Source organism: Odontesthes bonariensis, chromosome 7 (assembly GCF_027942865.1).
Source record: "Odontesthes bonariensis isolate fOdoBon6 chromosome 7, fOdoBon6.hap1, whole genome shotgun sequence".
Lineage (NCBI taxonomy): Eukaryota > Metazoa > Chordata > Actinopteri > Atheriniformes > Atherinopsidae > Odontesthes > Odontesthes bonariensis.
Window position 1 is genome coordinate 16,722,702 of NC_134512.1, and position 72,089 is coordinate 16,794,790.

The 72,089-nt window shown below is 39.6% G+C and overlaps 2 protein-coding genes across 4 annotated transcripts in view; one reads left to right on the plus strand and one right to left on the minus strand.

Moving 5' to 3' along the window:
• Positions 1-18,017: 18,017 nt before the first annotated feature.
• Positions 18,018-56,485, plus strand: grm3 (glutamate receptor, metabotropic 3). Of its 3 annotated transcripts, none has more exons than XM_075469730.1 (13): positions 18,018-18,171; positions 29,921-29,983; positions 34,465-35,025; positions 37,023-37,166; positions 40,214-40,483; positions 41,012-41,612; positions 48,393-48,635; positions 48,743-48,932; positions 51,294-51,603; positions 51,710-51,903; positions 52,124-52,256; positions 54,182-54,359; positions 56,318-56,485. In XM_075469730.1, the coding sequence occupies exons 3-13, from the start codon at positions 34,714-34,716 to the stop codon at positions 56,392-56,394; spliced, it is 2,652 nt and encodes an 883-aa protein (XP_075325845.1). In that variant the 5' UTR covers positions 18,018-18,171; positions 29,921-29,983; positions 34,465-34,713; the 3' UTR covers positions 56,395-56,485. The 3 variants fall into 3 exon arrangements, with proteins under 3 accessions (XP_075325845.1, XP_075325846.1, XP_075325847.1); XM_075469731.1 differs by having other exon boundaries at positions 29,924-29,983; XM_075469732.1 differs by lacking the exon at positions 29,921-29,983.
• A 5,482-nt stretch (positions 56,486-61,967) lies between these two features.
• elapor2a (endosome-lysosome associated apoptosis and autophagy regulator family member 2a) overlaps positions 61,968-72,089 on the minus strand; it is a 13,102-nt gene continuing 2,980 nt past the window's right edge. Inside the window, exons 3-22 of the mRNA XM_075469733.1 lie at positions 71,727-71,916; positions 71,504-71,651; positions 70,312-70,401; positions 69,660-69,765; positions 69,420-69,572; positions 68,378-68,466; positions 68,105-68,285; positions 67,863-67,991; positions 66,860-66,950; positions 66,670-66,772; positions 66,448-66,585; positions 65,043-65,306; positions 64,779-64,952; positions 64,484-64,670; positions 64,156-64,252; positions 63,972-64,073; positions 63,733-63,859; positions 63,248-63,426; positions 62,787-62,955; positions 61,968-62,699 (exon numbers count right to left, since the gene is read on the minus strand). Of these exons, the coding sequence (XP_075325848.1) occupies positions 62,631-62,699; positions 62,787-62,955; positions 63,248-63,426; positions 63,733-63,859; positions 63,972-64,073; positions 64,156-64,252; positions 64,484-64,670; positions 64,779-64,952; positions 65,043-65,306; positions 66,448-66,585; positions 66,670-66,772; positions 66,860-66,950; positions 67,863-67,991; positions 68,105-68,285; positions 68,378-68,466; positions 69,420-69,572; positions 69,660-69,765; positions 70,312-70,401; positions 71,504-71,651; positions 71,727-71,916 (2,786 nt within the window). The 3' untranslated portion in view covers positions 61,968-62,630. The remainder of the gene's footprint in view (positions 62,700-62,786; positions 62,956-63,247; positions 63,427-63,732; positions 63,860-63,971; positions 64,074-64,155; positions 64,253-64,483; positions 64,671-64,778; positions 64,953-65,042; positions 65,307-66,447; positions 66,586-66,669; positions 66,773-66,859; positions 66,951-67,862; positions 67,992-68,104; positions 68,286-68,377; positions 68,467-69,419; positions 69,573-69,659; positions 69,766-70,311; positions 70,402-71,503; positions 71,652-71,726; positions 71,917-72,089) is intronic.

The window sequence follows — 72,089 nt, forward strand, 5'->3', positions numbered from 1 at the left end:
AGGTTATGCAAAAAGAGCCCCACTGTGCATAACAGTCCATTCCACTATGTAGAGATTGATTCGGTTGAACAGAAACGTATCTCCCTCTCTAATTAAAGTAATTTATTAGCTCAAACTAGAGCGCAAAACTCATGTTTAAGAAACATGAACTACTTTTACCTCTTGGATCTCATCAAGGCCTGAAAACAGGATTCTGCATTATTTTTTATTTTTGTTTCTGTACATAGGAGCATTGGTTAAAGGAGATGTACTTGTGCTTAAGCACAATAAGGTATCACAAGTAAAAACAGCCCCCAAAAACACTGACATCTGAAAATGTTTCATTCAGTTATCTATTCAGATTTGCTGCTTTAAACATTAGAGCCAAACTAGGACCATGAAGAGAGTTTTCTGTGCAAAATATTCTGCTTTCAGAGGCAGGGAGTCACATTCATAGTTACATTAGCCCCGAGTGAACTGGATGGACTTCATTTTTTAGGGCAATTTTCCAGCAAAAATCTGTGGTATGTCCACTACTCTTTAACTGACCAGATTGTGCCTTGAAGAGAGATCAGTTGACAAAGGTAGTAGTATTTTAGAAAAAAAAAATTACATTGTTAGCAAAGGTAGCTTCAAGTTAAAAATGTACTGTCTGGAATTCAGCCAATCTATCCCTGGAACTGGCTGCAATCCACAAGATTTGAACAGTAAAACATAAATACATTTTCACATTACATAGATCATAATTACACATTGACACCACAGTTTTCATCTGTCATCAAAGTTTTCAGAACACAGTAGATTTTCTGTATTGTTTCTTGTCAGTCCATGTGTTTTAAGAGTTGTTTGAGTCTTCAGAGCCAGTATACATGAAATGTGTTTATCCAAGATAGGATATGACAAATTTTACTTACTTTCTTCGGTTTTCTGCACTTCATAACTAAAGTTGTAAAGTGTAAAATGGATTGAGGTCCAAATGTGAACCTGTTACTGGTAGACAAGATACATGCTTTTGCAGGACAAGAAAAGCGCTTCAAATAACGTATAATAGCAACTATTTCCATTCATAAGTATCCCTAGTTTCTAGAAACCTAAAGTGGCAACATTTTTCACTTCCTAGTGTGGACCAGAATTATGCTACATTTAATCATACACATTTGAAAATGTGGAAGGACAAGGAAGTATATATATATATACAGGGAGGCCGTGGCTCAGTGGTTAGAGTCGTCCAATAAATGGAAGGTTGGCAGATCGATTCCCACTGTCATGACTCACAAAGATTGGTAAAACTGACAGCTGGAGGGGTGTCAGTCCACCTCCTTGTCAGGGCTGAGGTACCCTTGAGCAAGGCACCGTACCCCCGTGCTCCCGGGGTGCTGTGAATGGCTGCCCACTGCTCCAGTGTATGGCATCTGTCTCTATGATTGTGTGACCCTGTGCATGAGTGTGTCAACAGACGCCAACCTGGATGGGTTAAAAGCGGAGGACAAATTTCATGTGTATGCATGTATGCATGACAATAAATCCAATCATAATATATGAAATGATGAGTTTTAGGAGTTAAAGAATTACTGTTACTTCTACTTTGACCCAACTGGAGTGTTCTGCCAAGGTTCAGGCAGTGACCTCGGGGAAGTTAAGCTCTTCAGATAAATTCTTGCTGAAGTCAAAGTGTGAAAGGCTGTAGGATGTTACTTGAGTTAAATTCTGTCTCTCGGCTCTGTCTCTATTTCTTTCATTCTCTCAGTCTGTTTCATCTAGTAACAAAGCCAGTCGACAGTATGCAACACTTGGCTTGATGCAGTTCTAACTCACAACACCAATTCCCTGAACATGTACAAGGGCTCAAGTGTACAAATGCAATGATACATACAGATGTGGAAGACACAAGCCCCAATATATCGTTCCTTCTCTAAAATCTACACCTGTATAGAATAATATATTCCTGTGAGACCAGGAACACGAGCTGCGTGGGAGTGAAATTTTTCATAAAATTGGAGTCATGTCTTCGATTGTATGAAAAGGTGAGTGTTGGTGAAACAGCCAGGTCATTGTCCCCTGAAAATATTTCTGCGGCCAGTCTTAAGTTACAGAGAGACACTAAAAACAAAATGAAAACTGAAGAGAGTAAATCATGACAAAACAGACTTTTATTGATCATGTTTCCATCTGAATAAGAGAGCAATGTAAAATAAGAGATTTTTGCAAGGTCATCCAATGGAAATGGAAATGGTTACCCAACAAATTTGCCAAGAGACTTTCTACTTTGTCATTTGTGTAACTAAATCCTTCACTGTTCTTCTCTGTGATGCATATTGACCTACCATAAATCTTTCTTTCTTTGGATTTCATGCCACAACCTGAATCAAGTCCAAATAACACACTAATACAGCAAAGACAGGTAGCTGGGCGAGTAATAAGGCGATGACGTATTATCAATATGACTCATCATGACAGCATTTTGTGAAATTTTATGAAGGCAAAGCTGCCGCTGCGCAACTGAAATTGTAAACCATTGCTGTTGCTTTACTTAACCCTGACATTGCTCAGCTGGGTTAAGGCTTTTATCTTTCTCTGGAATATAAGGTAGACACACACGTGGGCGTCTGCACACTCAAATACACATACATAAAGCCAGATCCCTCAAGCACAGCAAGACATGCTATCTAGATTCTACATACTTTTCTAAGATCAAACTCCTCCTGTCTCAAAGATGAGACAGTTCTTCTACCCTGCCCTTTACTCAGTGAAAAGGAGAAGGAAGAAGGTGGGAGTGAGGGATGAGAGCTGGGGCAGAGGCAGGGAAAAACTGAAGGATGGGGAAGGTATTCAGTGAAAATACAAGGTAATATCCATTCAACATTAAGCCTGTAACTACATTTGGAGCTATTCAATAATATGTGAATGTTTAAGTGCATTGTCCATGGACTTTTCTAAAAAAAAAAAAAGGAAAAAATATAACAACCTTTTATTTTGGTATGTTACAGCACCTGTTACAGTATCCTGATGGAGGTACATTGCGGTACCATGCCCACAGTTACGGTGTTTTTTTTAACCTTGCATAACCAGAGCAAGAGCCGTATTTTCATTGCCCAGTGGGTGTTGGACTGCTGATGCACCTTGTCTTGTTGTCATGCCATGCAATTAGTGTTATCAGTGCACACTCTTCCCCTACATAAGCACCAGTAGGTACCTGCTCTGCCTACCAGCAGGTTTTTGTCACCTATTCATATTGATAGAGCTTTTTGCCAAGATGCTGAGGACATGAGGAAATACAGCAGTGGGCCTTGGGTCATCCCAGTTCTTGACATCAGTTTGGTGTTGAGGGGGCTTTGGAGGTGGAAATGGTGGGTTGCCCATCCACGGCAGTGGATAAATTCTAGCCTCAAGTGGAAGATTGTATTCCCCTTGGACTTTTGCTCTGGAGTGGAAGAATAAGACAGAACATTGACATGAGTATCAGTCCACCATCTGGAGTGATATTGCAGATGGAAGGCAGCTGAGAGGCTTTACTGACCTTTTTTGTGTAGATATAGTTGTTCGATTTTTTATTTAGTGGTTTATCAGTGTACACAATGAAATATATGATCTTTAAATAGTGAATCAGACAAAGTGATCAACAAGTCATAAAAACAGCCTTCTTCTGAAGGATTTGTTTGGACAGACCCTTTGAGATATGAAGAGGAGCTCTGTAATACCTAAGGAGCTCAGAGTGGAGATGCTCTCTCCTCCACATAGAAAGGAGGTACTCAATATAGTGCACAAATTTTTTTTCAGGAGCCCCTGCAGGTGACACCAAACTAATGTGTTTCAGGCATTTCAGCAGAACCCATAGCAGACTTTGTACGAACAGGAGATAATCTGTCTCTCAGCTGTCTTGTCCTGTGTCCTATTAGAGATGAAAGGGTTGCAAGCAAATGTCATCTATCTATGCTAAGTCTATGGCCCGGTGTAACCAGACCTGGATTGATAGAAAATGAGTGGATAGATGACCAGTGGTTCACACTTCACATGCAGAATCTTCTCTTCTGCACTGGCAAATATTGATATTTCTGTGTGTTTTGTTTCACACTGCTGGTATCCCCTGAAGCTATAAAGAAACACATGTTCAAAAATACTTGTATACATAGACAGATACCACCACATGCGGGGTGGACTAATATCACATTGAGAAACTCTGTGGGCCAATGTAAGGCCATGATGGTCAGTGTTTTCCTGAGGGTTTTTACTATTTCATGTTGCAAAAACAAATATCAAATACTAGCCTAACCCATCAAAAAGTAGTATACCACATAAAGAACCAGCACACAGAAGCAATACAAGTGTTAATGTGAGACAGCACTTAGGTGCAGTGATACTTCAAGCTACATGTTAATATGAAAGCCCCTTTCAAACATGTGCTGCTTTCCAATAATCCGGTTTGAACTGAACGTGTCAGTGTCATGCGTTAGTTTTAGAGTTTTTCTGACCAGGTCAGGCCAAGTAACATATATTTATGTAGATATACTGTATAGATATCACTTTCAACGTGGCACAAGTGTGAACTACTGCAATCACATTGACGGACAGAAAGCAGTGTATTAACTTTACATATGATCAGCTGCTCAAAGAAAACTGAGAGTTCACATAATTGAATAAGTAGCAGCACTGTACAAACTTTCCTCCTCCCTTCTACTCATAAAAATTAGCTGCATCACCTTTTTGTTTTTTTCTTTCTCCTCAGCATCTGAGGTAACATTACAAGAAAAAACGATCTAATTTTCAGTTGTAGCTAATGTGTTCTTTCATGGTGAAATAGAGGTTATGCTGCATTGCAGATCAACAAATGTCATCCTCTTTATATTTCTCATTTTGCATCCAGCTAGGAATCCTGGATCCCATACAATTATTAAACCTTTACTGAAAGACAGTCATCTCCATACAATTCTGCCATATGGCTTTAAAAAACTGCTTTAAAAAGTTAGAAAGAGAGAGATGTTTTAATACAAAATAAGTTTTGTTGGCCAGGCCAGGATGGACAGAAAGTAACAGAGAAAGGGAAAAAATACATTAATCAACAAATACACAGATCAAAAGGAAAGTTACTTCTTACTGAAACAGACTCTCTCTCCCAGCCATAAGCATCCCTGCTGCAGGCTTCCTTTCTGTAAGAAGATTAGGTGTAAGAGGCAACAGTACCCTCAGATTATGGTGCATTTAATTGTTGTGATGCTGTATTCATCATGTTCCTAACAGCCCTATTAGATTGGCACTCACCATTCAGTCATATCACAGTACCACATTATTCACAGATCAGCTCTTTTCCTTTGAATGTAGCTGTGCTACATCCACAAATGGGAAGGTCTTCGAATTTCTTTTCTGTTTTTTCTTAGATTCAAAACATTGAAAGAGATACATCCTCAGACACTTGCAATTTGTGTTGTCAGATTGACCCAGAGAAGACAGGGAGTTTGCTGGGTTTTATTATGTGGCTTACCCATGCAGTCCCTGCTTCTTCAGTTGCCTGTCACCACCATTTTTGCTCTCCAGCATTTGTGGGAAATTCTTGTTTTACATCATCCATACTTTATGGTACATCATTCGGATTCATACCCTGTTCCACTTGTTTATGTAAATGCTGATATGATTATCTGTCACTCCACTCAATATTTTTATGATTAATGTATGCCGTCCCACATTCAGCTAACACATCTCTAAGTCGTTATGGCAGATGCTGCCAGAGGTTCGACAAAATTGCAAAAACGAGCACAATTTTTTTTTTCTTTGTACACAAGGATTTAAGGTCTTTTGCAAAGAGAGATTTTTTATTCAGATGAGTCATTGGGACGCTTACTGCTGCATTCATACACATACTAAAGCACGCACACAGACACACATACACACACCCACAGACTCAAAAAGATGTTCCACTAAAAATCTGTGTAGCTCCATTGGGAAAGCATACGTTTTTTTTTTTTGTTTTTTTTTAACGATTGCAATATAATGTTTGTTGTTTGTGTACCACAGATGAGTTTAAAATTACATATACAGTGTGATACACACTCAACACCAGATTCTGTGCTCCATAAAAGGCATCTACTAAGATTTCCATAAAGTACGGTATATGTATTGTCATTGACCAATGTAAGAAAAATAACTTATTTTCTCTTTGCCTCATGTCGGATTTACTAAATCTGTATCTTCTTGTGCACTCAGCAAGCAGTCTCCAATACAATGACTGACGCACAAATATATACACAGTATATGCCTAGAGCATGCAATTACCTGCATGTGTGTGAATGACTAGTGGCAGTGTCATCATGATGGTTAGAGGATATTAGCCCCAGCAGGAGTGGCTGACATCTCAGCACTGCCATAGGGCTGTCTAATAGTGCAGAAAATAAAGGCTGGGAAACTCATTAAGAGTCATTTACAATGTGGTGCTACTAAGTGCTCTAATTTAGGCTTGAAGCTGACTTCAGATCTGCTCCTTCAGATTGTACATTGTGCTGGCTACATGCTACATGCTACAGCCTAGATTTTAATGCAACTCATACAGTAGCTTCTTTAACTGCAGAATTTAGTGGAAGAAAAATTAATTAAAGGTTTGTTTTGAGAGGCACTGCTGGGGGAAAAGAAAACATTATAGGTAATTCTGCATATTTTTCAAAAACGCAGCTAACACATTACACTACTTGAAACTCTTTTTAGAGGTGCACATATATACATCAAAATGTTGATATCGAGTCCCACAGCCAAATATTAAATACACAACATAATTATTATATTGTTATTAAAATTATTATTATTATAATTTCTACTATTATTATTCAACTGGTGGGTAGATTTTTTCAGACCATGTGTGTGTATTTTGGACCAAGTAGGGCTTTATGCCAAAACCCAAACAGGATGTTTGGGTGCCGTACCCAAACAAACAAAACGAAAAGCTAAAGTACAAACCAACTGAAACAAACTTGAAATTTCAAACTAGATACAACTCAAAGAATATTTAATCAGATCGGAGATTTACTGAGACTGTCCTCCACAAGCCTTATTACTGAAGGTAAAAATTACCTATATTTACGTTAAAAAAAATATGTGACCTCTTATGGGCGTGAGAACAACTGCACTTGAGGGATTATAAGGGCATAACACCAATAATGGAATGTCTGAAGCATGATCATTTTCCAAGAAACCAAGTAGTTTTAGTAGCACCCAGGGCTGCGCGGTGGTGTGGTGGTTAGCACCGTTGTCTCACAGCGAGAAGGTTCCAGGTCCAACTCCTGGCTGGGGCCTTTCTGTGAGGAGTTTACATGTTCTTCCCGTGTATGCGTGGGTTCTTTCTGGGTACTCCAGCTCCTCCCACTGTCCAAAAACATGCATGTTAGGCTAATTGGTGTCTCTGAAATTGTCATCGTGAGTGTGTGTGGTTGTTTGTCTCATTTGTCTCTGTGTGGACTGTCCAGCATGTACCCTGCCTCTTGCCCATTGACTGCTGGGATTGGCTCCAGCCCCCCCGCGACCTGACTGATGGATTCAGCGGGTATAGAAAATGGATGGATGGAAAGACACCGTTATTCCGTTTTTTTTTTTTTGTTTGTTTTTTTAGAAACTTTGTTTCTCTGTACAAATATTCAAGCTTAAAACGACCTTGGGTAACAGTGGTTGTTTACGTCATTGGTCTTGTCTTACCATCTGTTTAACATTTAGGCCCAATGTCAATGCCTTGCAGCTAACAAATTGATATCATATCATATCACCCATTTACATCGGCTCACCTGGTGCACCACAGTAACTGGCTTGTTTAATTGGATAAGTGAGGAGGCCACCTTGAGGCTGTGATTTGAAATTGTGTCCCTGAGGCTTAATGCCACAGTTTACACAGGCTTTAGTTCACCTGCAGAAACACGCACAGACACACCGGAAATGAAAAAAAAAACTACCCAAGCACACACATACTTTCATGAACAGATACATTCTGAGCTATATGCAGTTTGTCATCTGTGAGATTATGTGAGCAGGAAATGATTTATTACCCACACTGGTCCACTTGTGGAAGCAATTTGCATCTTTGTGTTCATGCAAAAAGTGAATGCCTGCATATGTGTGTTTAAATGTGTCTTTTGAAAGATTTTGTTTGGACTTGTCTGTGCTTGTGTTTTTTTGTTAGAAATTTGCTGTGTATGTGAATGATTTTGTGCTTATTTGTGCGTAGAGCTGCATCTGTGCTGGTTATTGTGGTCTATCGATGAATGCGTGGGGCTGTTTTTTAGGATACACTTGGATAGGCATGCAAATAGTGGACAAAGCTGTTCTTGTTTTGTTACTGAGGATGTGAGAGTGATGGAAAATAGCTTTTCTGCCAACACCAGATAGAGTTCATGAACATCCATAACTGAGGTAAGAAGAAAGGGGAGCCTTCTTAGTGACAATGCTCCTCTCCTCTCACAGGTAGAGAGCCACCAGAATCAAAGAAAAACACAATTTTGCCTTGAGGTAGCTTCAGTCCACACAAGGTCAGTTGGTATTCAGAAAGAGAAATCATTGAACAGCACCTCTTGGAATAAACATGTACTGCAGTCTGGGTGAACATGTGAGGATCTGTCAAGAGATAAGTTCAGTTTTCATTCCACCACCATTATCTCTCCAGAGCATCCTGGAAGAGAGCAGCACAATTGGATACCTTTTTTTAACATAACCTCACAGCCACATAATGTCATGTGCTTTGTCGTCTGATTCTGTATTCTGCTGATTAGAAAAAAGGAGCTGAAATTAAATAATGGTAAGAGGAAATAAAAAGGCAGACTTAGAAAAGAACAGAAGTCGAGGGAGAGAAATAAATAGTTAGAGCAGTTATGTTTTCAAGGAATTTAAAATGACCCAGAGGGAAAATTACTCACTAGAGAAATTGTCTTCCTCTTTTCTTTTTAGTCCAACCCCCTTTTTTATTATCAGCACATTTGGGTCCCATTAGGAGTATGCACATATGCTTTGTGGGCATGCAGAGAAAACTCTAGATGGAGTTCTTGTATATGTGTCTGCATGTGTATTTTGTGGGATTCCGGTGTGCATTTGAGTATTATCCATAACACTGCAGGGCAGTTTGAGTCCCTGAAGGGCACTTTGTGTTGTGAAAGAGCAGAAATACTCTGCCTGTGCCAAGCTCGCACCTGGACAGCTCTTCAAAGCACTCCTCTCAGAGCAGCCATCCTGGAGCGACTGGCATGGACAGAAATAGCAGCTTGATGGCCAGAGATGTGTAGCCAGCTCCAACCAAGGCATACACTTAAAAAGTGGGGGCGGTATTCTAATAGCAGAGCAAGAAATCCATCCTGCTTTGGCGTGAAGATTGCATGAGTTGAGAGCATGTTCCCAGACAATTTGAATCATTTTGTTATAGTTATAGTTACAGCTCATTAAAAGTTTTCTCATAGTGGCCACATTGTGAAAAGCAACATAGAGTAGAAGGAAAGCGATTGGAGTGGAAGAATAAAGAAATACACAGGTCGAAGAAGCACTTCAGTTGCGATATTTGTAATTAGAGACAGCGATAATTAACCAAATGGGAGATTAATGGACAGGGATTAAATTATTTCTGCGCTATTTAAAGCAAACATGCCAAAGTATGTAACAAACATATTGCTTGATAATAATGATTAAGAGATAAACCATAAATACATGTGGGGGGAAAAAACAGCATGCTGCGCCTCAGAGTAGACCAAAGAGAAGAGGAAGTTTCAATGGCTTGGATGACTCTTGATATTCAGGGATGGATCACCTCATTAAAGAAACATCTTTTTTTCGTCAAATCTTAAAATTAAATATTAAAACGTGATAATGAACTACTCTGTCTGCCTAACTGCTGACAAGACATATATGACATGCTCGCATGAGTAGAGGCATTCAAATAGACACAAATACTCACAATGTAAGATTATTGACAGGCGTGAGCCTGCCTCTATTCATCACCGAGCACCTATGTGAGAGGCCCCCTGCTGATTCTTGGTGAATTTCATCAGCACTCACAGTGGACATAACTCACTCTATTCTCGCTCTGATGAGGGTGCACACTCTCAGCTTGACATTAGCGAAGAGTCATCTAGTTCTTATTTCCCATTCACAGTCATTTTCCTAATTTTCGCTCTATGATTGTCGACATAAGCACTGTGTGTGTAATCACCCATACGGAGTGGTAACCGATATTTTTGTACAAAGTCACATTGAGGGGGGTTTGTGTCTCTTTTCGGGAAAAAAAGGTGAGTCCATATGCAAATCATTACATATAGTTTGGGTAATAAGGTTAGATAAGACATGGTAATAGTGGATGTAAGGATGAATCTGCAATTAATGTTGTGTCCTCTGAAGTGATGGAACTCTGTGTGCTTGTGTGTGTGTGTGTGTGTGTGTGTGTGTGTGTGTGTGTGTGTGTGTGTGTGTGTGTGTGTGTGTGTGTGTGCCATTTCCTGCATCACATTAAGCATTACCACTTTGTTCAAAGTCAGTTTTCACCAGCTGGCTAAAATGTTGCAGCATCAGCAATATATAACAGAATACTTGTAAGCTGCTGGGCCTGATAACATCCCTACGCGTGTGCTAAAAACATGTGCATGTCAGCCAGCAGATGTTTCACCCACAGTTTTAAAATACCACTGGCACAGAAAATTGTTCCCACCTGCTTCAAGACACCCACCACATTTCCATCATACCCCCAAAAAGTCTGCAGTGTATCGTCTAAATGTGTACCAGCCTTAGGCGCTCATCCCCAACTCTGATTAGGTCCTTTGAGAAGTTGTTTCTGTATCAAAGACAACATCCCAGCCAGCCATGCCCCTTTCCAACTTACAATCAGCGCCAACAGATTGACAGTGGACTGTCAACCGTCTTATAATCTGTCTTTACACACTCTGACAAACAGCAACAAAAAATTATATTCAGCTCAACAATCAATAAAATCTCTTCCATGAAACTGAATTGTAAACTTATCTTTATGGACTTGAGTGTCATTAAACTTCTTAACAAACAGGCCCCAGACAGTTTGGATTGGCACACTCTCTCCACTGTCTTGCTCGTTCAGTCCTGGAGCCCCCCAGGGTTGTGTGCTCAGCTCTTCTCTTTTCAGACTGCACACCACTGACTGCATGCACTAACATGCAGAGAACTCTCCTGTGAAATTTGCCAATGAAAACACCTTTATCTGTTGGCTTATGAACAATGATAAGACCTCATATCAGGGTGAAAACAACACTCTTGCTGTGTGGTTGAAAGAGTATAACCTGCTGCTCAGTGTGACAAAAAACAGAGCTATGGGCAAGAAAAAAGAAGGCAACGATCCCAACCCCTGTCTACATCAGTGAGCTGAGAGGAGCAAGGGAGAGTTTCAGGTCCTTAGTCATAATCATTTCACATTTCCATTGTGGTTAAGAATGTTGACAAATTACTGGACTTCTTAAAAGAAGAAAAAGCTAAATTCCTGTTTTGAGTTTTTGCACACTTATAAAGAAGAGAAATGGAAAGTATCCCAACTGGAAAAATCCCTGACTGGAATGCTTATTGTAAGACAGGAAGGCACTGAACTGAGGGATTGAAACTGCCAGGAGCATCCCGAGTACCCATCTACATAGAATCAGTGATATTATCAGAGAGGGGTCTTCAGTGAGCCCAAAGGTTACTAATAGACCAAACCCAGCCCAGCCACATGTGCTTCACCCATCTGGAGGAAGAAAGAAAAAGAAGCAGAAGCATCCATCTGGAACTACTGAATGAATGCTCAAAACCTCACAGTGAAAATGGTTGTATTTTACACTTTAGAACTTGGTTATTCATTCTCCGATGCATACACATTCTTATATATATATATAAAATATACAATAATATTTTACCTTGAAAATCATATTACCTGAGGAGTCAACAGTGACAGCTAAAACAAATTTTCTCACTTTAAACTAGCCCTGAGTCTTTTGACCAGCCAGCTTTATTTTCATGGTTCTCAAGGCAACAGGTTCACGAGAAACTTCACATGTACTCATTCAGAGAACCACTAGAAATCACTTCTTAAAAACAACAGTAGATCAGGGAGTGTACAAAAACTATTGACAATAGCTGTAAAATCAACATGTAAATAAGCACATCAAAAGTACTGTACACGCTGGATTTAATTGATCAACAAAATATTTTACTTCCACATATAAGGGCGTTATCTATTTCCTGTTTTCTCCAGAAGACAAAAAAAATGTTCATCAACAATGGCTCTAACCAAGGAATTCGGGAAGTAGTAAAACTGACCACACAATCAAAGAGACATATACATTTGTTTATTAAACGAGTATATGTAGATGATGATGATGACACATAAACAGCTGCAATGTGTTAGAAGGCTTCACTGTGGATCTGTAGCAGCTCTCGGGCAGCAGACCACCAACCAATAAGAAAGGAAATAGGCTGGGGAGAGGCAGGAGAACAAATACTGAAGTTGAGGCACTGTACATGAGAGCAAACAGGCATTCAGGGCAAACAGAGACATATGGCATGGCAGGGAAGGCAACGTTTGAACCATGGTTCTGCTCCTGAATGTCAGCTAAAAACAGTTTTTCTCCACCCTGACCCTGAGCCACCTGATCCTTACCTTTAAAAAGTAATCTTTGTGTCTTAACTGTTATTAAACCTCAACCATAGAAGTATTACAACAGAGAATGGCTTTATTTTTCAACAGATATTCTCTACAGTTTTTGAAGACAATGACAAATAGCATTGTCCTGACATCAGGGACTTCCAATCAGCTACTCAGAACACTGACTGTTTTTCATTGTTTGCTATTAAATTTAGAGGACTTGTTCTGTGTCTTGCATCGATCCACCACCACCTTTTTTGGGGGCTGCAGCCTTGCAGTTTTGAATAGAAAATATCCACAGTTTCTCAGGAAGATATTCGAAAGCTACAGCACAAAAGTGCTGTAAACTGCGATATTCTGGCCACAGTAATCACAAAACAAAGCATGCGTACCTGTTGGGAGTGACACGTTGCAGAGTGTTACCTGAAAAATTACACTTGCTTTGAATTAAGATTGAGTTGCGAGCTTTAAAAGCACAAGTGCGGAAGTCGTTGCTTCCCTGACTAGTTCACGGGTTATAATGGCATCAAAAATAGCATGTGTTGCATACACACAGAATAAATCTTGTAGCTCATCGACACTGAGTCAAGTTGAATAGTAAGCGAGTGAGTGAGTGAGTGAGTGCGTGAGTGAGTGTCTGCTTCATGTGTTGAGGCCTCTTCTTCAGCTCATCTATGCCCTCTTATTGTCAGAATGCTGCTGCAGATAGCCTCATATCATTAATCAATTATTCACCAGTAGCTTGTTAATGTTTAATGAGTAAGGCTGCTGCGGTCAATTACTAATGAATTGTGGTCGTGGTGAAAAAGCTCAGAGGAGAGGCCAAATCATATGCTATATACAGAATGCATGTGTGTGTGCATGTGCGGACATGTACAGTATAATGTCTTTAAACGGGCGTAGTGAATGTTTACATTTGCACATGTTACATATGCAATTAATTACCATGTTATTCAGTGATTCTCTCTCACAATTTTTTACAGCTTTATTTATTAAGTACTTAATGTTTTTTTTCAAGGTATGAAGTTCAGTGGTTCAGTGAGTGTGCAACAGTTTTCTTAAGATGAATCTTTTATGTATTTGCATTTTTCTTTTATAATGAATTCATCAGCTCTGCTTTTGAAAATTATAATCAGGTTTTTCAAAGAAATTATCCGAAAATTAAGTTCTGGAGTAAAGCACGCTGGACAGAAGGTTTGTCAGGTGAGTCCCTGTTCAGTTATAAAGTATTCAGTGTGTGTGTGTGTGTGTGTGTGTGTGTGTGTGTGCGTGTGCGTGTGTGTGTGTGTGTTTGGCCGTGTTTTTGTACGGGAATTGTGAGCAGATGAACATGAGACAGGTCAGTGCACGTCCTGTGAAGTGTGTGTGGCCTGCAGTCTGTTGGCCATGCCTCTGTAACCAGGATAATTAGAGACCAACCCCCTGTTAAGAGCTATAAACAGCTAAAAACAAAACACCAGCTCAAGCACACACATTATTGTTGCCATATAAAATATACTGAGGACAAATTGCATGTGTCACACCTAATTTTCTGATGCAAAGATTATTTTAAAACGTCAGCAGCATGGTGGAAGATGTCTGAGATTCATCAAGACATGATGATGGTTATTTTTATTAATGTGTAAAGTGCAATGTCAGTTGCCAGTAAAAAAGCTGGCATGCTATGTAAAAAACAGAATGCAATGTTGTGCAGATCTCATATTAAATATTTGGTTACATCCTAAACTATTACATCTCACAACATTTTATACCCCACAGAACATGGACAAATGGGAAATGCTGAAATGTGAGCTGTTTTACCAATCGCATGAAAAATCATCTTGAATTTGATGGCAGCAACATGTCTCACAGTGTGATTTCTACATGGCCAAGGTGGATCATCCTTATATGTTACAGGAGAATTGTAATATAGATACTTGTTATTGCACATACAGTACAGGTATTCATTGGATCTTTTGCAGTGTGAGCCAATCTCATCTCATTAGGGTACTTAAAACAACCTTCATTCTCCTGCCAGGCGAGAACTAAGGTAGAGCAATGCATTGAGTGTTGCTTATCAGAATATCTGTCTGTCAACAAGATTTCCTGAAAACTACCATGCCAAATATTGTGACACCTGATGGAGGTGTGGGACAGGCAAAAGAAGAACCCATTAAATACTGGTGGGGATCATATACCCTTCTTTAAAACTGTGAAATATGTTTTAGCCTCAGTGGGGGATGTGGTGTTAAATTACCATTTAAAAAAAAAAGAAAAAAAAAGAAAATGATCCACGAGTAGTTTATTGTGTGTTGGTAAAACGGGACCCAGAGATGCTTTCATAGAGGAACAGTAGGAGAAAAAGCACAGGAGAGAGATACAAAGTTAATGACTGCCAATAAAGTGAAAATCATAACTTTATGTACAGGGTGGTACCGAAGATCTAAGGTGATATTAACCTCAGACTGTTAAAGAGCAAAAGCAACATAATGAAATTGTACAAAGACAGAAAATGGCCCATATTTACTTTTGTAAAGTCATCTGTTAGTTGAGGCTCATCGCTTTGTAAAATAAAGTCCGTAAATAAACAGTGGTGTATCAAGTAATGTTTTTATGCACATTTTGAAGTGTTGCGCTGGAAAAGTTTGAAGGACATAGTAGCGTTCTAAAAATTGTTTTCAACAACTTTGCCAAAAAAGTTTTGCATTCATTTGAGATAGTTTTTACCTTTACCTACTCAGCTTATACTCATTATAGAGGAAGAAAATATCTTTTGAGAATAAGTTTTGATGCATATGGCTGATCATGTGTGCTGTTTCCATTTCCAGAAAAGAAAGATGGGCAATACTAGTGAACATGACAGATTAATTACAACCTGTTCATGTGGATGGCCAGGGTGACTGACTTTATTTGCTTAATCTTTCTCAAGGTTTTTTCTCTGGCTAGAAGGTAGAACACCTTTTACTTTCTATAACAATCATGTTAATCAGTACCACCACTCAGATGACTGTACTAAGCCAAGTTTATTTACTCCAAAACAGTTAAAGAAACATGTATAATACAAATTTTCTTTTTAAGAGACCTTTCAAAAGTTGGTTTCAAATTTGCTTGATAATTAAATGGAAACATGACGATATATCATGATGTGTATCCTGCTACTTTGTTCTGGCAGCTTGAAATGGATCTGATTCATCACACTGAAATTGAGCAACACTCAAACATAAATATTTCCACAGCAGCCTTTACCCACTGTAGCAGTCAAGTTCAGAGCTTGGTTAAGCTGTTCCCCTGAGACATCAGCTTTCCAATCTGGAGTGAGCCTATAAAAATATCAGAAAACCCTTCCATCTTAAAGTCCAGCCTAATTGAAAAGAAACACTTACAGTTTTTGTTTAATGCAAATTAGGGTTCTTGGAGATTTGTTCTTATTTTCACCAAACTGTGGCACAAATTTTGTTTTGAGCTGCATTCCTCATCATACTGTATGTCAAGTAGAAAATTCCCCCTAAAAGTAATCAAACCTCATTTTCAGTTTATTTACTTTTTGTCCAAAGCACAAGTGACCACACTGACCAAGTTAAATGAGAGGTTGTGTTTTTTTTTAACCAGACCCGTTGTCTGACCAGTTTTCGGCACACTTCTAAGCACACTCACTCCTCTGTGTGAAGCTCCATCCATCACGAGGCCAAGACAGGACAGAAGACCATGGGAAATGAAGCATGGCTAATTCTATTAACGCGAGGACACAAACAATCTGTGGGGAATCAAAGAAGGAGGAAGCAAAATCCCAGCGGACCCTCTTCGTGCAGCATGAGCTGTGACAGTTCACCATGACAAAGCCAAAATGTTAAATTCCTCCACACACACATAAAGAAACACTCAAGGCCTCATGAGTGTAGGTGGTTTCATATCGTCAAGATTTGCCATCTATCATATATGTTGTATCGCTTTTCCTCTCAAATTATTGTGTCTTTCTCTCTTTCTTTCTTTCCTTCTTTCTGTTTCTTTCTCTCTCCGCTGTGCTGTCTGTGGAGAAAGGCACAAAGCTCACTCGCTGAGCGACCCCTTATGTGACAAAGCTGGCTTTCTAGGCTTTTTGCATATATGCATGCCATGTAGACAATGAGGCCTTTATAAGAGTAGCCAGCATCTCCGAGCTGAAACGGCAGGGATAAGGGATGAAGTCCGAGAAAGCTGTGATTGACACTGAGCACTAGTGTATGTGTTTGTGAGTTTTCCTCCTCATTCCCATGCATGTGGGTGTGTGTCAGAGAGGTGTGAAGTGGATGCTCTTTCCCTTAATTCTTCTGTAAAGTTGTCCATCTCTTTACTTCAGTTTCCTTATGCTATATAGCATTATGCACCTCTTACATGGAAAGCATCCCAGCCAGTAAGGGACTCCTTGTCATAAGACATCTGCATATGAAACAGACAAAACAACATGCCGTGGCCTTTAGCTGCAATCAAAAAACTGCTCAAAGCAAGCCCTCAGACGATGTGTCTCTATACACATGACTAACTTTACAATACAGAAATCAGGCTTTAAGTCTGAGAGCTTCTGTGTGTGAGTGTATGTGCGTGCACTGTCGTGTGTATTTGTGTTGAGTAGAGAGAGAGGACTCTCTGTGACTCAATCATGCGTGAAGAGGATTTTCTGTTCAATAGGAGCTGCACACTTGCATACTTGCATTCTAATGAATCCATGTGCATAATCTTACAAACAAGTACAGGTGCACAGATGTGTGTGTACATGCACACACAATTACACTTACCTTTACTTACAGTCACACACAGATCATTGAGTCCCATTTTGCTGCTATCATGTTAGAAAAATAGGAACACATCTAACTTGTGAAAAATAAAAACACACACAAACACAATGCAGTCTTTGGGTGCTGCACAACAACGGCTTTGGATGTGGACTTCTAGTTGTATCACCAAATTTTTCACAAATGTCTGAACAAGATGAAGTGGGCAACGGTTTTAGTGCGGTTCTCCCAGTTTTTCTTTGCCACTGACCTAAAAGAGTCTAATATTGTCCTAAAACATTAATGGAGCTTGGACGAAGAAAAAACAGGATGTGAATTTCTCCTCTCGATATGATTTGATTTGATTTTTGTTGCAAGGTTAGGACACAGTGATTGTGGACGTCCTTCTGCACCTCACACACGCATGTAAAACATTCACCTGCGGGAGCATCTATCTCTCGACTCTTTTCTTTCTCACTACCTCAGTCTCTGTCTTCACTCACAAAAGCTGGAGTTGTTGTTCTGAGTGGTAAACAAGTGCTAAGGGAGGTGAATGGCTAAGTTTTCTTTTTATCCAATAAAAATGTCTTCTTGCCAGATCGATTGTTGTTGCTAGGAGACTGAAGCATCCTTTGGCAAGGGGCTACAGCTCTCCACGTCTGTTGTTTCCCTCCCAATCTCTCTCTCTCCCTCTCTCGTTCCCTCTCCTGTGCACGCGCGCTCACACTCACACACATGCAACCAGCGGAGCTGGCGCGCTGAGCACTGGCGTCCATCCTCTCCCTCAGTGCGACTCCTCCGAGGGATCAGGAGTAGACTAAGTCAAACTTCAGCAGCTTGAGATTTGTGCGCAACATTTGAAGGACCGAAGTCACGAAGGTAGGTCTAATACATTTATTACTGATGGGCAGTTGTGCTAGATTACAGATTAGGGCGACAGGGTGCAGTGAAAAATTGACAGTCCAGGAGCGTTCAAGTGCGCGTCAGCCAGTGCAATTGCTTTGAACTTTGCGCAGGATTTAAACACCCGGTTGTACTGCACATACGCAGTTCTTATGTGTTTTTTTTAATCAGGTGCATATGGCGGATTATTATAGAGAAAGAAAGCCCTGGAAGCTCATCTATGCAAGAGATGAACGATAAAAGATATATAGAAGGTGAGACAAAGAGTATCTGCAGTTGGGTATTTTACGCTGCGCCGACAAGTTATATGGATTCATATAAACCGCACTGAGGCATGTCCCCGGGCTTTAGGCGTCCTACAGGGGGAAAGGGGTGGGTAGTGCGTCTGTGTAAACAGGCGTACAGGTGGATCAGAGAACCAGATTTCTGCACTGTTTATCAGTGGTCTTACTCTACAGCTTTCTCTAAACAATCCCCCCACACACCTTGCGCCAGAGGAGAGGTGCGTGGACTTGCACTGTAGGTACAGCAGGCAAAGTGTTTGTCCAAATCAGATGCTATAAATACTGTACTGACTTAAAACACTCGTTCATCATTGATCCGAAAAAGGTTTTCTTTTTTCACAGACAAGGTTAGAGATGTAACAGAACTTGATAAACATGCATCTTACTTCCAACACGTAACCCACGTGTAATTCCTCCCGGTGGTTTTATCTGATAATACTGAAAATAATACATTTTATTCTAAAAAACAGCAAAACTCATGACAATATTCTTGCAATAGATGTGTCTTTATAACATTCAAGTTAGCTTAGAGTGGCCTTACCTTTCCGGCAATTTTACGTTTTTCTCTCAAAATATACGTTCAGTCATACCTACATTTTTGGTGTAATATAATTTTCAAGATTGTCCCATTTCTGCACATTTTATGCACACTTCCTATTGTGTTAATATGTCAGATTCCCACCCAATCTCAAGCCATGATGAAGTAGCTATACAGTGATGTGTTGGTCAGCCATTGAATAACTTTGTTTGTTAGTGCTCAGTATCTCTCTTTTCCTAAATGAAAAGCTTCAAATTATACTGCAGTGATGTGCAGCAGAGATGTATTCCTGTTCTATTCACGCACATTTGCTGTGAGAACTACAACAACTGGGATAGCACAAAATTCTACAAAACCATGGAACTATTTTCCTTGAGGGTCGTTACATACAATTGGAATTCTAATTGCAACATCAATCCGAATATAAGTTACTAAATTAGGAGAAAGGAGATTTTAATTGAACTATTTTCTCTATGTGCTCTTTTACATTTACTATGGAGGAATTGACAGCACCTGTACAGGGAGATGTTTGAAGGGCTTGGTCCCTTGGGAGCAATGCAAATATTGACAGTAATAATACCATATCCAAAAGTAGTCTTGGGAATAAAAGAAGTGTTTTTAAACCTTAATCAAAGGTGGGGTCAGTATGTTGTGTACGAAACACTTTTTTTGTTAGTTAGTAAAATAGAAAAAGCATGTAATTATTTCCATAAATGTTGTTTAAATACCTGTATATTTCACTGGTATGCCTCTGACTTTAAACATGTTTGTGTGATGTGCAGATTGCATGTGCATTTTCAACCGTTTGTTGCCTCATTGAACATACATTTGTTACATATGACAATATGTACATTTTGTGTATCAGTAAGTATGTCACTGTGTGCTGGTCTGCAGTGGAGGGTCACACATGGTGCAGGAGAGGGCTGCAAGCGTTGGTGGGCATTTGGTGGTCTTGTCAAACCTTAAAAAACATGCTTACATACTTGTGTGTATACGTGTTTGTGTGTCTGAATGTGTGGTAGGACAGCCAGTATCTGTGTGTGAATCAGTGGAAAATTACTGTTGGTGAACGAATGTGGCCTTGAGTTTCAGCATTTTTGTGTTGGTAAATGTGCTCACATGAGCCTGTGACTGTGGATCAATGTGCGTGTGTGTGCATGTGTTAGTGTGTGTTAACGTGTGCAAAAGTGGCCTTGTAGCTTTGACAGAGCTTCTCTCACTGGACTGCATGCAGTGCAGAATAAAACCATAAGCAGCTCTAATACAGTGCATGGAAGGTAGGTTGTAACACAGACTTTGATTTGATTTGATTTGATTTTAGAAACAACACAGGAATGTTGTTAGTGGTTGTTTTTATTTTAAACAATGAACAGTTAATTTTATTTTCCATCCATCCATTATCTATACCGCTGAATCCGTCGATCGGGTCGCGGGCGGGCTGGAGCCTATCCCAGCAGTCTAATTTTATTTTCTAATATAAATTTCCTCTTTGATAAGCAAGACCACTACAACTGACAGAGTTTGTCCCATGCACAACTTATGCGAGCTGTTTCTCCTTGGACTAACCCTTAATGGTGGCTCTCCAAATCTATCAAATGTATTTTTGAATTTCAATCACTCTGTTGGGTTTGAAAAAAAAACAAGAAAAACTTAAACGTTAAGATATCCAAGGAAATTTCTAATGTGGCCCCCACAGCATGATCTCTTTTTGAGACTCCATCACTCTGAAAAAATGCCTGTATAAAACTTGACAGAACTGTGCATAATTTTTGAGACTGAAGTGTCTATACAGTACTTTATGTTTAAACAATATATTTATGAAAATGTTTGTGCGTACAGTAAATACCAAGCCTACTGCACAATTCGATTCGATTCACTCCACTTTTATTCATCTAGCACCAAATCAAAACACATGTTATTTTAAGGCACTTCAAAGATACAATCCGATTCTCTGTAATACAAGCATGATCCAATCAAATAAGATTCATTAAATTCCAAATAATACAAAATTCATACAAAGTCAATTTAAAAAAAAGTTGTCTAGATAAGGAAACCATCAGATTGCATCAAAACTTTGCTGCTGCACAGTCAGCTGAGTGGCTTTTGACGTTCTTTGGACAATGCAACCTGTATCAAATGTTGCTGCTATAAATTCCAGTTTAACTCATATTGTGTTCCACAAGGGACAAATGTTTTTAACAGAAACATCAAATATTAACATGGCTTTTTGTTCGATTTGAAAATATTTTAGATTTTAAGATAAAGTGATGGTAAAACAGCTGTTTACACATGTTGACCTGAGAAGTCGGATATGATGTAAATAAAGCACAAACTTCATGGATGCAAGAGAAGTACAAAGGGTATTTGTACCTGTCACAAATCCAGTGTGTGCATCAAATTATTGATTAACAGCTTTGTATTATTTGTGTAGAAAAAATTACAAGTTGTGCATAATAAAAGAAATCCATTCAGTATTTTAAATGCCTTGTGGGAGCATTCTCAGGGACAAATGTTCGGTAAAACACGTCACAACGATCGGGACAAAGGAAAGGCAGAAAAATTCAAGAGCTCTTATGGCTGTGCTTTTGTACACATCATTCCTGACAATCAATTTCAAAGGTTAAGTGCAACTAGAAATATATTTGAAGCTCTACAGGTGATTCTCAGGACAGAATTAAGAGCTTTTTATGTTGCTGTCCGTGGTGCTGAATACATTTTTAAAGAGCTTTGTCTTTAATACACAAAGTATGAATTAAGTGCCCGGCACATTAAACTGTATGTTTGCAACTGTTCCATTAAAGTAACAATCGTGACTTTCTTCTAATTCATACCTGTTTTTTTATTCTTGGTGCTTTCATTTGTTCATCAACACTGAAGACATGGGGATGAAAACATCTCAGTCAAAAGGAGTCTAACACACTAACAAAGATAGGTGACTCCAATCCAGTCTCATGTGAGCAACTGAACCAAATATGATAAACAAATGAATCAATGAAATATGCTGTCATTGTGAAGCTTGTATGTTTTCTTCATGCAACTGTAGGTGTCATCCAGGTGTTTCAGTTCCCTTCCACATTTCCAACACATTAGGTTAACGTATTACTTTAAATTTCTTGTAATAGGTGTGACTGTGAGTATGGCTAATTATGTGCCCTCCTAAAGAATTGTTAGGCTGTCTAACCAAAAAACATTTGTCCAAACAAGAAAGTAACCACAAAAACTTTTTTTACTCTCGAGAAGGGGTGTGATACCTTTAGCTCTGCTATCGAGAAACATCTCAGAAAAATTAAGATTGTTCTATTGTTCCAAATATTACTCTGCTTCTTTGTGGCCCAATCTGTCAGGTGGTTTATGCTCATTCTTCCTACATTTACAAAGTTTAGCCCCAAACATAAAGTTTTATTTCCTAGCAGATTAACGGGTTCATCTACCTACCAGCCTGTTTTGAAATGGTTTCTTTTAACTCAGTGAGATTTGCAAGAATTTGTTTTGACTCTTTTAAATTGACAAAATAATTAAGATAATTTAGCCTCTGTTGCATTGATTTGGCCTCAGTGAGATAGTTAGAGCACTTACACCACAGTTCAGTAGTTACAGGTAATATTAGTTTCTTTTGTTTGTTCATTTTTCACCACCGTTTCATTAGCAAAAATGTCCTGATCATCTCTTATTTCACATTGATTGTGAAATGAACAACTAATGATTTATAAATGATGACATAAGTTTAAGAATGGGGACGTCATAGTTTATGTGTGTTAAAGTTAGTTTTTTTATAGTTTGAAAGCCTCCTGAAGTTGTTTGTTTTTCAAGTTTTTGTTCAAAATTGTGTTGCTGCACTCCACATGTTCTGTTCTGTTCTGTACACTGTTCTGCATCAGTGAGGAAACAGGGAGGTGTCTGAAAATCACTGCTGCTTCCCACTGCTCACCTCTCATCATTAACTACAGTCACAACATACACAAAGCTGCACACACATATACCAGTATGCACACACACATACCTGTATGCACACACACACTGTGTAAGCACTACACCCCCCTGTTCACTACATGCACAGACATTCACACACGCATACGTACACTCGGGGGATGAGGCAGTGAAAGGGCAGTGGGATGTACAGCTGTGATGGTGTGTCTCAGAGAGAGATCAGACTCTTTAATAAATGATGATCTTGAGCATGAAAAATGTGTGTGCGTGTAAGTGTGTGAGTGTGTGGGATGGATAGTGAAAGGTGGCTTACTGGTCATGCAGTGGTTACCATCAATACAACGTTAAAGTCAAGTCCTTGAAATTAAAGAGTGTGGATTTCTTACCCCTCACACATTGTCTGCACTGTGGGATAATAACACGGGGTCACTGTTCAGCAATATGAAATAGCTCTACAAATCCACTGTATACGTAAGGGAATTTTTATGTTTTCTGTAGTACTTAGTAGGGTGATAGTCTGTAGCAAAGGAGCCTTAATGGGTGGTTGTGTGAGAAGAAGATTAAAATACCACTACTCTGAGTGTCTACATCTTTATCTCAACAATGTCAGAGGTTGGCAGTGTCACATGTTTAATTATTTGATCTATTCCAATTTAGATACTAAAAGACTGCTGCATGAATAGACTGGCTTGCTGGTTAAATGGCCTATTACACACAATAATCCCAGAAATCAAATAAAACCTTCCAGTATTTTACATTCACGTTTGAAAGAAAGGCAAATCTTAACTCTGCACTATATGTGTTCTATTTCAAAATAAATCCCATGCATTTTCTGACCATGCAAATATTACTGCCACAGAGTGTCTTCCTTAAAAGTGAACTATCTCGGTCTCAGGTTATGATCAAATTACAGGCACTACAGTAGGCACCCTTGATATTCACTCCTAATGAATAGGTGGAACCCTCTCCATTGGGCCACTCAGCTTTTTTCTTGCTCACTGCATGTGAATGTCACTGAGAAATAATCAGTGTAGTATGGTACATACAGCATTTTGCAAAATGATAAAAACAATTTTTAAATGTTGTTGTAAGGCTTGGCAATGAATGGGATTTTATTATCAGTTATATTATGGCTTATGACACAATTATGATAACTGAGCAACATATGATGATTAGTCTGCATTCTTAGTCATAATGGGGATCTGCGTTTGCCCGTCTCCTTTTCGGTATGTTTTCAATTTGCAAAACAAACTAAAACAATTGTGAAAAAACTTGAAACATTTTAAATTGCTGAGAAAAAGTTGTTAAAGGCATGGTTGGTAATCCTGTTCAGAAACACATTTTGTAATACTGGGTGAAATGGTCCGTCTGTCCTGAGAGAAATCTATACAAGATGTATTTAGAAAAAGGGACGAAAATAATCAGACCTCTGTGGCAGCTGCAGGACTGAGAAAAAGCTGACCAATCCGAGATCAGCGTCCCGCTGATCTCGGATTGGAGCGCCTACAAAAACCAATCAGATGCCTCTGCTTTCTGCCTACGCCCCCCTCTGTCGGCTCCCTGCTCCGTGTGCGCATGCGGTTCTACCGGCTTTGGATGACGCACTGACGGAATGGGGAGGGGGGGGTGGAGCTTAGAGGAGGGGACACTTTCGAATCTTGCTAGCTCTCTTGCTAGCTCTCTAGGATTACCTACCATAGCTTTAAGCTTGAGAAAAGAGGGAAACTAAACAATAAAGGGCAAAGTACATGGATCACATAACGTTTGAAAGCACATCAGGTTTTATCTACAGCTCTACCAAGATCACATCATTCTTGGAGAAGTTTTGAATTTTTTATACTTGATTTTTACTGCATCTTTTGATTATATTGTCTTATTGTGCTATCTTCTTTTTGAGTGCTTGCTTGAGTATCGGCACCTTCTGCCAATTGTCTCTATAAACCCACCTTTGACAATTGCATAATAGTAGTAGCCATGCAAAAATTCCAATTTCAATTTGCAGATTTTTTTAAAATAGTTTAAGCATCTCAGTCGTCCGGGTGGAAACCTACTTACTTAGCAGTAAGTTAAACATGGGCAGTGTTGACAGAAAGAACCAACAAAAAGTAAAAAGCCTAAGGTTTTGCAAGAGGATTGTTAACAGCAATGCGCTTTTATGCTTTATTAAAATTGTATTTATCTATTCCTCTATTTTTTTTTCCCAAATTGCCATTAATCCTTCACCAGCCTGCTTTGCGGCAGCGAGCAGTTCTGCTGTCTGGACCATTCATCACTTCCATCACTGCACACAGACTTTCCCTATTGGAGACTGTGACTGCAGAGACTGGAAGTTCTCCTTAAGAGACACCCCGTGTTCAAAAAGTCAGGTCAGGGTCCTATTCATGACATAGTAACCCATTGTCTCCAACCATCTTGAACATATCTTCTTAAGCTCAGTTAGGTTCTATTCAAAGCTATAAATCTAGTGCATAAAGTAAACTTAATGAAGAGTCATTCTGAGGATAAAAAATGACAATTATGTTTGGAATGCCCTACTCCTACAATTTCAAATCTAAGTCTATGCCTTGGGATTTATCAAGGAAACCAATAAGTCAATTATCCTATCATAAATTTTGATTATCTAATGTTTTCCAATGCAAAAACAATAAACATTTGTTTTGTAGATGAGGACAGTTTTGTCAAGAATTAAGATGTATTTTCTTAATTTAGTCAGATTTAACAGTTTACTGATTGACAAGGCAACTATTTACCTGTGCTAGGATATTATCCCAAAGCATGTTATGCAGAGAAGTATTACTCTGTTCATGAGGATATTCATGGGTAATTCTAATTCAAAAACTGACTTACCTTACTGTCGCCTCACAGCGAGAGGGTTCCAGGTTCAGCTCTCTGGGTACTCCGGCTTCCTCCCACCGTCCCACCGTCCAAAAACATGCATGTTAGGTTAATTGGAGTGAGTGTGAGTGTGTGTGTGGTTGTTTGTATTGTTTGTCTCTGTGAGGCCCTGTGATGGACTGGCAACTTGTCCAGGGTGTACCCCATCTCTCGCCCGATGACCGCTGGGATAGGCCCAGCCCCCCCGCGACCCGACCGACAGATTAAGCGAGTATAGAAAATGGATGGATGGATGGACTTACCATATATATTGCAGTGAGTTGTCCCTGGGATTCCCTAAATGGTCATAGTCTAAATGTAACTTATTTTGCTTTTGTTGATCTGAGTCCAATTTTGTCTCAGAAAGAGCTTTCCTGATTGCTCTCTGGCCTGATGCCAGAAATAGTAACACTGGCATTTTCTCAAAATCTGTAGCTTCCACATGAACGTTTCATCATAACATAGTGCTTCATCTCCGAACAACTGACACAATAAATGATTCTGTACATACTTATAAAAGTCTTAATTCAAACCTGTATCCTGGTTATTGGTATAGTTTTGCTGCTATAACTTAATGAATGATACATATGGAAAAATGTCATACTTAATGAAGAGGACAGAAACTGATTTACAGCCTGCACACAATTCTAAATACTGTCACAAAGAAGGACAAATTTTCATATAAGGATAATGGCAAACAATTTTTTTTTACCAGTTTAAACAAATTAAACATTTCATGTTTAAATACAACAGGCTGAATCTATTGCACTGCAAGGTCCAACATGCCTCTCACAGTTATGAGGGAATGGAATCCAGGGCCGAGGTGGGAAAGCAAATCAGAAAGTTAGTACAATAATTGAGTTATTATAATTAATCAAGAATGGCTGCAGTAATTGTTTTTTACACATCACTACCTAACCTGATTCAACCAAAACCAACCAACATCATTATTTCTGAGAGGCTTTTGTGCCCATCCACGCCAATTACATATATTCTTCAAACTGCTTTAGATGGACTGTAGTCAGCACTCAATGTTCAGTACGCCTTGTTTATCAACCACAGTGACAGCAGACTGGTGGGTGTGTGAACATGAATTAAATAGGATACACAAGACGTGTGCTTGTAGCAAGGTTGACTGATGCGCCATGATGTCTCCCAGGGTCATTACATGACAGTTAGGTTGATAGATGCCATCCACAGAAGGGTAATTCTCCATCTGACAAGCTCACTCCCTTTTACAATGATGAAATGCCGATCTGATGAATGCTTTCACACATTTCCCTGTTCTGGTCTGTTTTTAGGCTGAGCAGCCATTTTTAATCATATCATGTCAAATGAGTTGTGGAGGATCAAAACTTAGGGAGTACACACTGAGGAGAAAACAAAGACAGACATTGTGCTATGATGGCGCAAAGAACACTGCCTCATCATGCCATCGTTGCTTAACTCTACTCATTCGCACCGAAGAATATACAGTAAAGTCTGCAAGTTCAGACAGTTTTATCAATGAGCTCCTCTCCATTTGTTGTGGGGTGGCTTTGAATGAATGAGAGGGACTCTGCTTTGCCCTGATTTGTCAATTAATTATGTGGAAGAAAAAATAATCATTGTGGGAAAAAATAAACACTTTTGAACGGGAAAAAATGCTTTTGATGTTAAAGTATTCATTTACAGGACAACGACATTTACAAATCACGTTGATGAATTCACATATGAACACAAACCTTTGTGGCAATGAGACTTTAGACACTGTTAATCTAAGAGTATTTAGACAATGTGCAGCACACATAATGTAAATGTTGTCATTAGAGGGTGAAAGAGGCTCTCTATAAATGACCGTGTGCCCAGCAGTTTGTTGAGACTACCTTGACATGTTGTTCTGGCAAATTGTAAAACAACGTACACGAAGATGACAGCTGATTGTAAAAATAATGCGCATTAGCTGCAACCACGTTTGTTTACTGATTGGACCAAAGAAACGTTTTTCTCTTAGCTCAACTAGGAAGTGAGAAAAGTCTTTAAGTAACGAGTTGTCATGCCATTGTTGGAACATACAGTATGTTGTTTTTGATTTCATGTCTCTCAAACGATTAAAAGCACAGCATTTAGCTGCTCCATCCAACCACCCCTCCTTCCTCTGTGTGTGAACTTTGCGGCTTGTTAAACAATAGACTTGACAAGGACGTCAGCTCAGATCCGAAAATGCTTATGTGAAGCAGATAAATTATGAATTGTATTTAAGGGTATAAACAGATGACTGATGTGAATTTATCACAGCTCATTTTTCGAGAAAAGGCTTGTATCTTTCAAACAGAGTGGCACGTGCAATAAAAACAGTTAAAGGGGGCTACAGATAGCACATACACAAAAGTTTCCTATCAATTTAAAGTTGTTTTATTGTATATTAATTGCTCTTACAGTGCCAAGCTTTCTACTCTAAACCTTTTGCGGCGCTCTGTAAAAGCTCTTTTGGTGGAGCATCCTTTTGGAGGACCCACTGCACATGAGAGGCCAGTTTAGCCTTTGCGCCCCTGAAGAGCACTACTTCTTGTGTGGGTTAATCCATTTTTCTGTACTTTTTTTTTTTTTTTTGTAAATGCACCTCTTACTTCTTTTTCTTTAGTAGCACGTGGACTGTGAAATTTCACAATGTGAAACTGGTTTTGCAAAGGAAATATTAATGTTTTTTAACATAATGCTGCTTTAACCCTTTGGACTTAATGCAGGTCCCGGAGCAGACTGATTCATCAATACAGAAAAGTCTGAGCTCAGAGTATTTGATCATTGATTTTGATTTGTATATGTTGATGAAAGGGTTTAACCCAAGTAAGACCAGTGCTAACACTCAACACACACTATCAGTCAGCATCCAGTAGCAGTTTGTCAGAATCCCAGTAAAACTGCATCGTGATTTATTTTTCATGATTATTTGTGAAGGGGTAGAGCATGTTTTTTTGTTTGTTTGTTTGTTTTTGTTTTTCTTTACAATGTGCACTGATGTGCTACCAAAAAAAGAATGATGTGCATCATCTCTGCTGGCTGTTGTGTTGTTGTGTTTTGGAAGATTTTTCTGCCCTATTTATGGATTATCAGTCTATCCTGCCTAAAGTCTACTTTGTAAATAATTAATGGTCACAGCCCATTGCACCCGTTAGACCGTCAGAAGTCTGGGACACCGTATTTAAACACATACACTGTATAAACACTCGTGTAATTGCTTTGTGAGGGTTAAAGTAAAAGTACTAGACTGCACACACATTTTATCGAGGACAAAAGATACGCTGTCTTTTTCAATGAATGTACCCCAAATCTAGTCAAAAGTAATGAGTATCACTGTCCTTATTTAAGATTAAGTGATGAAGATAAAAATGGAAAGAAATCATTTGAAAAGATACATCAAGGAATTTATTGATTAACTTGTAAGAGTCTATACAAAGTCTAAATTTATTGGTGTGTAATAACAAAGCTCCTGATAACCCACCCCCTCATTTCTCTTGCTCTAAAAAGCACACATTTGCACAAACAGTGTCTTCTCATACTGTGAGATTCAGGTCACTGGTGCAGCGGTGAGTTCTGTGAGGGTCACAATAGACAGACAAACAAGCACACGCTCACATGAACACACAGTAGAAAACAAGATAGACACACAGGGATGGGTTGTGAGGCTATCTCTCCTCTCAGTGTGCCGCGGACCATCGACCCTGCATGGCTGCTCTCAGCTGGATACGTGTCATCCACAGCAGCCCTGCCTGTTAGGGGGAGAGTGAGAGCTGAGGAGGGTGTAAGGGAGGTGAAAATAAATGGGAGATCCAGTAAAGACAGGTTGGAAGAGGGAGAGGAGGGAAGAAAAAAGGGGATGTAGAGAGGATGACTTGAAATAAACTAGTGAGAGAAGCAAGAAAAGAATGTAGTTATGTGTAGCCTACTCACCTACTTGGCAGGGTCAGGGGTGAAACAGGGTTTTTCGGTCAGATGTTACTTTGCATAATAGCTACCAAAGAGAAGGATCAGTAGTCAACTCCCTGCACCCTTCTTTTTTGTGATCTACAGTTAAGTCTCTCTCTTGCAGTTGTTTGCTAATGTGTGTCTTCCATTTCCCCAGCAGGCGTTTTTGGTGATGTTGTCATGTGTCAGTTGCCATCTTCTCCTATCCTTCTTTTTTCAGGTGAGACATTTGCTCATTGTATATTGTGTATATTGATGTCATGAAAATATTTGTCCAGTTTTCATTATAGAATTCACAGGAAAAAAAAATGAATGAAACCTTTTACCAAGAGTGTTATGTGCTGCAATGGACGTGGTAGATAAAATGACTGGAGAAGTAATGCCAAGGACACATCAGGCAAAAGTAAAGATGTGTTGCGGTTTACAACTTTGGGAAGGACTCCTACACAAATACATAATCAATTCAGGAATGATATTTCTTTATGTAGTGCTTCACAGTTATGGGGATTTTGTTATGTAGCATTAAAATATTCAGAGAATCAGGAAATATTTAGGAGACAAGGCTATAAATAAATATTGCATGACGATGATCCTCAAGCCCTCAAGTGGAACTTAATAAAGACACGATTCTATTCTGAAAATAAATGCATGGACTCAGTAGTACTGCTGTAAACTACTGTCAGTAAGCACAGTCTAGTGCTGCATCAAGAAAAGCTAAATAAATCTACCATTCTAAGGAAAATAATTATATATTGCCTACATAAGGAAGATCCAGAAATGCCCCCACCTCCTCTGGGTTCTGGCTTGTTAAGGTTAAAAAAAAACATACATTTCAGGTTAATTGGTTACTCTAAAATTGACCCTTGTAGTGAGTGTGAGCGTGCATGGTTGTGTGTCTCGTTTTTTCTCCGTGTTTCCCTGTGATGGACTCGCAACCTGTCCAGGATGTACCTCACCTCTTGCCCGATGGTAGCTGGGATTGGCACATGCCCCTAGTGATCCTGAATTAGATTGAGTGGGTATAGAAAATTAATTTATGGATAGCGTGGTAATTAGTTTGTAAGTGGCCCAAATACAGCAAATACAGAATATATTTGCTTTTTGCAAATGTTTGCAATAAATAGAAGGGCACAATCCAGTGCAGATGACAGGGTATTCATAACCATTGTTACAAACCCCTTAGTCTTTTTTTCAGGTGAGATAATATTTGATTATTAAATAATGTCTGGTTAATAGAACCTTTAAATGCAAGAGTCTTCTATTATCTTAATCACAGTATGTGCTTTGCTTTCACAGTTAATCTCGAGACAGGAAGCTGGTTTTGGTCACTTTCCAAGAAGTTATAATGAAGCAAACATTTCATTTCAGTCGACACCCTGGGAGCAGAGTAAAATTACTGGGAGATATTATTTGGCACATTTTTGGGACATTGACTTCCAATTGAGCTACCAATTACAGTGACCTTGAAAAAAAAAGCTTTTTTTTAATAGTTTAGCCATATAAATATACAATTTTGTATTTCAAAATCAACATAACAAGTTCACATACCCAAAACAAACACGCAGCTATGTCTGCAGCCTTTCTGCAATATTGTCCTCAATGAGCTCATTACAAAATTCCTTTGTGTTTGTCTCAAAGTGGCCTCTAATAATCAGTTTGTTTGGAGAGTATTTCCAAGAACTAAACATTTCCCTGTAGAATACTCATTCTGTGTTTTTTTTCCACCAGTGCACAGACACACACATCTAGCAAGCATGATTGCTTCAAGAATGTATAAAAGTCTTTCAATGATGCCATCAGTGTTATCCTCTGAATAAAATAAAAAAAAGTTAAATTAAATATCCATATCAGGTAGATTCTTGTCTAATTTTGAAAGAAGACAACTTTAGCTTAACTGAGAAGTTGATACATCATATTTCATTTATTTATGTATTCATTTTCTGTTTGTTATCTATTTATTTATTCTTTTTTATTTATTCAAATGATGTACCAGCTCATCCATTGTCCAAATTCTGTGTATCTTCTATGTGTTTCCTGAACACACTCAGATCTCTGTTGGTTGAGAGAAAGGGGAGCCAAAACATAGAAATAGTCTGCTTTTAGGTCAACCCCTCAGAGAAGCACAGGCTGTGTGTATGTGCATGTGTGTTTATGTGTGGGTGAGTGTTTGTCTGGATATGTGTGTGTGTGTTTGGCTGTTTGTGTGTCATATTACAGAGCAGTGTGGTAAAGGTATGGCAGCTGCCTGCAGAAAAATCTGAGCTGTATACATCCAAGAGAAGCTTTCATCCTCCTACCTGCCCACCAAAGAGGGGAGGCATATCCTCTCGTCTTGTCACAAACAAACACACACACACCAAAACATAAATACAAACAAGTGATCAACAGGAAGCCTCATCACTATTTCCAGCTTCTGTCTTATCCATCCTGAGGAACAGAGAGGGATGGTATTTCCTAGAAAAAAAATATACGTATTGCTATAAGAAAATTTTCATTACCATAATAGTTTCAATCTCGAAACTCCATATTAGAGAAACATATTTTTTTAATTGTTCATGCATTTGTAAAATAGGAAAAACAAACACAGAGAGAAAGACATAGTGACTGTTGGCTAAATACAGCCTTGTCTCACATGGGCAGCATTACAAAGGCGTACTGTCTCTGTGTCTGGACCCCTGGCATCGCAGCATCAAACATACACAGGGAAAGTGTATATCTTTTGATCCTTTTTTGATACACTGGATTCCCATTATGAAACATTGTCCCTAAGACCTGTCCTCAAACTTTTCGTAACTGAAACCAAGCAGTTCTGGTTCTTCACACGTGCTCCCAACTCCCGTAAGATGTTTACAGCTTTTACATGCTACCACTGGTACATAAGGAACTGACACCAAGTACTGCTTGAAGACTAAATGTACAGTTTTTATACAAGAATTTTAGCATTGTAATATTGCACTGTGATCATTTTAACAGTCAGTTTCCACCAAATAACACAAGTATATTGTATCAGCATATTATCTGGATAAGGATCTGGGTGATCTGATCTTTGAGTCACAAATAAGATATCAGCACGCTGATGTTTACCGTGAGTTTACCAAACTCATGATAATCATTTGAGGCCTGGCCTACTGTAATTCCCAGTAGTTCAATCCATTCTGCTTCAAAACCAGTAGCCTCACATAGATGACAGTGGAACACACAGATGATTGGCAGAAGTTTTTCACGTCTCACCAACATAACTATAGCTATTCTCAATCCAAAATTGTTTTTTTATAATTGTGACAACATTTTGTCATAGGCAACAGTTGTGAATCTACCAACTGACATCAGCGATTGGGACACATTTGCATCCATGTTTGCAGCTTCCTTTAACCACTGAAACATTCCCTGTCTAGTGGCTGCAGCACACAGCCAAAATATAATCAATCCAGCACTGTGCTTAACAGTTGGACAGATGTTCTTTTCATGTAATTCTGCACCCGTTATATATTTTAGCATAACTTTGCTCAGTGCAGCCAAAAGCTTCTATTTTTATACTCCAGCAATCCACTGGACTTGTTTGCAAATTGCTTCAGGATTGTGTAGATTAGAGTTGTTGTTGATGTGCTTCCCACATCATACTTGGCTTATTGCCTTTTGACTTTGATCACAATGGTGGCAGAAAAAAAAAACAAAGTCACCCAATCTAATTGTTAATTATTAATAATCAAGACACACATTGTGTGTTTACACCATGATGTCAACTGATTTCAGATATCCCTCAAAGTGCAATTCTCTGTTTTTACTTTTATATTTTGTTTCTATGAATGCATAAATGCCAACAGCTCCACCCCTCAGTTTGTAATGCATAATTCCCACTAAAACACCATCTCTATGAGACAAAACTTGTATCAGAGGGCATTTTATAACATCCTGAATAATACTGTCTGTGCTAGGTAAATTGTAAAATTTGTGGAATGCGTCTTTGGAATTAAGCTCACATACGTCATATCATTTCATCATTTTGGCTGTCTCTAACAAAAGTGGAGGTGCAATGTTGGTGAACAAAACAGCCGAAAGACAGCTTTAATTGAGTCATAAGAGATCAGTAGCATCAGCTGTTGTTCGCTTCATTGTTGTCAGATAGCGTCTGAATCCATTCTGTCTTCACACTATAATTATACAGGGGAGAGCGGGAGCAATAAATCTGATAACACACACACACACACACACACACACACACACACACACACATATACTTAGGGGTATAGACTCATGCAAAGAAATGTTGGAAGAGAGATTAGATTAAACAAGCTTCTCTGATCTGTGGCATGAGAAGGCCGTGCTCATGTATCAACCAGCCATCTAAGCTGGCTTATCCTGATATAACCAGGGGCGTGCACGCACATACATACATACAGCAAGTTTACTGCGCGATGTAAGGAGGGAGGAGGTTGGAAGAATAGAAGGGTACAGTCTCAAAACAATTCTATATCCCTTTTAGTCATGGCTTGGCTTTTGCTGTGAAGCAGAAATGACTCTGAGCCCTTGTTAAAAATGTCCCCATCTACACTAAAGGTCTGCTTTGCAGCCTTTATACTTTATAGTGCTAACACTTACAAAAGTATTTCAGAGTGAAGCCCCTGAGCTTTAAGATATCTCCAATGACACTTGGACTAAGTTACATATCTCCACTCTTTGTCCTCTTTTTTTCTCTTCAAGGAGCACTGATGCCCAGATGGTTTGTCCCTCCATGTGTGGTCCAGTTCAGCTGTCCCTGACTGTTTCATGGGCCACAAATAGAACCAAGCCTCCACGGCCACTGCTTGACTCAACCCCTCTGCGCTCTGTACACCTCCCTCTTAGCCCCTCACCCCTAACCTTTACCCTCAGCCCCTCACTCTCCTCTGTCTCACTCTCTGTTGAGTCTCTCCTCACATTGTGACAATTCCAGCCCTCCCTTAGCCCAACATGGTGTCCCGTATTCCTTCTCTAGTCTTGGTTATGATGTGTCAAGGCACCTTGCTCTCAGACCCACCTCAATTACGTCGAGAGATCCGCATCGAGGGTGACCTGGTACTCGGCGGCCTTTTCCCTGTGCATGAGAAAGGAGCTGGAATGGAGGAGTGTGGCCGTGTGAATGAAGATAGAGGAATCCAGCGGCTTGAGGCCATGCTGTTTGCCATAGACAGAATCAACATGGACAACACTTTACTGCCAGGGGTCTCCCTTGGGGTCCACATCCTGGACACCTGCTCCAGAGATACGTATGCATTGGAGCAGGTGGGTGAGCATAATCAGTCTGCATAGACTCAGCTTGTTTCTCAACAGGAGATGATTCTGAATGTTATTTCTTATCTAAAGTTTATCCTCCCTGCCAACTAAACAATATTCTTTTCCCATATATGTGTGTCGGGTGTTAGATTTGTATAGCCAGGAATCACATTGAATTATGGCAGCATAATAACATAGTAATAAGGAGATAATAACAAAGATGTGATAATCAAGTAATGTAATCACAAAAAAAAAACAGGTAACTGCCTATTATTAGCAATACGTATCTGGGAAGGAAGCCCAATCCGTTTGTTTGTTGCTAACATATATAATTACAACCTATTGTTTTAAATACAGCCTATCTATGTGCCTACCTTACAAAATCTAAATTCTGCATAATAAACATAAATCATAGATACAGTGTTCAACTACTTGTTCTGCATTACATCTCACGGTAATATTACACTAAAACTGAAAAACAAACACAAAGAAATTACTGTATGTGTATAGTAATCGTAAATGTTATTGTAAATGTAATTTTTGTTTTCTACTATACACTTACATTTGGGGAAACTGGGACTTTAAAGTGGAGTAGAGCAATGGTTGACCTCTGCAGGTGATGGTTCACAAATGACTTTGTGATCAATCTGAGGTCACACCAGAAACACACAGAAATAGTTCAATGAACAAAGCCAAAATATCAGTATTTAAAGGAATTCCTTGTGGAGGCCAGACCCAAGTAATCTGCAACCCCTCACAATATACACAGGTTCAGTGAGAGAGAAAAAAAAGTTCATACTCACTCAGCACAATCCATCTTCTTCATTCACATTCAAGAACGTAACAGTGAGCCTTTTGGCCCAGTTAGAAGTGATCAGTTCAAAATTTCATGCGGAATACAGAGATGATTTACATGTGCTAAACATGTTCACTCTTTATATTCTATTTGTATCTGACAGTACAGGCATTACTACAGACTGCAGTATAATTCCCTCTCCAATCATTTCAATTAACCCTTATGGTACCAACATATTACTGTACCATTACCAAATATCACTTCCTCAAGATTGCCTCTGATTAAAAGTAATGAGTAATTACACGACTGATGTAGACTTTTACCTGATTATTGCCTCTGTAGCTACAATGTATTTTTTTTTTTTTTTTATTTTAAATGAATTTACAGTTTTTACAGTTATAATACATTTTTCTTTTTTTTTTTCGAGATTATAGGAAACTAATCTAAAACTTTGGCACATGTTTGATGAATAGTATGCAACATGTGTTTCGGGTGACACCGATCCCTCTGCAATCAGTGAGACAAAGGTTTGTCAGGTTAATGATTATCTTGTGCTGTTGGGGTACTCGAGCTTTTGCCACATTTTGAATTTAAAAAGTTTCCCAGCTAAATTATTTGTGGTGTCAGAAATAATATTGCATTATATCAAAAATGGGTAAAGGATTTTACCTCTAACGATAGAAGCAAGTTTTTGATGAGAAAGAGAAACTGAAGCCATCTTCAGTGAGGAAAATGAGCCTCACTAAAACAGCACTTTGCCCTCAGGGATTATTCTTTTCAAAATAAAAAAAATGCATCTTATTACTGAGCTATTCAGGGCTGATGCCTCTAAGGATGCTATGTAACGAGCATTTTAACTGGTTGAATAAACCCTGAATTCTTCACATTTAGCGCCTTCAAATGGTTCTGATTCAATACTTGTTTTGTCAACATAATAGAAATGTGTTATAATCTGCTTTGGTCTCAGAGGAGTTAATTTGCAATTTGGACTCTGTACTGAAAGCATTAAAAGCCCCTGGTGTACAGTGATGGATGTTTATAGTCCCTTCACAAAAGACAAAAACTATCCATTATGGGAAAAAAAAACAGTCTGCGTTTATTTATGTGACACAATTCAAAGGCTGATAAAGAATTGATAGAAATGATAGACCATATGGTACACGGTATGGCACACTTCATGTGACATGAAATATCTATGTGTGTCTCCAAGGCTTTGGAGTTTGTAAGAGCCTCCCTCACCAAGGTGGACGACACAGAGTTCATCTGTCCAGACGGATCTTACGCTCTACAGGATGACAGCCCACTTGCCATTGCAGGAGTCATTGGAGGGTCCTTTAGCAGTGTCTCTATACAGGTAAAAAAATATATATATGATATGCATAGAAAAAATAAAAAAAGGAATTCATATATCAACATCTTTCATCATCTCTCCAGGTAGCTTTTTTTTGTAAATGGGTCATTTTTCCTTGCTAAAGTTTCATGAGCAAGTGTGCAAAGGTTGATTCCAGTGGCATGTTAGTTCTCAAGTTCCCATGTTTATGTGACTGCATGCAAGTGTGCCTTCTCATTTGGTTGAATCAAGTTCAGTCAGAGTGTTCTTGTGTGTTTCTACAGCTCTTGTAGCTCTTGTCACATAGATGGTTAATTTGCATAGTTTAGCATAAAACCTCTTTCTCCCTTACTCCTCTGTGAATGCACAAAAGCCTCCTGCCATCAGTCCTTAAATCCCTAATCTCTGCAACAGTCTCTCTGTCTTTTCATCCTCTGGTCTTCTCTATTTCTAATGTTTTATATTGCATTTTCCTGCACACCTGTGCTCTCTTCCATCTCTTCCCTTCCTTCTCCTCTTTTTTTCTCCATCTTAATATGCATCCAGAGGTGCTCAAATACCCACCACCACCACCATCACCCCACACCCTCCTTTTTGGGGAAAGCTCAGTGTGTGCTGACCTCAGCCCTCTTCTTCTCCTCCTCCTTCCTTAGGGAGCCATTGTTAACATATCTACTCTGCCACTTGTCCTTCATCACACACACATGATTATCCTTTGTTTGCTCAGACTTGTTGCCCTTTGTTGCCTTGGCCGTTGTTTTTTTGTCTTTTCTGAGGGCACTGCTGTTTACGAGACCTTAACTTTGCTTTGCTTTTTGATCTCCTGCCAGTGAATCTAATCCAGCTACTCTTTTATGCTTCTCTACTTGGCTAGTCTGTCTGTTGCTTCTAAATTAAGTAGAAAGGAATTATTTTATGTTTAGCCATGCACTCCAGTGCCTCGGAGGCATTTACTTAGCAGGCATCATTCCACCCTCACATTCATTTGTGTGTATGTGTTTCTTAGTTTATTCCACGTGTGAGTGTTCTTGAGCATGGTCCAGGTATTTCTCATGTTGTGGGTTCCTTAATCTGTTGACACACTCACATCATGGAGATGTGTCCCCATTTTAATATTAAGTCCCCATTTTTAGTTTTTAAGATGACAACATAAAACAAACTAAAAGAAATGTCATGTTTAAATTAAGGTAGGGAAGTACTGGTTAATGCAATGTCTTCTGAAGTTATGATGCATGACACTGTGCTTGTGTGTGTGTGTGTGTGTGTGTGTGTGTGTGTGTGTGTGTGTGTGTGTGTGTGTGTGTGTGTGTGCGCGTGTGCGTGTGCGTGCATGCGTGCGTGTGTGCGGGCGCGTGTGCGGGCGCGGGCGCGTGCGCGTGCGTGCGTGTGTGTGACTTGCATTTCAAGCAGAAAACACATAATAGTCTACCCTTCCACTGCACCATTTCTTCTTTTTTCCATTTGAGCTCTCTCATAACCCATTCCTACTGTACAACTCCCTTCCCTCCTCCCTCACAGGGAGGAAGAAGCTTTCACTAACAGAGTAAACTCTTTTTTTCTTCACTTGAGTCCCTGCAGATGGACCTCTTATTGTAGGTAGTCCTGGTCATTGTTCAATGGCAGGTCACGGAGCAATGCGGTTACAATTTGCAGCGTGACCTTCCGTGACATTTAAGTCAACTTCTAAATGAATACTATAAAACCTGCCTGAAGAACGATAAGCAGACATAAGTGTGACTGTATGTTTAAAGGGATGTGTGTGTATTTATGTCACTGCAAGTGCTCATGAGTGTGTTGACCTGGGCGTCTTCTAATCTTCTGTTATTAGCCTGTGAGATTCTGACATGTTGTCAAAACAGCTCATCAACTCAGCTATGTCTGAAATATAGAAAAACCCAGAGTGATGCACTCTGGAGGGATTAAACTAAAACAAGAATGTGTCTGTGTAGTTTATTTGGGTATATGCAAGTTTCCATGTTGCCTGTTTACAAGTCTTTGTGAGGATGAGCATGTCTTACAGTTATATTTCCATTGTTTGTGTAACATCTGTGACTAAAATTATAAAGAGGGGAACAGGACCAAACCTCAATGAAACAGGAAAGGGGGAATGTTGAATAAAAACGAGGAAGACGGAAACATTTTCATAATTTTGTGAACGAACTCCTGAAGACGTCTGCAATACATACTACTGTCACTGGGGGAAAAAAAAAACATCTAACGAACAATGCTAATCCCAGATTTACATAGTTTGGGTTGAGCAGCTATACTGGAGTTCTACTATTTAAGCCTAAGGCGGTTTTGACTGTGGTTTGGCGCTTGGAATTTTGATTCAAATCAAGCTGAAAAGTCTGTAAATCCAGGCAAACTGAGTTAACTGTAAAAGCACTTTTAGCCTTCCATTTTTCCCATTTGTCCATACCAGAGACAAACGATTTAGAACCAAACACTCTCTTGTGCAGCTAACACACAAAGGGTTGATTGTGGTAATTCTCATGTAATTTGATGTTCAAACCACCCAAGTGTATCTTGGGTAAATCCACATTTTCAGCACAGAAATGTTTTCACAACCACAAAAAGTGTTTGTTTTGATGACACTTCCTCAGTGTCTCCCAATTTCCTTCTCTTTTTTGTACTTTCATACCACTTTCAAGTGACTTGTTAAATTAATTGGACATTAACTGGCTCTGATGCTGCCACCTCACAAAACATCTGTGCTGTAAATATTACAAGAAATCACTTGACTGCATTCAGTTTTTAGTTCTATCCAATTAGAGGCTTTAAAGGATTATTGATAACCTTTTCCTTCAAACTGTGTATATCACAGCTGTAATAACATCCACTTCATATCCTCTTATGAAATCTAAAGGTTAATGACATCTATCTTTATATAACAATATTTCTTATAGAACGTCTTATATTATTCAGTACAAAATAATAAGCCAAATACAGCTGATGCTTCTCATCTGGGCTAAAAATGATGTGTGCATCACTGTGATGTATTTCAGAAACATGTAGGGCAAGTTTTGAATGATTTTTCCTGATTTATAACTCATTTTACTGTATCCTTACAGGTTGCCAATCTTCTCAGGCTCTTTCAGATCCCTCAGATAAGCTACGCTTCAACGAGTGCCAAGCTCAGTGATAAGACACGCTATGATTATTTTGCCCGCACTGTACCACCTGACTTCTACCAGGCCAAAGCTATGGCTGAGATTCTCCGGTTCTTCAACTGGACATACGTGTCCACCGTGGCATCTGAGGGTGATTACGGTGAAACTGGTATAGAGGCCTTTGAACAAGAGGCACGCATGAGGAACATCTGTATTGCCACTTCAGAGAAGGTAAGCAATGGGACATGATTTAGTTGTTTTGTTTTGTGGCACAATCTACATGAATAAAAGAAATTGAAAATAGGACAAAAAAGGCTAAATCTTCTGTATCACTCTAATGCAGTAACAATGAACAAGATGCTTAATTTCTGAGCCTATAAATGTTTGTCTTTATGGTTTATCTGATCTTATACTGAGATGGGTGTAATATTACAGTAGTGTTATCAGTTACGAGAATGAAAAGCATAGCTTATCATTAAGAACTCTTTCTGGGTACTTTCATAGTCACATTTTTCATCTCATTTGCTAATAATATTACACACTCCACTTTTCAGTTTTTTATTTGTTGTGTTTGAAGCCTGAAATGTGGAAAAAGATTGAAAAGTTTAAGGGGGCCGAATACTTTCGTTGGTGTGTGGCTGCAAAACACATTTAGCTTTTTCTTCCAAAAGAATATAATGATCAAAACTTAAAATATTTTATATCAGTGTGGAAGGGGCATCAACAATCTGCCATTACATGCATCCTCTTTTTGTCCAGGTTGGGCGTTCAAATGCTAAGAAGTCTTACGAAGCTGTGATCCGCCAGCTCCTTCAGAAGCCAAATGCCCGTGTGGCTGTCCTTTTCCTGCGTAGTGATGATGCCAGAGAGCTGCTGGCTGCTGCTGCCAGGCTTAACACCTCCTTCATATGGGTGGCCAGTGATGGCTGGGGTGCACAGGAAAGCATTGTCAAGGGAAATGAGGTCACTGCTGAAGGAGCTATCACACTTGAACTGGCAGCCAATCCCATACCAGAATTCAATCGTTACTTCTTAAGTCTAAATCCTGTCAAAAACCATCGGAATCCCTGGTACAAGGACTTCTGGGAGCAGCGGTTTCAGTGCTCTTTGGGAGCAGGTGGTGTGGGGTTGGGAGAGCCATCTCTTCCACCATGTGAGACAAACTTGTCAATGGACAAAAGATACTTTGAACCAGAGTCCAAGATCATGTTTGTGGTGAATGCGGTGTATGCCATGGCCCATGCCCTCCATAATATGCAACGTAGCCTGTGCCTCAACACCACCAAGCTGTGTGACAGTATGAAGGCCTTGGATGGGCGCAGACTCTACAGGGATTACATCCTCAATGTCAGCCTCACAGGTAAGAGAGCATAAGCATTGTGATGAGACTTTGTGATGAGTCCCAGATAAGGGGTTGAAGGTGAATCAAGAGTAAAAAGAAGTGAATGTTGGAAAATAAATACAAAAGATAACAAAAAAATAGACAGGATTGTAGTTGTTGTTATTGTCCTTCTCCTAAGCCTTAAAACGTAAAAGTGTACTGAAACAAATCTACTTAATTGCTATGTATTGTCAGAGCCAGCTTGCCAATGACACCTACTACCCATGCGTAATTGATGCGACACTACAAAGTTGCTTTGAGGTATGAGAGTTACAGTTAATCCGCCAGCCATATTCTTCTCTCTTGCACTAATGAGATTGTGTGTGTTATAATAGCTCCTATAGTAGGCTGTCTGTCTGTCTGTTTGTCAGTCTCTGAAGAGTTGAGAGAGCAGAGACAGAGGATTGGCTTGACTGACAGATCGTGTACAAAGGAAGTGTTATAAATAAACTGCTGCGTCTCAGGGACTGACACAGGTTTAGAGGTGCTTATCCTCTACCAACCGTGACCAGGAGCTAACATCAAAACAGCCAAACAACATTAACACAGCAGCTTTGCCATGGGACGCTGGGGAGAGTGAGCAGGGGGGATGGATGGAGGACGAGAATTGCATCATTCACTGAGGGAGGCGGGAGGGAGCTTACAGAAAAGACTGGCATGCTGATTAAAACGAAAAGAGAGAGTAAGGAGTAACATGCAAGGGACTAAGACAGAGAAAAGTGATTGGGAGGAAAGGATGGAAAGAGCAAGTGAGCACTGAGGCAATTCCAGAGTGGGACAGCATGCGTCAGCAGAAGAAGAGAATTCTCTTTGAAATTTCCCATCTTCATTTCTGCAATGAATCAAAGGACCTGAGTTTTCAGTGTGTGTCTGCATTTCAATTTGAGAGTCCATAGATAGCTAGATAGATAGAAAGATAGATAGATAGATAGATAGAAAGATAGATAGATAGATAGATAGATAGATAGATAGATAGATAGATAGATAGATAGATAGATAGAATTTGGGAGAGTGTGAGCTCCCTTCATATCTATGGCTTATCAGCTTTTTCCTTTACATTTTTTCCTACCACTGTCGATCCCCTCTTTTTATTGTCGATATATCCATGAACTACATGTCCTCATTCAGAGAATCTACATTGATAGGATCTTGATGACAATGCAGATTAACTAAGTATGGGAGCAGCTTTTCTTTTCAGTTGTTGGTTTGCCTTGAATGACTCACTCTCGCTGCTGTACATATACATCTTCCCATCTACAGTATGTGAGGAGGAAGCTGAGGTGAGTTGAGGTTGAATGTTGGGTGTAAATACTGCAGCATCACCATCCGCAGTGCTCTCAGTCTGAACTAGAAAACCAACATTCTTCAGCCCTATCTGACTCTCTCCTTTCTCCTCTTTTACACACATGTATGTTCACTGTACAGTTTTTATACTACATCAAAGTGTAATCTCTCTTCTTGCCTCCAGATGTACTGAAGTTCAAGCTACTCTCATTAACTTTCATTCACAATTCAGCAGACACTCTCATTAGCTGTGATTAGGCTGTTCTGTTGTGTTTTACTGACAGTGTATGAGATCCAGTGAAGGAATGGATCAGAGAATTTTTCATATGCAGCTCTCATCTCACTAGTTGCTATGGTAATGAAGCCGACAGTGTTGCCAATTGTTGAGGTGATCTGGTAGATTGTGGGAACCACTCCATACAAACTAGTAAAAGACAAAGGACCATATATGTGTATTTTTATGAGTCCTCGCCACATACTTTCAACTCCAAACACCGATATACATACGCAAGAGAGATACAGACAAAAATGTGCAAAACAGTCAGCTTTTTTACAAAGAGGCAGCTTGAAATGCTTGCTTTTCTACCAGCATGAAATTGCAGACACCCCCAACCCACACACTTCTCAGAGCCATCATTCAACTCCCACCCACCCACCTCCCCGATCTGCAGCAAACAGATCAGTATATACACACATGCACACAGTCTTCCGTTCAAATAGTGGTGATAGATGTGATATTCCCCTTTCTCTCCGCTTGTGTGTGTGTGTCTGTGTGTGTGTGATATGTCTGTGTTAGCAGAGGCGGTGTGCCTTCAGGGCCATATTGAGCACAGAGCTTACTCCAACGTTTAGATGCCAGAAAACAACCTCTACTCACTCTCTGCCTTGTTTTCACTTCCCTCTCTTCCTCTGTCTCTCCATCTCTGTCTTCCTCTGTCTCTCTGTCACGTTGTCTCCTGATCCTCATCCTTCCATCTTTCTATATCTCACCATCTCCTTCCTCTTTCTCACTCAGAAAGTGTGCTACTCTGTACATTCAAAAACAGCACATCCCACTCAGACCTCACAAGGTTGCTCTCCAGCCTCTTAGCACTGGTCTGTTCCTCCTCTTTTTCACTTTACTCATCCTTCTATCCATCCTCCACCTATTCTCTTCATCCACCTATATCTCTACTGGCATGACATTAGTTTCTTGCATTTCCCCTGTGCTATCTCCTCTCTTCTCCACTTGTATTCTTCTGCCTCTCCTTCCTTGTCACTTCCCTCCTTTCTTTACTCTTATCTTGTCTTGCGGCTCATCCTCCATCCCTGCACCCCCTGTTTTTGGCCTGCCATTTCTGTCTTTTGTCCCCTCTATCTCAACACCTTTCTTTCAGTCAAGCTTCAGCCTAATGCTACTTCCCTCCTATACACTTCTCTCCCTTATTCTAGACTTCCTTTTCTCCAGCCTATCTGTCCTCTTGTACTCCTGCGAGGCCGGTTGCTGTTTGACCCAGCGTCTCCGTCCCTTGAGACTGAATCTGCAGGGAGAACAAATCTAGCTAATGTGATCTCCCTTTGTGTGCATTTGTGACATATGAGTGCATCCCTGTGTATCTGTGTCCTAACGCTAAGGGATGGGTCTGTGTGTGTATTTAGTCACACGCTCACACAAACAAAATTGTACTCTTGCTCTGAGCCTTTATACTTCTCTCTCTACATTTTGAAATTACTTATTTCTATTTATTCCTGCCGTGCCCCTTTGCCTGCTCCATGTCTCCCTGCTTTTAATACCCACAATCCCCAGTGGGACTCACTTTAGTCTGACATGGCTGAGGACATAATTAATTTTGCAGCTTTTGAATAGAAAGCCTGTTTTCACCATCTTTCTAATTAAGCTAGAATAATAAGGTGTTTCTCAAGTTTGTGGAAATGTGAAAGTCCCATGCGTTCGGCAGGTTATCTCACCTAACTTCATAGTTTTGAAGTGTTTTGCCTTATTTGATATTCAATGGGTATTAAGACATTTTGGATTGTCAAATAATTGAGTTCTCTAAGAGGAAAAGTATTTCCCATTAGTCTGCTTTTTTCTTTCTTTGCTGTAACTAAAAATATTATTTGACAAACTATGTCAGAATCTGTATCTTGTGAAGTTTTGCTATGCAGCATAAATGAATTGGGAAGAATGTTGCTGAGAAAATACTGCCCAGTTTTGGATGCACAAGATACTTCAAAAGCTTGGCAAGTTACTCAAAGCAATGCATAGTGCTGAGAGCAAAGTCTGCTGTGGGTCTCAGCTGGACTGGGCAAAGTGAGGAGAAAGTATTGTGTGGTTGAGATGACACAAAATAATCTGTTTTTGGTTTTGTTACTGTATGTGTAAAGACTCTGAAAAAAGTCCAAGCACACGTTAATATTTTACAAAACACTCACCGTGTCCCTCTTAAAATGACTGAATTGGTTCAGTTCGTGGTTTATCAAAGTCAGAGAAGCAAGAAGGAAAGCTGATCTCTCATCTCTGAACTTAACATGGTCCAGTTTTCATCATTAGTTGCCACAGTGATACATCCTGGTAAGAAAAGAACAAGCTTTGAGAAACTGAAAATCCTGTTTAGTAGTTCTTTTTTAGTAACTAAACCTTTTATCCTGCTTCGTAGTAAAGACCTCTGGTAAAGACCTGATACATAGAACATGAGAATAGAAAGAACTGTATTTTCTTTTCCCAAGACTATACAAAAGTAAAATAAACTTGTTATCAGTCCAGCATGATCAAGATGCTAGTTGACTATTTATTGGCCCTAATTTCTGGGTGCATGATACAACAAGAGGTACGCATAATATAGCGTTAAAAAGGTAGCATTCATTTCACACATTTCTGTGAGATTGGTATACCCTTAACAATAGGTGTCGCCGTGGCCGGGTGAAAAATCCAAAAGTCCTTTTGCCACTGTATTTCACCATGTTGTTTCCATTTATTCTAAGACAGTGATTTATGGAGAGAATGTCGCCCATCAGTCAGACCAGGACCACTTGTCTCTGCTCTCTGCTGTCAGAGGCGTCTTGGTGACTTTCACATGCTCTAACTTGCACTTTCAGAGACTGTTTTGATTAAGCCATTTTGTCACATCAGCAAGGTTGCTTATGTTGGCTACAAAGAAGAGTCACCAATGCTAGCAGTGTATTTGCTCTCTGAATTGATCTATTTGAGGGAAGTCAAGGACACAATGCCATCAGATGGGCTTGTAGTCTAGACTACTGTTATCTCTTTAGTCTGTATTACATGTAATTACCACATGCCGCTAATTAGACTTCAGCACACATCTAACGTCCTAGTAAAGCACAGTTATGATAATTAGCTCATGGCAAACTCTTTCTGCAAGTGTGTTTTGAGGAAGATATCCTGGCTTGCTTATTGCTTGGTGTGATTAGCAGATTCTATTATCTGGCAACTTGCAGTATAACGGATTAATATCTTTCCATCATCTCAAGATTTTATCAGCACATTCTTATTGAAATAATTTTCATTTTAGCTGTCACCTAAACATTTAGCTCTGACATCAAAAGACGACTTGACACCCAGAATTTCCTGTGACATAGAGAGAAAGAAGGAAGATAGAGAGTTGTGCTGTCTCTGTGATTTATGGATTTCATAAACCCTAACCTCCTCTGCTGCCATCTGACACACCATTCTTCTCTGAACACACTGAGCTTTCTCAACAATAGGACAGCTTTAGCCCATGTCAGTGCTGCCTGCGCACACATACACACATTCACACAAATGCATGCAGACTAACAGCAGGGTCAGAGCTTGGGTTCTGTCAGCACAGCCTCCCACAGCGCTCAGAGCAATACGTTAGCTATCACACTGTAAAGTAAAACTTAATGCAACTCCCACTCGCATTTGTGTGCACATCCTCGCAGACACATGCGAGCACACTTTTCAGCCCGACAGCTTATTTACAATCTGTGTTTTGATTCTTTCTACTGATCTCAAGCTGTGTGTATGGAGAATGAATTTTGCCTGCAAATTCTGCTGTTAACTCAAACATACAGAGACGCAGAGAAGGTATCTCAGTATCATTAATGCTGCTACACACTGAGGACCAGGAGTCTTGTTATATGTTGAAGAGTGATGCTTTATAGGCCCAGCATACCCTGTACTATCCATAGTCTCATCATCATTTGACAGGCAGCAGCACATAATACTGTGTGTGTCAGCAACACAGAGTTGATTGCTCTGCTGTAAGAGCAGATGTGGCATCTTAGCTGTTTAACCAGAACAAAGAGATCAGATCACATCACCCCAGTTCTCAAGTCTTTTAGGCTCCCGGTCAGATACAGAATAGATTTTAAAGTTCTGCTACTCGTCTACAAATCACAGAATGGTTTAGGTCCAGAATACATGAATGACATGCTAGCAGAGTATAAACCCAGTAGAGCTCTGAGATCTGCTGACTCAGGTCAGATAGTGGAGCCCAGAGTTCAAACTAGACACGGTGAAGCAGCTTTTAGCTGTTATGCTGCACACAACTGGAAAAAACTGCCAGCAGAACTGAAATCAGCCCCAACTGTAAGCACTTTTAAATCCAGGTTAAAAACATTTCTCTTTCGGTGTGCGTATGGTTGAGTTTATATCTTTCTTTTCCCCCTCTTCTTTGATTGCTTTTAACTGTGTTTTTAATTTTTATTCAATTTTTTTTTTCTTTAAATTGCTGCTTTGTGCTGTTTTTTTAAATGCATTGTCTTTATGTAAAGCACATTGAGTTGCCTGTGGTATGAAATGCGCTATATAAATAAAGATGCCTCGCCTTGCCTTGCCTTAGGAGAGACATACACTTTGTCAGCACTAACAGGACCAAAACTTCCTTCTTGACCTGTCCATACATATTTTCTCTTTTCTTATAGTTTCAGTATCAAACTAGTTTCACAATCTCTTCTGTTCCCACGTCCTCGGGGTAGATGGTAATACTTTCAAAACTACATATATACAAACCCATTTGGCAGCTTCAGCAGTGTGACTCCCTCACAGAGGAAGTCCAGAATCTAATTCTATCAGTGTGTGGGTATCTATTACGTTGCCCAGGGATTCAATCCTATGCCTTCATGACTTTATGGTTTTATAGACTATTTGTTAATGATGCATTTGGTAGTAAACTTTATCAGATAGGAAATTGGGCCAGCAATTTTATTCTTATGTGACCTGCGGGAAGGATAGGAACCCAGTGACCCACATATCACCAAGCATCACAGGCATTTATTGTCTCTTTGCAAATAATTTTAAAACTGGCTGGCAATGAAAATGTTATTCCAATGGCCTTTATTCTCTGTTCTGGACTCCAAGGCTGAGCTGACCATTGCTTATTTTCTCTGTTCCCACTTCTGCCCTACAGAAAAGATCAATGAGGCATCAGTGGCATGATTGTTAGTGAAAGTTTAGCTTTGTTTTCTTTTTCCTCTGGCTTATCACTTTTTTTCTCTCTTCTCATCCCCTTACAGCACCTTTTTCTCCCCCAGGCATTGAGACAGTAGTGAAGTTTGATACCCAGGGGGACGGCGTGGGCAGATACAACATCTTCAGCTACCAGCGCTCTGGTGAACGTTACGGTTATGTGCCAGTAGGTGAGTGGGCAGAGAGTCTGACTTTGAACAGCGACCTGATTCACTGGCCCAAAGAGGTGGTGCCCACCTCGCAGTGCAGTGACCCCTGTGAACTCAATGAGATGAAGAAAATGCAGGCAGGTAGGAGTGTGAATTTTGACATTTTTTTCTTGTCATAGCAACATACCAGGCAGTGCTGCCTTTTGAAAAAAGAAAAAAAATATTCTGCCAATATTCCTGTTTCCCAGGTGAATACTGCTGCTGGATCTGTACAGCGTGTGAGGCTCATGAATACCTGGCAGACGAGTTCACCTGCTCACCTTGTGCCCCTGGTCAGTGGCCCTCTGATGATCTGACATCTTGTTATGACCTTCCTGAGGACTATATAATGTGGGAAGATGCATGGGCCATTGGTCCAATAACCATCGCCTGTGTGGGGTGAGGAACAAAGAATTTTCAAATCAAGTAAATTTTTTCAAAAGGTGTTTTGGGCACTAGTCGCCTTTATTTCTACAGGGGGTTGACAGGAAAGGGGGCAGAGATAGTAGGGGAGGACGTGCAGCGAAGGGCTTGAGGCCAAGACTCGAACCCGGGCCAGCTGCATTGAGGAACTACAGCCTCTGTGCATGGAATGCCTGCTCAACCAGTTGTGCAGTACGACACCCCTCAAATCAAGTTTCAAAACTTATTGAGAAGAAAAGCATGAGGGATAAACCTACTATCATTAAAATTGATATGTGCTCAGCGGATGTAGCAACAGTTATAACCACAGGGTCTAGAACCGTCAGCTGAGGCTCAGTCTAACAAGCATTTGCTTTGACCACTTCAGTTAATATTTCCATACCTGTACTTTAGCCCACTCTTTTTTATTTTAGGAAACCAAACCATATGTGTTGTATGCACATGCTGTACATAAGTATTTTAGTTTTTTTTTAACACATGCAGACAGTCTGAATGCCTTGTTTCCTGTCAACAGAGCTGGAATTTATGTATTTTCTTCTTCAACCCTCACCACAAATTCACTGGCCACTTTGTTAGGTACACCTTGCTAGTAAAAGGTTGGACCCCCTTTTGCCTTCAGAACTGCCTTAATTCTTTGTGGCATACTTTCAACAAGGTGTTGGAAACATTCTTCAGAGATTTTGGTCCATATTGACATGATAGCAGTTGCTGCAGATTTGTCGACTGCACATTTGTGATGCAAATCTCCCGTTGCACCACATCCCAAAGGTGCTCTATTGGATTGAGATCTGGTGACTGTGGAGGCCATTGGAGTTAACTCATTGTCATGTTCAAGAAACCAGTTTGAGATGATATGAGCTATGTGATATGGTGCATTATCCTGCTGGAAGTAGCCATCAGAAGATGGGTACACTGTGGTCATAAAGGGGTGGACATGGTCAGCAACAATACTCAGGGAGGCTGCAGCATTTAAACGATGCTGAATTGGTACCTAGGGGCCCAAAGTGTGCCAAGAAAATATCCCCCACACGATTACACCACCACCACCAGCCTGAACCAGTAATACAAGGCAGGATGCATCCATGCTTTCATGTTGTTTACGCCAAATTCTGACCTACCATCTGAATGTCGCAGCTGAAATAAGAGACTCGTCAGACCAGGCAGCGTTTTTCCAATCTTCTATTGTCCAATTTTGGTGAGCCTCAGTTTGGTGTAGTCTCAGTTTCCTGTTCTTAGCTGACAGGAGTGACACCCGGTGGGGTCTGCTACTGCTGTAGCCCATCTTCTTCAAGGTTCCACGTATATCCCACGTTGTGTGTTCAGAGATGGTATTCTGCATTCCTTGGTTGTAACCTAAGGTTGAAACAGTGTTACCAAAGGTAAAAGTTACTTTTGTCTTCCTATCATCTCGAACCAGTCTGCCCATTCTCCTCTGACCTCTCACATCAACAAGGCATTTTCGTCCACACAACTACCGCTCACTGGATATTTTCTCTTTTTCGGACCATTCTCTGTAAACCCTTGAGATGGTTGTGCGTGAATATCCCAGTAGATCAGCAGTTTCTGAAATACTCAGACCAGCCCGTCTGGCACCAACAACCATGCCATATTCAAAGTCACTTAAATCCCCTTTCTTCCCCATTCTGATGCTTGGTTTTAACTTCAGCAGGTTGTCTTGACCACCTCTAGGTGCCTAAATGTATTGAGTTGCAGCCATGTGATTGGCTGATTAGCTATTTGTGTTAACAAGCAATTGAACAGGTGTACCTAATAAAGTGGCCGGTGAGTCTATATTTTCTTTCCTAAACTTAGGTAGTTATACTATTCTCAAAACTTAACCAAATTGCTAGTTTGTATGTGAAGCCAAAGAAAATATGTGAAAAATAAAAGTGGGGCAGAAGCAACCTAAGGTTGAAACAGTGTTACCAAAGGTAAAAGAAGAGAATAATTTTCTACTGCAGGTTAACATGGTTCTCTTCAACCCTGCCTACCTCTTGTTGGTTGATAAAGCTAATGTCTGTGCATGACCACAAAGACGTTCATGCATGTGTGGTACAAGTAAACTCAGAAATGTAAGAAAGATACATATGGTATGTAGAAAATGCAGAAAAAAACAGAAAACGAAATTTTGCAGAAATGTAAAATTGCATTGTATTTTCCATGGTTTGTGACATATGATGACATATACTAATATAGTTGATAAAATGTACCTATTTTTTATTAAATACTACAAATCAAATATAGCGCAAACATCTTTATGTAACAGAATAGATAGAATTGATAGAAACAACATGACACTGATCTTCTGTGGCTGCTCAACTTCCTCCCTGTCTGCAGGTTCATGTGCACTGGCCAGGTGTTTTGGGTGTTTATCAGACACAACAACACACCACTGGTCAAAGCATCTGGAAGAGAGCTGTGTTACATCCTCCTCTCCGGAGTGTTTATGTCATATGCCATGACTTTCCTCTTTTTGGCCAAACCTTCTCCTGCCATCTGTGCTCTGCGGCGCCTCGGCCTGGGCACATCATTTGCTGTGTGCTACTCTGCCCTCCTTACCAAAACTAACAGAATCGCTAGGATTTTTAATGGTGTTAAAGATGGTGCTGGTGCAGTGAGGCCACGCTTTATCAGCCCATCCTCTCAGGTGAGTGAGTGCAGCTTTGTGTTCCTCTATCTAATTCAGCCAGATGGATAGACTGACAAACAGTGGATCTAGATGGCCAATCTTCCACTCATCCCTTCTTTTTCAGGTGTTCATCTGTTTGAGTTTAATCTCCGTTCAGTTAGTGATGGTGTCAGTGTGGCTGCTGCTGGAGGTTCCCGGGACGCGGCGCTTCACGTCGCCAGAGCGACGACAGACTGTCATCCTCAAATGTAATGTACGCGACTCCAGCATGCTGCTGTCACTGGGATATGATGTGCTCCTGGTCATCCTGTGTACTGTGTAAGTGTTACACAGATGATTTCATTGTCACTCGTAATTGTGAATGATGATCCTTCTAAAGTGACTCATGTTTATCACCCTGGCCCATTCAAACAGCAGCAGTTGTGTTGGGCTCAACTTGTGCTGATTACTGTTCATTTCATAAGTCTTATCTTCAATACAGTAGATATTCTCTCCAGGCGATGTCTGTCTTATCAGAAATGTGATTCTCTTCCTATAGGTATGCCTTCAAGACCAGAAAGTGCCCTGAGAACTTCAATGAGGCCAAGTTCATCGGATTCACCATGTACACCACCTGCATAATTTGGCTGGCCTTTCTTCCCATCTTCTATGTCACATCTAGTGATTACAGGGTATATTAACGTACTGTATACATGCATGCACAAGTGACAGATCACGATCATGATGACTGCTAAAGATGGAGCTTCTGCTAATTTAGATTTTTAAACTGGAAGTCCAGGAACAATGTATAACAACCAAAGTGCACAAATGAAGCAAGCCTGGAACACACTGATCAGTTTTTCTTTTTATTTAAACAAGTTGGGGTTTCATATCAACTGTATCAACAACAGAACAGCATCATTCCCCTATGACAGTGTATTAGGACCACTATAGGTAAAGAATATATACTGTATATGTATATGAATATATAGAAACATTTAAAACAAATTATTTTAAGGAATTAATTTGTAAATTTATGGGAATTAAGATTTCTATTTGATATGATATGATCAAATAATAAAGTAATTTTGCAATAAAAGAAATCTACCCGCCTATGCACAAAAGACTCATTGCATCGTGAAAAAATAGTATTACGATTCTGAAACTAAAATTGGGAGAATGAGCCAGTTTTTATTCCAAACTGATTCTGAGGTTTGACTAAATGCCTCCACCTCCTGCATATGATATATAAAGCACACAGCGGTGCCTGTGGTGTGATATAAAGTCGTTTCGTCTATCTTGTAAATTTGTAAATTTTCTCTCAGAAATTTAATCTTCAATCCGTTATATTTACAAAAATAAATCGGGGAAACTAATTTTTATTGGAACGAAAATCCCTTTTCCCTGGCTCTGTATTTTCTTTTTCTTTAAAGTTCTATGGCCCCGATATACTGTCATCAGTAAAAACTCAGTCAGAAAGGCAAATAAGCAAACTTTTCCAAAATTGTCCAGTTAGACTAAACTTAAAGATTTGTTGCACTTTTGAGGAATCACTTCTTAAAGCATTTTTTTCATCCCCTCAACATGACTGAGAAAGACAGGCAGATGATAAAACATGGACAACACTGGTGCTGTAGCAACTTAATTTCTAATCCTATTGACACATGTCCTAACTCTGCAGTACAGGCGTGACAAAAAGATAGACTCTGTTAAACTGCTGACAAACGTCCAGATTTAAGAGGAGAGAGTGTTCACCTGAGCCAAACAAATTTTAAGCAGACACATTTATACCTTAAAGTCCACAAACATCCATGAACACACAGACAGTATTTCAAAAGGCCCAAGAGGGGAGTGCTGAGTCAGTGCTGCCCATTTGATTCTGGAAAGAAAAAGAAAAAATCTTTCTGGTATAAGCTTCTTTTTTCTTTTTTCTTTTTTTTTCTTGCTTCGTAATCTTACTTTGAGATTAGTCTATTCACAGGCATAACTTGACCAGCATGTATACCCACACACACACACACACAGTATTTACACAAACAGATGAGATGTTGAAGGGGTTGATTTCTGATTAATGCGCTCAGCTGGGATGGGAGTTGCTTTAACACTTACAGCAATGATTAGGGAAACCTGAATGGGACATGGAGCAAACAACTCTGCAGACCTGTGATCAAGAGAGTAGACTCTACTTAACCCTGATTGATACAATGAATCACAAAGAATGATGTGAAAGCTACCAGTGAGAGAATGTTCAGTTTGGCTGCTGTGGTCTCTGTTGACCGAGTCTTCTATTGATTGATTCTGTAATTGTTATCCTCGGGACTGTAACAAGTTTGACAACAGAGTTGTACTCTCACCTCACATGCCTCATTGGGTTAACACATGCATAGTGATGGGCTATTCTAGCATATCTCCAGCAGGATTTTCATGGTCTGTGCTTAAATCTGGTTAATTAAACTGACATTATTTTATTATCTATAGTGATACCTTTGAAAAATGTTTATTACTATAGATTATAATCATCAAATTAGTTCTTAACTGCAGTAAAATTAGAATCAGTTTCATCCATCAAAGTCCAGACACTAATTACTTATTGTCTTTTTAACCCCTTTTTCCGCAGGTTCAGACCACTACCATGTGTATCTCGGTCAGCCTGAGTGGTTTTGTGGTACTGGGCTGTATGTTTGCTCCCAAGGTCCATATTATCATGTTCCAGCCACAAAAGAATGTGGCCAGCCACAGGCTCAACCTCAATCGCTTCAGTGTCAGTGGGGCTGCCACCACATACGCATCTCACGGTAGGCTACAATCAATCCCTTTATTTCTAAAGCAATAGCAGTTTTCCTCTGACAGATGGGTGTCAAAGTTTCCGTGCTGCCTAATTTATTTATTTAATGCTGCAGTTAAGCTAAATTTTGCTTTTACGTACAACCTCCTTTGAGGACAAAATGCAATGAACTGCAAATCAGTCCAGTCCTATATTTGATTAGAAATCGTATAATGTCACATCATATTTTTTTCCACCACACAGTGGACTACTTAACCTGGTGAATGAACTGTTGGGGCTAAAGTGAGGACAATTCGAACACAGCCTTTCAGAAATAAATGAGGAGTCGTAAAAACAAAAACACTAGCCTACATGAGCAGATTCAACAAATGTTTTTAAGAATTATGTTTCTTATTGTAAGTTTGCTGGGAATGTGTTAAACTTCATCATATATAATGTATAAGTTTATTGAAAGATTCAGAGAACCCAGAGAAAAGGTGAAGCTAAAAATCAGTATTGAATGGATATGATCATGACACTCTCGGACGGGACTGCATTTAAAACAGACGTGAATTTCTGGGGAAATCATTGCATGGAGTCAGGAGTAGTTTTGAAATGAATTGTTGGTGAATAACGTTGATTACCGTGTTCATTATCAACTCTTGCTTTGCAAAGAAAAGGAACACATAACTCAGAGACTCAGCCCGTGTAAGATAGACTAAGTTAAAGAAAATAGCTGTCCTGTGGTCTGATGAATCAAAACATCAAATTATTTTTAGTTTAAATCATAGAGGCCACATACTTCAGGCTTAAAGGGGGAGGGACCATCCGGCTTGTTCAAAAGCCAGAGTAAGAGATGGTGTTATTTTGCATTTATTCACATGCCATGAGTAACCTGCATATCTGTGAAGGCACCATTAATGCTGAACAGTACACTCAGCTTCTGGAGCACCGTATGCTGGCACCCAAACGGCATATTTCCATGGAAGGTCTTTCATATTTCAGCAAGAAATGGCCAACCACATTCTGCGCACGTGTTACAACAGTACAGTCAGTAGAAAAAAACTCAAGTGGCCTCCCTGCAGTTCACACCTGTCACAATCTTGAAAACATTTGGGGATTTTTTTAAATGAAAAATACAACAAAGGAGCGGAAATCAAGAATACGAAAACATTTCACTGTCAAAACAACAGATTTTTCTCCTCAGTTTTGGAAACCTTATGAACTGTTCTTTAAAGAAGAACCTATGAAACAAAGCGGTAAAAACACCCCTGTCTCCTGTCCCACCTATTTCAAAAGGTGTTGTTGCATCAAATTGATAAAATTAGTTAGTGCCCATTTCTTGAGTACATTTATAGTTTAACAGTGTTTCTTAAACTCAAATTCTAATCAAGGTTTACTCTTTTCATTACCAATTACATACCCTGCAATGGCTAAACACCCTTTAACCCTTTAGCCCTTTAACCCTGTAATCTTTGCAATACTTTCTTATCGATGTCTGTGACATTTGCAAAAACTTTTAGGCGATACTGAAGTAAAGACAGGTTATTTATACTGAAATTGCAGAATTATTACAGAAGATCAAAATGAGGGTGTGGGCGGGCTTTGTGACTGCCAGTATTGTCCTGGGGATGTCTTATTCTGGTTGGTATGTCAGCATGCAAGCGGAAATCAGCTTAATGTGACTCCAAAGCTACCTTTGTTGAGATCACAAGATGAAACAACACGATGACATTATATTGTTTGGTGCATTTTTTTGAATTTGCAACAGTAGGGATGAAAACATCAGTGACAAACACACTGGTGTATTCTGTTAGAAATAAAAGATGATATTCCGTTTTTGTTTCTGTGTGCATATCTTTTTTAAATACAAGATAGATAGTTTTATGATTATAAACAAAAAAATCTAATATCTAAGAAGACTTGATGTCTGTCTTTCTATTCTGTCATCTTCTCCTTTCAACCTTTGTGTTACATATCTTTTTCTAGCTTCTGTCAGCGCTCATTTCGTCCCAACTGTGTGCAACGGGAGAGAAATTGTCGACTCCACTACTTCCTCTCTGTGACCACATCCAGGCCACTCTCTAAATCTTGCCCTTCGACTGTTAGCCAAATGATGAACATTGTCCCCTCCAGCTTTGTTTCCCAACATCATACACACACACACACACATTCACACACACACCAACATAAACATGTTTACATATACACACACAAACGAACACCTTCCTTCCTTGTGGACTAGAACTGTATTGTTTCACAAATGTAGAAAGTGTGTAACTATAATTAAATTATTTTCTAGGGATGTATATACATGGAATCAACACTGTTGTACGTAGAGAAACTAAAGAACAAAAAAAAAAGTTTATAGGAGGAATTTTTGGAGCCTTTGTTTTTGATAGCTTTGTTATGATGCTATGTAAATAGACATGCGCTTAATCTTGTTAGGAGGGTCTGTGTCCTTCAGTCTGGATGCACATTTGTGGCTCTGCTTGCCTCACCTGCAATGCCCATGGACTTTTTATTCTCATGCTTTTTTGTAGGTCTCATTGTAATAACCAATAATGTATGCATTTCTAATGTCTATCTGTACATTTGTATATTATACTACTGATGGTTCAAACAGCACAATGTTAAAAGTCTTGTAACCCTAGAATGAATGTGACAAAAGCATAAACTGGATAGGCTACAACAGCCGGAATGGGAAAAAAAAAATAATCAATCAAAATCATCTGCAATTTTCAGTTTGAGAATTCATCTTATCACATATCAACAGATGCACGTTGCATCCTGGATCTGTATGACAACATACTTTGGCTGTTTTTGGCAGGAAAACATGTTTTGGTTTTGATACAAATGTTCATTTTTCTACTTCTAATTACGGAATCCCTTTATCTAAACGGCCATGGTTCCAGACGTCAGTTCAGCAAAGCAACAGTATTTCACATCCACTCTTACACTGCTGTTTCTTTGAAGGATTGCTGTGATTAATTACTAATAATAACAAAAAGCTGAGCTGAAAAGATACAGTACAACAAATGCATTTTCTTTTTTTAGCCTCAAAATTGTCAACACAGTGTGCTGCAGTAGTTCAGTCAACAAACAAATCAGTGTCTTACCCTGTAATTATGAACTTTTGTGTACTCAAATGACACAGACCCTAATGGAGGAAAATGGTCTGCTTTGATGAACACATGTTGATTGTTTTTTCCAACTACAGGGCAGTAGTAGCTTTTTTTTTGTGCCCCATAGATACCATATGTGGTGATGTTTTGAATATGGCTATGTGCCTTATTGTATGTTTTATAGGTAGATGTTGTTAGAGATCAGTTTTACATCCCCGGCTCCAAGTCTTTGTTTGGTAAATGTAAAAGTGCTCTCAGTATAAAGCACATGCTTCAGAGCAGCGGTATGCCAGAACATCTTATTCTGGAGCAAGTCTTCTGCCATTGATTGTTTACCTGAGGTGATGGAACAGTGATTCTGAGAAATCCCTTTCTTACAATGACTTTCTCTACCACCCTTCTTTCTCCACCACCCTTCTTTCTACAGTCTGACACTGATAAGAGAGACCATTTTTGATACACAGCCATCACACAGATTTTACTTTTTACACCTTAGCAGTTCCATTGAAAGAAGAGAGGGGAAGAGAATTATATAAATATTATTAAGACAGAGTCAGTGACTCGTCAACTTATCGAAGTGTGCAGTTTACACGCCTGTGTTAATTGTCTTGACGTTGGGAGGCACAGTGGAGCAGCTGGCTTTGGCAGTCCCAGAGAGGAAGCAGAGCACACAGTGTCGGCTGCCTGCAAATCCCAGCTAACAAAAGGATGAGAGAGCAGAACAGTTATGCATAGTATAAATTTAGTTTATTAGGATATCCATACATATTCAAGTGTGGCCTGAAATGGGGCAGAACCCCTACTAGATGATATTCTTGTGGTGGAATAAATGAACAATTATATAAAGACTTAAGTTGTTATATGAAAAGACAATAGTCTAAACTAGTGGACTAATTTTTCCAATTTAATTTTAAAGAGTTTAATCTCATGCAATTATTTGTTGAATTTAGGATGGTAGTAATTTATTAATAAACTGATCTTAAATGTTTACATATAATATGCTGTCTGAAATAAAGTGTGACTGTTACATTTGGTGTTTTCAACAAGACAAGTGATCAGAATTACTTTTTTTTGCAAGCAATTGAAATGTTTTTTTGGTCCATGTTAGAAAATCCCACAGTAGCTGCAGGCTGAACTTTTAGATATTCATCTTTTGACTGGTCAACACCTTCACACAGCCGTCCTCCAACAGTTCCCTGTGATTATCACAGCGAATGATAGATTGACAGAATTTCAGACGTTGCTTCAAGAAGAGCCGACCTACATTGGGGCATGTGTGTAAGGTGCAGAGAGCAGCAGAAGAGAGCGACGTGGCAGAGCAGAGGGATGCTGCTGCCGGATTATGTAAAGCACTCCCACAGCACAGAAGTCGCAGCACTTCTATGGAAGCTCAAAGCATCTCAGAGATTCACATTCTTTGTTAGAAGAAGGCTTAGCCATTCACACAGTGGTCCTGCTCTCACAAGATACACCCTGCATGGCAGGTTGCTATGGACAACCACCACCACCACATTCTCTTCTGGAATGTCTAATTGTCTGCATGAAGAGAAGGAGTGGGAGGAGGGGTGAGGAGTGGCCGAGAAAAGGGGAACAGAAAGAGGAAAAACGGGTTGTTGGTTCCGATTCAAATTGGCAGTGACTGATGAGATTTGGCTCAGTAAGGCCCTGTACTCATGGCTTTTAATGGCCGCACAAACGGAGCACTTAACCCTGATTCTCCGCTCATTTAGTCCAAAGACTAGTCTGAGACAAATCTCACACTCTTCCCCTAACCCTTTCTCTCACTATCCGCTTCACCCCTTCAACCTTTCCCTCACCACCTTTTATGCACCTCATCTCCACACTATGTGTGAAACTTGCTACGGAGCCCATTTCAGCCAAGACCACCTAAGCCAGAGCAACAGACTGGCGGCTCAAACTTGAACTGGAGCACTTGGATCTGGGTGCCCACTGCAGCATATGCCATCGAGGCTGCCTTGAGGAGGTTGGAAAAGTGATAAAAGCATGACAGACAAAGGATTTGGAGGCTGAATGGGAAAATCAATTTGGAATTCAGCTTTAAAGAAATTGCATCAGTTAGAAACTCATTACCGTTCTGAATTTATCATCTCATATACTCAATAACTTTATGTGAAAATTTCTTAAATTGGCTTTACTCATGAATATCCTATTCAAACAGCCCTCCGCTATCGTTATTGTTCCTCTATTCAGGCTCTGCCAACTGCCATGTGCTCTACAAAGGCCTCTGTGCTGTAGCTCCTTCTATATAATAGAATGTGTCCTCGGCCTCTAGGCTTTGAAATGAGACAGGATCTCTTCAGGCGAAATTAAGCTGAGGTCAATTTGTAGTCTGGAACTGGCCAGTCGCAAAGCAATAGTTCCGTGTTTATGAAATGTGCAATAATGAGGCTGTGATGACATCATAATAAAGAACATGACGCAAACAGTTGTAGGTGTCTGCTCATCCTTCCATCTGATGTGCTTAGAAATAGTGGTGCAGTGGGTCTGTAAATCATGGCCAGGATCTAAATGTTGAACACAGGTTTAACATCACCAACCCTTTCACACACACAGGCTCTATTCATAGTGTGGGCTGGCAAATGTTGAAAGATGTGCTCTAACACTCTGCCTCATCTGTTCCCTGAGTGACGGCCCTCCAATTAAACCATCTACTGGAGTGCTCCCTGCTTTAGGACAATGCACTGCCAGTGTCAAGACTTAATGTGTTTAAGAAAGAAAGGCTGAACATAGACTAAAAACAAAAATAAAAAAAAAGGGAAAGCCTTGATATGGAAGAATGGAAGATGAAGTAAGCTTTCAAAATTTTGTGCTGACAAATATGCGCCATAGTAGGTTTGCTTTGTTTTGTGAAAAGTAACAATGTCGCTGTGTTGATTAAGATAAGAAAAGTGTTAAGGATAGTTTTGCATGCTTTGGCGTTTTCCTTCTAATGTCTTTATACTGACTAATTTACTTAAGGTAGTTATATAATGTAATTTGAATAGTTCACATAATCATTTTTTTTTAGTTCACATAATCATAACTAGATGAGACTTTCTCTGTGCTCTGGCAATGATCTCCCTCTGGTGGTTGGCTTAGATAACTGCGCCAACTGCTGCCATATTTTAATCCTAACTGCATCTATATATATATATGTGTATATATACACATATATGTTTAATTCACCTGTTTTCATAATTTCTGAATGTAATGATGCACAAAACCTACCAAAACACTCTGTAAAATATCAGAAGTTGTCTTGGAACACCTGTGTTTCACTGCCCTCTGCAGGACAATTTAGTGAAGACAATTGAAGACCCATCCATTACAGTAACAATGGTTTCAATAATCTGAAAATTAAGTGTACATAGATTTAAATAGTTCTCATAGAAGGGAGAAACAGGATGGACCCAGTATAGCCCATCTTAAACATACTTTAGATGCATTTGTCACAATGTTCTATCAAATTCTTTTTTTTTTTTGGAAAATTCACGTTTAACTGAACAGGGTGGCAAACTGACAATACAACATTCTTTTTACTTAAACCGTGTAACACTGATATAGCTCCATCATGGTGTATATCAGTACCTTAAACTATGACACCGGGTGGCTCAGTCACTGCAATTATATGGATGCCTGTAGGACAAAAACGCTGCTACACAATGAACTCATTTAATCTCAGGTCACTTAGTTTCAAATTATTCTTCTGACCCTAAACGGTGATCATTTTGAAAGTAATAAATCATGTTGAAATCGTACTAAACTGTTGTGGCCTCAGCTAGTACAATATCATATTAGGTTTTAGATAATTTAAAGCCACTGACCCTCAGCCGGCAGGTCAAAGCTCTGCACTTTGATGAAATGATTTTGTAAGAAAAGTGACAAAGGACTTTGGAGCCCAAAACAAATCCTTGGAGAGAAGCACTTATTCTACCAAAAAAAACTCAAATTACATCATTACTCCCAACGGTGTAAACACATGACATCCGGGGCTGAGTTGGGAAAAATGACAAATTATGAGAAGGGGAAAAAATGAGTTCTCCTTTAAATCCATGGTCAACTTCAAGTCAATGAAGCCATTTATTCACATCCCTGACATACCAGGATAAGTAATGTATTGCAGCTTTAACGTAGATTAAATGTATTTTTGTGGACCAGAAACCAAGTTTTGATTTATCCTACTTCTCTTTTTCTGCTGGTCCCATTATGAAGTAAAAAATGTTCCTTTTTTTAAGTAATGCACTATCTGTCAGTTAATTTGGGACAAATGATCAAACCATGTGACCTCACAGGTGAGTCATTATGACATTTAAAATATATGCCTTGGTGTCTGCATTTTCACGGCTCATTATTGGACTTGCGGTTCCCAAATTCTCAGAGCAGATCAGGTTTTGAGTGTTCCATTACAAAAAAAATTCCAACAATCAGTTTAAATAAACCTATTTTCACCCCCACTGCCACTTAAACCTTTCAGTCTTCCAGGAGGTCACAAAAAACACTCAAACTGAGTCCACTTATACATAAATACATCAATCATCATTTATTTGACTCACATGGACAGTCAACAGCATGATATGATGTGTTGATTTTCAATTCGTCAGCAAATCTCACTACAATATGTTCAACGTTACAGAAAAAAACTGAAAAAAACATAAATGAATGAGAAGATAAAGTTCTTATACAGTCAGAACAAACCAATCTGTGTGAAGCATCTATGGGAGATGGAAACACACCGACTGCGGTAATCGTGATGCCAAAACATGGCGTGATTGTCAAAGAAAATATCACACCTTACACAAAGAGAAATAAATATAAATAAAACAGAAACAAAACACAGGAACTCAAATCAGTCCCTGTCTTACCCTGAGCTCTTCTAACAACCTTTTCTGACAGCAGTTTCAGTCAGAACGTGATCGGGAAGTGTCTCACAGACCAGCGTCACAGTAGTATGGCTCTGTCTTACCAAGCTTTAAGGCCACCATGTTAGCGGGACTCCTCTGAACCTGGCACGAGGTGCATGATGTGTGTTTTGTTTGTATGTATGTGTTCGTACACACTAGTGGAAGTCCAGGTACCAAAGCACATAATGGGGGCGGTTAGTTAAAGGGGTCACTCAGAGGAAAGCGTCTTGAGGGGTTTGACATCTCCCCTTCCTTCCAGCTCACTTTCCCACAGTTCTAGCTCCACACCAGCGCTTTTGATTGAGACAAGTTCAGCTGCACGTTCTCATAGTTGTCGCCATTTCCCTAAAAGCAAAAGCAAACATGTTTATTTTGCAACAGTTTAAAGACTTTTGGAGACTTTTCTTACTGTGATGATGCTGTGACTCTCACCTTGGAAGCTATGGCTTTGAGTTTTCTAAGTAGAGAAGGTTTTGTGTAAACAACTTCATCCTCCATGTCTCCTTCATTCTCTCCCTCCATCACAGCACAGCTGTCAGCCACTGGCATTTCACACTCCCTATTAGCAGACATAACCAACCGGGAGTACTTGTACTCCAACCTTGTGCAGAAACAAGAAAAAGAATCAATACAGAGGGAGGAACTATGTCCCCACAAATACTAAAAAACTGATGTGACAAAGAAAGGATGGAAGAAGAGATGCGGTGAAATGACAGGAGTTTGGAAAAGGGAAAGAAAAGGACTTCCAAGGTAGAGAGAAACAAAAGAGTGGAATACAAATAAAATGACATTCATTAAGAAGTTCAGTTTTAGGAGGGGAGTAACAATAGTTCAGTGGAGGAGAGGGGGAGGCAGAAATAAATAGGATGGAAAGACGATGAGGTTTGAGCTACCGTTTGTTCTTCTTCCAAAAGTAACAGGTGAGGGAGCAAAGCAGCACTGCAGTGAAAGCTCCCATCCCAGCACCAAGCCGAACCCAGAACTCCATACCCTCACAAGGCAATGTTTTCTTTTCAGGCAAGGTCACACCTCCCATGCATAATTTCGGTTCAGTCCACACATACACCACATCCTGAGGATAAACGCATACATAATTAAAGACGAATGGGTCAGGACCAAAACATACACTAACGAATGTTAAACAATGAATTGTCTATAAAAGTTTTGACTAAGAGCTGAAAAGTTTTAGCATCATAGTAGGCCTTTTGTTTGGCAGAGTATAAAAGAGGATATAATTTTTCTTCAAAAACATCAGATGTTGAAGCATCAAATCAAAACTTAAGGCCTATTTATTGTACGTTTTAAATTCAGATTGTTTAATTATAAAACCAAAACAAATAGTACTCAGAGACAAAATGCTACGTCCACACACACACACCTGGTGTCCTCCTTTGCAGACTCCCTCTATCTGATGGTAGTCTCTCTCTGTGCATGTAGGACAAGCTCCTGAGCTCTCCCAAAAGAAATGAAAGGTGCAGCCGTCACACGTTCCTGCAGGGCACTGACTGAAAACAGCCAAAAGCACACTGTAACTCCTAAACCTTGTGACAGCATTGACAAGTCAAAGAGGATGCAAGTAAAGGGGCCAAGTGGCACAGCATAGATGATAAGCAATACCTGGGAACTGAGAGCTCTCCTTTAGTGCTCATATCTGGGTTACAGCGAAGTGTAACCACAGCGCTCCGACCTGACTCACAAGATGATGTCGTTTCAAAGGATCTTTTCCAAGAGACACAAAAGTAAAAGACATTAAAGCACTCATTTTTCCTTTACTGAGAAACATCTGAGCTGATAGAGATACCTGTAGTAGAAGTTGACATCAGGGACTTTCTTAGACATCTTGGGATACAGCTCTGGTCTTGCTCTTATTCCTTCAAGATTATCATTCACAGTTGCGCCTGTTAAGAATAAAAAAATAACTACATAATTGCTAATATGTGCACGTTTGGTGATTTAATCTTTAGACCATATCTCTTCTGTAATAGGCATTTAACATTAAAAGACCAAAAATTACCCACAAAAAAGGACATTTTACTTGTCCTCATCCATTTTCTATCTAATCTTTCACAATTTTTTTTTCCAAATCTGGTTTTCCCCACTGCCGCCGTCTACTTCCTATGCTTACTCACCAAGGAATGTGTCAGCCAGGTTAATGGACTGTGAAGAGAGTGCAGTGTGGAAGCCCCGCCCACTAGCTGGGATTATTGTTGACTGACAGATGAAGGTCTTGACAGCGGTGGGACTGTCGCCTTTCTCTCTCTGGGACTCAGAGATTGACAGGTCTGTCACGTTGTCTGTGCATACTGCCATCTTACCCTTTAAACACAGAAAAAGCGCAGATAGCAAAGTCCTTCCATTTGTGAACAAAAACCTTTGAAATGGCAGCATTTTTTTTTGCATGCGAAGGTTTCCGTCCTTACACACCTGTGCTCCACACAGACTGATATTGAACAGGTGGAAATACTTGGTTCCTTTGGAGGTAAAACTTGGACCGTTCATCAGTGACCCCACAGACCCAAGAAGGCTGAAGTCAAAAGTCAGAGTGTTATTGCCCTCTGTGTGGCTGAAGTGACAGTCACTGTAACAGAATCTGTGGTCCTAGAAAGTGCAAACCCAGGTTTAAGATGCATTGTCGTGTAGAGTATCAAAAAGATGAACACTATTGCTTTCCCACAATCGGCAACCAACCTTGTCACTTCTGCTGGCTGGCCCGCAAACTTTGCAGGCATCAGAGCCCGGTGTGGCGTGAGGGATGAGGTAATTGTTACGTGGGCACTCTATACACTGGCTGGTAAGCGTGTCTATGTAGTGTCCAGGTGGGCATGGCACACATGCGGAGCTGGAGGGCTGAGTGCTGAGGGCACAAACCCGGCAGCTAGAGGACACCCCATCCACAGCATTGCTCACTGTAATAGAGTAGATGCGCGCCACATCGTTGATGTGCAGACGTGCCTAAAGCAGCAAAAAAATATATTTTTTTAAAACACAGTAAACTCTTTTTTTTTTCTTCAAAGCTCTTTAAATACAGGGCACCCACTCAAATGAAAGTTTTCTAAAAAATACCCAACAGAAATCTACCCGACTGAAGATATCTGACTCGAATTGTATATTTCAACTGAACCGTTACTGTTTCACATCAATATTGCCACTCGTTAATAACATCATTTAAGATCAGTTTCCTTGATGGACTAGAATAAATGGCAGTGTTTTTTTTTACTGAAAATCTAATGATGTTTTTAATCCATTTTTATGCAGAAATAAACACATTTACAAACTCTCAAGCAACACTGCAAAAAGAAAAAACTTAAAAAGGAAAAAAAAACAACAAAAGGTTCTTTCAAATGTCTGACTGAGTTTCCCAAACATATCAAGCATGAAGAAGATGTTATTATATGCAAGTTGATATGAAGTGTGTCAGTAACATAATCTATGCTATAATTAGTGTGAAGCACATGATATAAATGTCATATATATATCATTCATTTACAGCCTTAATGTGAATATATTTAAAGGGATAGTTCGCCTCTTTTGACATGAAGCTGTATGACATCCCATACTAGCAATATCATTTATTAAATTTGACTTACCCCCCGCTGCGTCCTGTGAACCGAGTTCCAGCCTCGTTTTGGAGTTGACGAAGGTAGTCCCGCTAGTTTGCTAGGGTCCCGAAAATAAAGCGTTTTGCTTCTCAAAATAATATGTGTTCAAAAGAGTAATACATTTGCATCACAAAATCGTTCATCCAGAAAAAGTCAGACCTCACAATCGCTTGGCGTTATTTTCTCTCTCCCTTCATATCAAATCGTTCAGCCACCTGCCGATAGCTGCACCTGTTACGGTGTTTACTGCTCGGTTTGCACTTCGGTCTTTTGAACGCATATTGTTTTGAGAAGCAAAATGCTTTATTTTTGTGGCCCCAGCCAACTAGCCAGACTACCTTCGTCAACGCCAAAACGAGGCTGGAACTCGGCTCACAGGACGCAGCGAGGGGTAAGCCAATGTTCATAAATTATATTGCTAATATGGGATGTCATACAGCTTCATGTCAAAAGAGGCGAACTATCCCTTTAAGGATCTGTCTGTTCACACTTACATCTGAAGGTTGGTTAGACCTCTGGAAAGCCCATGTGTAGGAAACCGAAGCATTCCTTGTCATGATGTGTGTGTAGGTCTGTCTTGTTTTTGTTTTCTCCCATGACTCCACTACTGTTGTGCTCTTCCTGTTGACATCCTGAAACATACGTACAAGTTCCTTCACTAAACATTTGTTCTATAATCTACGGAGCAGCAAGCATACATTAGGAGCTGCTCTCACCATCATGAAGTAGAGCTCGCAGTCAGCTGTGCACAAAGTTTCAAATTCAAATGTGATGCGACCAAATTCTGTCGCTGAGTGGCTTGACACCGACGTAGGTAACCTGAAGACCAATGTAGACAGAGAAGAGTGGAATTGGACAAGTAAGAACGAAACAGACCGCTCAGTAACAAGACATGACTGTACTTACTTGAAGCCAGGAATATGGATGTTGAGGATGAGGTAATCGTCATCCGAGCTTCCTGATCCACTCTGAATATGATCACCTGCAACCTCCCAACCTAAAGAGTGGAGCAGATCCGTCAATACAGCTCGACTGGTTTGAAAAACAAATATATACAAACAACAATGATTAGATTAGCTGTGACCGATCTATAAATCAATAATCTCAAACTTGATTTTTTTTTCTAAAAGTCCATTTCTTTTTATGCGTTTTTGGTTAAGCCACTGTGACAGACAGCCCACCGCAGGCTGGAGTTCACTGCCAGGGCTGTATAATGATGTTCGCCTGTAACAGTGTTGCACATTTTTTCTTGAAATTCTTTAGCTTTTTAAGGTTACCCAAACCTTTGAAAAAATTAAAATGCATGCATTTACCCCTGCACATGACTAAAACTATTTTCTCTGTCACACATGTAGCTGCAACAGCGTATCGTTTGTAATGTGAGCAGCAGTGACTCAGTGACTCAGCTCAACCATCAGGAGCGGGCAGCAGCAGCCATTCATGAGACACGGTTATGGCGAATAAATACGTTCAGTTCAGCATGCAGTTGTTTGCTTAAGTGGCCAAATTCTAGCAAAGATACATTTTGAATTATCTTCGAAAATGAGTATCAGCAATCTGAAAAGAGGTAAAGGTTTTGCAATAAATTTACAAATAGCAATATGGAAAAAAAAAAAAGAAAAACAACAACAATAAACAACCTGCTTGGTGCAACTTCCCCTGAAAATAAGCACAATAACTCAAAACAAATTGCTTCGGAATATAAAATAATAAGTAATGACCTTTAGGTACATAAGCAGGTCATTTTTTCTTCCTTCAGCCCTGCTAGCTTTTTTCTGACATTTTGCTAAGCTATGTTGGCTGGCTGTTGCTGAAAACTTCCTGTTTAATTATATTTCCTTCTATATGACAGACAAATAAAAAATATATCAAAAAGACTTGAATAAAAAGAGTGTTATGGGCTACCCACCGTTCATACTGTCACATTTGGAGTTTCCAACATTGAAACAGGAGGTCTTCATATTGGAGGGAATAACGTTCCACCATTTATACTCATAACCCAACGTGGGCTCAGTACCTGCTGGACATGGCTGACATGCTGCAAATGAACACAATGAACAACACAGTCAAGAAACTACCCAAAATAAAAACAAGAGTAACTGGAGAAAAACAGGGAAGAAAAAGAAATTGAATAAACAGAGATTTCAGTACGTTTCATTCCATCAGAGTAGGTTCCAGGAGGGCAAGGAGAGCAAGTGGCCGTGTCATTATTGTAGAAACCAGGGTTACAGGGCGGGCAGGGCTCGCGTTCACCACTTGGAGGCAAAGTCTGAGCTCCAGAGATGTCCTCAAGACAGATCTTGGGTTCAATCCATTTGTATATGACCCGCGTCTGAAATTCCACGTTACGTTATTGAACAACTTTATTGAAGACTGAGTCAAATCAACAAGTTTAACTGAAAGGTGGCTTCTTCTCGCTCTCACCTTGCCTTCATGGTCACATGCTGTGTGGATCTGGAAATGGTCTTTCTTGGAACATGGAGGCCTGGCCTTGCACACAGCTGATCCCTCAGCTGGGAAACAAAATACAGTGACAAGAATACATTTTATTGTTTATCCAAAATCCTACAAAATGAAGCTTTCTTACAGACATGCCAAAGCATAGTTAGAAATGAGCCACAGTTTCTTCTAAAATACATGAGGGAGATTGAAATGCACAACCAGTAAGTAGTAGTGCTTTTCAAATCAAGTAAAGCCAGCAATTTATTTTGTAGTTCTGGCAAAATAAATAGAAATGTTGACATGTACCGCTGATAAACAGCAGCAAAGAAAGGGCAAAACAGACCACAATTCACATGTAATATGTTTCGGAATGATCCAGCCTTCTGGAGTAATTTCTGAATGACTTAACTGTGGTGAAATCTACTATTATCTCTTTATTAGATCCATCCAGTTTCATTTTACCTGGGAATAACACAACAACCAAAAAGGTTGCGCATGTATATATTACAGTTAGTATACTTTAAATTAACTTCCTTCTACAGTTAAAATAGCTGGCAGTGCCAGTCAAACCAGCTCATCTACACTGACTGCTTTGCATGTGTAAATGTTTTAAAATAATTCCCTTTCAGAAATATACCCAGAAAAAGTTCAATATTATTCTTGAGAATAACATTTTTTAAACTCACAAACAGTGCATTGGAAAACAAAATGTAAATAATACGGAAGCTTGATAGAAGAAAACAAAAAGCAGCAAAATCACAACACCATCTGCTAAATCCTGCTTCTCCCTTGTGATCACACAAGCTCATCATGCTGAACTAGCAAGCATGTTTCTTCTTCTAAAGTTTGACTAATGTGGCTGAAAATAGGACAAGCGCCCTCTCTAAATCCCTTGGATGTGTTCTGTGCATCCGTGAGCAGCTGTGAAAGCAATTAGACTACACTAAATACCGCAGTGCAGTTCACGGTCATATTCTGAGGATTCTGCGTGGATTTGAAAACACAAATATATGCCAAGCCATACCTGCATACTGAGTGGTGGTGTTGCAGGGAGTGCAGGAACTGGCTCCGTGGCCAGAGTGCGTGTCCCGAGGACAGGGTTCGCACGCGGAAGAGCCTGGAGCTCGACTGAACGTCCCCGGCTTACATGGGAAACACTCTGATGTATAGGCAACACCTGTTGGGAAGAAAACAAAAAAAAAGAGCTAAGCCTTTCTGAGTTATTCTTTAGACAAACAAATAACAGAAACAATATATCACCAACCTTCAATTTGAACATTTTTCAGTAGAACAGGCTTTACCACTTTGGTCCCCATCAAAACACCTCCTGTCCTCCAGTACAAGATGTTGGTACCAGATTTCAAGTTCAGCTAGAATACAAGTTTTCCAGAATTATCAGTGTGAGATGAACATATCCAGTGCAGCAGTGCACAGAAAACATTCCAGACCTGCTTAATGCAGTTTCAATATATGAGACATGCCATATGAAATTTAAAATTCTTTAAGAGATCACATTAAATGCTGAAGCTTACCTTCACAATGCACATTGTGGAACATACAGTAAGCAGGTCACCAATAACTTCATGCATTTTAGCGCATAAAAGGGAACATTATGCAACTGATTGATTGTTTTATTTCAAAAGGTTTAATTCAATAAATAGACTAATATTAATGCATAAAGCATTCACAGTGCAGGAAATGAACTACCATCACGGAGAAACTCATTTTACAGTCTGCCAGGAAAATTACAGGAGACAGCACTTTATGATTCCTGTCTCCTGTGTACAAACGGGCTTCCTGCTTGTATCCACCAAATGTATGCAGCACAACAAATTTATTTTGGAAGACTAAGGCAAAGTGCCAAAGATCTGTCCTTCATCCTGCCTCCTATTCCTCTTACAGCGTGAAACCTTTACCGTGTGTGTTGCCCATTCGCCATGATTGGAGAGCTTCAGCCACTTTGTATCAGCAGCCTGATCCATCTCCTGACACTGGTCATTCTGGATCTTAACACAAAAGAACAGAATGTGTATGATCTCACTTTGTTGTGGTGGAGGGGTTTAATAAATCACAGGGAGAAAATAAATAATGTAAAACTCTGCATAATGCTTGGTGATAATGATGATAAAGAACTTTTATAGCTATACAAAATTTTGAATAGGGTTATATTTGATTTTTTATGGGGACTGAACAAAACAGAAAAAAAAATAAAGGTAGGGGTGCTCTTAAAGAGCATCAGCAATAAGAGTAAGCTTTTTATTACGAAAATGCACTAAAGCAATGGGACTTTTTATATCTCAGTTTGATTTTGAGTATCTTGACAACTATGAATATCTATGAACATGAACTTACCCAGTTTTAATTTATGTGAACTAAACTTTGGGTGTAAGGTCTTATTAGCTCCCATCTTGCAGTAAAAAGTTTTAAAAATCCCCTGAAGACTTATCCCTTTAACCTCAGAGAGCCCCTGGAACTGTTTGCTCTCAAAGCGCCTGCATATGCTAAATATTTTAGCAAAGAAAAAAATTTGGTACTGGAATCTTTATAGTTTCCATTTACAGTTCAAGTAGTATTGGCTGATCACATTTAAGCTGGCTTTGGTTCGAATACATTCACTGACTGACAACCACAAAGAATATGCATAGGTTGTCAATCCCAATGTCGACGTGTTCTAAAGCATAATCTACCTTACTGTTTGCTTAGCTTTAAATTGGACCATAATTTATACGATAAATATCAAGTTGTATTGAGCACAATAACATAAACCTATTGAGAAAATGTTTGCAGATATAATAATAACTTAACAAATGAGAATGAGGCTCACTGTTTCATACATTTCTGTATCCAGTGAGCACCAACTGGGATTTTGTTGTGAACACCGTTTGTTCTTGGAAACTATTGATATGCAGTTTAAATGTGTGGTGCATCTTTTCGGCCTCTGGTCATTACTGTAATCACACAGAAGCTTTCTCAGTGCCTTTGTTAGACTAAAGCCCACAGCTGGCCAAAGAATGCAGACTTAGGGTACTTCTAAATTGGCTCAGTATTTCCAACCTGGAGATTCAATTTTTTTTTTTTCTGTCAAAAACAGTCAGCTCAGATACTCACAAAGAACTCAAACAACAGGTTGTTGTCTGGATACTGATACTCAAAGCTGACAGAGCCCTGTTTCTTTAGATGAACAGCATAGATGAGAGAGACTGTGCACTCATCCCTGTTGGACTCCAGATAATTTCCCTGAGGCACCCACGATGAACTGTAAGAGAAGAAAGTGCATATAAATTTACAGATTACAACTTACAACCAGACTTCCTTTCTCCATCTCAATTACCTGTTGCAGGAGACCCTGAGATTGCTGTGGGGACTGTTTTCCAGGGAGGTTGCCAGGCTACTGAATCCAGCAGGCATGGTATCCCATTGGTCGAACCGGATACCGCTGCCGAGGGAGTAGCTTCCTGCCGCGCACGGGGTGCACTCCTGGGCTGACATCTCCAGGAACTCTCCAGCTTTGCAAGAGAAGGCTTGAGGACAAAGTGGAGGAAAAAGATTGGAGAAGAATAGCACAGTGAATAAGTAATTTCCCAACCTTTCTTCATACTCTGCTGCAAAAAGTCTTCATAAGATATTCATCTGACTAAAGCTGACAGAAAAACAGTCATTCAAACCACTACTGCATCTGGTATAGTGCACCGCT

Coding starts and splice junctions, on each gene's coding strand:
- grm3 (XM_075469730.1), top strand. CDS start 34,714: ATGGTGTCCCGTATTCCTTCTCTAGTCTTGGTTATGATGTGTCAAGGC. Junction 48,933..51,293: donor ATAACCATCGCCTGTGTGGG/GTGAGGAACAAA, acceptor CCCTGTCTGCAG/GTTCATGTGCACTGGCCAGG. Junction 51,904..52,123: donor CTGGTCATCCTGTGTACTGT/GTAAGTGTTACA, acceptor CTCTTCCTATAG/GTATGCCTTCAAGACCAGAA.